The 72,089-nt window shown below is 36.9% G+C and overlaps 1 pseudogene; it reads right to left on the bottom strand.

Annotated features, from left to right (window-relative positions):
- Positions 1–50,613: 50,613 nt before the first annotated feature.
- LOC122108341 lies at positions 50,614–50,710 on the bottom strand (annotated as a pseudogene).
- Between the last annotated feature and the right edge of the window lie 21,379 nt (positions 50,711–72,089).

The raw sequence follows: 72,089 nt of genomic DNA on the forward strand, positions 1-72,089 counted from the left end.
CTTTGCAATGCAGAAGCTCTGCAATTTCATACAATCCCATTTGTCCAAACTTTCTTTGATTTCTTGTGCTTCTGGGTCTCTATGAAGAAAATTTCAGCCTCTGCACAGGAGACCTTGGATATGTCCTACTCCAATCTGTAATGTTTTCAGGGTGTCTGCTTTGACTCTGAGGTCTTTGATACAGGATGATATATAAGGATATAGTTTTAGTTTTCCATGAGTGATTAACCAATTTTGCCAGCACTTTTACTGAAGAAGCTCAGTACTGTACAGGGAGGTTACAGTTACATAAGTAAGGTAATGAGTATATTTCTTATTGAGCATTGTTGCCACCTCCTTTGTTTTTCCCCTACTATTCCTTACCTTCAAAAATCCCCAACAACTCCCTCAAATAGTATCTTGCAAATCTCATTGTTACAATGGGTCAACCTGTATCCTTTCCTTGCATCTTAAATGAAGAAATGCTGGCTTGTTTCATGCTGATTCTACTTGTGTAGACACACTTAAAAACACTTTCCAAGTCCAAAGGCATATAAGTGAAATGCACTCCATCTTTTGTCAGTTGGTATAATTTTGTTCTACACATTTATTGACAGGTTACAAATTATTCTCAAATTTTAATACATTAAAAACTTTCTTTTTTTCTCATTTTCATTGCCAGGACATTGGCACGACCTCAGTCAGAATTGCTCATGTTAGGCTTTTCATATGGGTTGGTTAAATTTTGACCTGCACTCCAGTCTTCTGGGGAGTCACTCATCTGCTTAGGAATTGATGCTCGCTGTTGGAAAAGAGCCCAAGGAAGGATGCCATTTAAAGCCTTATAACTTTATTCTTAACAAGGATATTGTCCTGCTACTTTGGCTGTTGAGAGTGTCTACAAGAGCAAGCATTCCATGGGAAGCAGGGAGACACAATATGACCTATACATATTGAGATTTCCGAGTTACTTGCTATCACTTGTCCTGCATTTTTCAAGTCAAATCTCTCTAAACGTACCAGTTGGAAGAGATAAGAGGAGTGGTAAAAGAACGCTTAGAGACGAATACATCTTCAACACATTTGTTTCCAAGTATTCTGTCTAAGGCATATTCAACAACTAGTGAAACTTGCGTTGGCTATATCTATGTGTCTTTTTCCATTTGTGCATGTGTACATGTGTGTATTTGTGTGTATAGTAACATTCATGTGTACATATATGGGCCGATATTCATATATATGCATATAAAAATAAATAATGTTCACAATATCCAGGATATGAAAACAACCCATATGTCCCACCAGAGATGAATGGATCCAAAAACTGTGGTAACTATTCACAACGGAATATTTTCCAGCCATTAGAAAGACAAAATGATGGCATTAGCAGGGAAATCAATCAAGCTACAGGAAATCATGTTGAGCGAGGTAAGACAAAAGCAAAGAGACAAACAGCACATGGTCTCCATGATAAGTGGATGTTAAATCCAAAATGTAAGGTGATACAACAAAATTAACAACACTTAAGAAACCAAGGACTTCCACTCATCTGGTCGAATCACTACTAAATATCCCCGTTCTGCTGATTATATTTGCACACTGAGGGGAAACCAGGAAGACGACACTGAACTAGAGGGAATCAGGGAAAAACATACAACAGTGGGATCCATCAGCTGCACTGGACATTGACTAAAATGAACTAAGCAACTCAATGTCACTGAAGGGAAGGAGGGAATAAGTGGGAAAGAGGGAACAGCAGACACTATGCAAAACAAAAGAAATATACATATTTCAAAACAAAAAACTATACATATGGAAGAAATAACTCTATTGCAAAGCTCATAAAACTCCTAAGTGTTGTAGACAATGATAGACAATTTGCTCCATTAAAGTTAGAATGTGTTTGTGACTTTAACTAAGCATCACTATCCCACAATATTGTGAAATATGGGAAATTATGCAATCATTTAATCACAATAAAAACATTTGAAAAAATGTTGAAGGTGGAAAACTAAGTTGCTCTAAACAAAAAAGGAAAATGTTCTGTGTGTATATGTGTGTACACACACACATATACTATATATATACATATATATGTGTATATATATTAATTCTATGCCTCCATCAGGAAGAATGACATTGCCCAATTTTTAGGAAATGGAAATACTTGGAAAAAAATTATATTAACTGATGTAAGCCAAGTCCAAAGAAACATAGGTCCCTTGGTATCCCTTATTTGCAATGACTAGTATATGTCTGGGATAAGCAGAAAAGTTGAAAAGCTATGTGTGTATGACTACATAAGTAGATGTTAAGCTAAATGACCCCCAAGATAGAGACACAAGTGGTTTTTTCTTTCTTGCTGTTGTTTCTCACATATTTATAATGTACAAAGTGATTTCTTTTTTGTTCTTTATGCGTTCCTCCCCAACAATATAACCCCTGTTTTCACTTTACTTGATGTTGGTGCACCTGCATCTTGTATATACACTTCTCTAATTTGGGGAAAGAAAGGGAAAAAACAACATGCTTAAATAGGAATACAGTTTGACTCATTGTATAACAATAGATGCACAAGACAATATTTTGAAGAACGAACTTTACAATTTAGGCTGGGGACATTGGGTGGGGCTTGGGGGTGTGAGGACTGTACTTGTGGAGATGGAAGGGAAGGAATGGTGGGGGAAAAACAAAGGAGGAGGTAACAATGCTTGATAGGAAATGTACTTATTACTTTGCTCATGTAACTATAACCACTCTGTACAGTATTTTTATAACAAAAAATGTATAAAAATGTTTTGAGATGGAAGAGTTTATTTTGCCTATTTTACCCAAATAATATCGTTAACAAATAAATTAATGCAAAACACTGATATGAAGATATTTTGAAAAAGTGAGTGTGTGTGCATTCCTGCGTGTTGGCATGCTCAGAGTTTGAAATCAGATATTTAAGGTCTCGCTATGTCTTTCTCTCTAGATTAGTGAGCTACTATATGAGCTACATCTCCATTCCTGGTCCTTTGTTAGTTCATTAAAATTTTTGAAAAATAATCTCATGAATTTATTTAGCCCTGATTGGCTTCCAAATGTTATCCATAGATCTCAGGCCCCTGAGTAGGTATCCTGAGTAGTTAGGATTACAGGTGTGACAAACCAGCACAAGGCTTTCAGAATAATTTTAAAAGTAGAAGAAAATTTACTTTACAGTGGCCTGTTTTATCATTTCCTAGTTTTAAAGCATTTTGGAGTGATTATGTGATTTTTTTCATTCTTGAATTCTTAAAATACAGTAAGTGATGATATTTAAAAGATTTAGTACTTTTTAAAAACGATACTGGAACTTTAAATAAAAAATAAAATAAAATATATGAGAGGAGCAATACAGGAGATGCTACTGGGGGAAATACTGTAGTATCATAGAGTAGAAGAGCTGTGGAAAGCAGTAATTTTACATTAACATAGCAAGTAATAAACTAGCATACAGCTTTTCAGCCTCATGTCAGTCATTAAAAAGTTTAAACAAATTGCATAATCAGCAAACCAATAGAGATAAAATAGAAAACTAAACAATTAAGATGAAGAGATGACTTGGACCAAGAATAACAAATGACACAATTAGGAAACAAATAACAAGCTGCTGGGCTGGGAAGGTGACTCAGTGGTAGAGTGCTTACCGTGCATGCCTGCGGCCCTGGGTTTGATTCCTCAGCACCACATAAGCAAAAAGAAAAAGCCGGAAGTGGTGCTGTGTCTCAAGTTGTACAGCGCTAGCCTTGAGCTGAAATGCTGAGGCAGAGCGCCCAGGCCCAGAGTTCAGGCCCCACGATCAGACCCAAAAAATAAAATAAAAAAAAACAAGCTAATAAGTTTAAAAATGATCACCCTTAATTCTATTGAGTTGTTTAAATCACAATTTGTTAGAAATATAATTCAAATCACAGTTTAATAGTATATCATTTTAATAATAGTTTACTTATTATTGATTTCTTAATATTGAATGTTTAATATATAATTTTAATTTCAGCAGCTATAGAAAAGAAGAAAGTGAAAACAATTTTAATAATATATTTATGAATTGTAAAATTGAGAAACATTAGGGTTTAAACAAATAACATATCTTTATTGCTTCATTTCTGTAATTTAATGTAATAATTCAAAGTGTATTATACGCTTAGCACTCATCTTAACATCAAATAATAAATTATTGCACATGACTCTTGGTATTAGTTGGAAGGGTTCAGCACTGTGGTAAAATTCATACCGCATAGTACACGGGGGTATGGCCCCTCTCATATAGCTTAAATTGTGGAAATTTGATTTCTACATGCGTGTTAAATTCTTGTCTAGGTGACATCTATAAAATTATTTACAATTATATACACGAGGACTATTTCAGATGATTCTTAAAAGTCATATTCATTAATTAAATTTTTATTATTTCATACCAAATTAATATTTACAGAGAGACTGAATATTTGTGTAGATGATGGTGTATGTGTGCCAGATTATATGTATTAAGGCTTATTTTATATTCCTGACATTGTTTCTAGAGTTGGATTTATTTGTCCATTATGGGTTAAGTGTATTATATTGGATATATGAAAGTAAACTGAATGTTTATTCCATTAATCCTTTGTCTAATCCCAATATAAATTATCCATGTGTTTAAAGTAATGAAAATAACAATACATAAAAGCAAGATAAATCAGTCTGTAGTAGACAAGTATTTACACCATTATTTTGAGAGTTGGTCCTCTTTAACACTACAGAATATTCTTGGGAATATGTGCTCCATGCTGGCCACAACTGAAGATTATTACGGTTTGATCTATCATAAGAGAAGGAAGGGTAACCTTCCTTCCAAATGTCTGATCCCAGGAATGTGCTCTGCTTTGTGGTGCCTACTTGGAAATGAACATTTTTCACAGTCAACCTTGAAAAGCCATCTTGATAGATGACTTCTGTAAGTGGTTATAAAGCATTATTGATGGCTTTGCAAGGATGCCTGATTGCCTCATTTTGAGACAATTAACAGGAATTTAGCCAATTGTTCTTTGTATCTTTAGGAGAAAAACCCATTGACTCTAGGCCAGGGGATCACAGGGGCCCAGAGAAACTACTATCTTGAATAGTAATCCTAGACATCTAAAACAAAATACACACACACACACACACACACACACACACACACACACAAACACTCCAGTAAGCACAGCCAGGCAGGGTTGCTATCATAGCCTACATGAAGTCAGGCAAAAAACAGAAGCTGAGAGTCATTTAGCTGATAACTAATATATTTTTTATGAGGCAGACTCAAATGAGACTCCAGAGAAAGGACAGAAAGACTGATCAGGGAGACTAAAATTGGTCACACAAAGATTGGAATGTAGAATTCCTTGTAGAACAAATAAATCATAGAACGCTTGTGCATGTAAGAACAAGACAGAAGACCAAATTCCAGAAATGCACATTTTCTTAGAAGTCAGCTTAATCAATTATAGTGCAAATCTTTGAACTCTTAAATATTTGACCACATGTGGGAGAAGGTTGAAAAGAAAGAAAATTTCATCATTCTATTAGGAAGTCCAATATCACATTAGGAATTAATCAAGCACAGATTTGTAATAAAAAGCGAAAACAATTATTCCAAATGAGGGTTTCATTTCTTTTGATGTAAAAGTTCTTAAATTAGGTGCTGGCAAATATCATACAATTGATCCAGTCCCCCAGCTGAGTTAATATTGATTGCAGTATTACCACATGAAGGAAAAGAGAAAATTTACAAATGTCTGATGAAATGAGGTGAAGGTGATGTGTTCTAATAGTACTATCTGAGGTTTAGACACAGGTGAAGAGGTGGATTTTCTTTTCTAAAAATCGTGCCAGTGGCTCACAGCTGTAATCCTAGCTACTCAGGAAGCTGAGATCTGAGGACTACGGTTCAAAGCCAGCCTAGGCAAGAAAGACTATTATTTCCATTTAACCATCAGAAAACCAGAAGTGGCACTGTTGCTCAAGTGGTAGAGCACCCACCTTGAGTTGAAGAGTTCAGGGACAGTGCCCAAGTCCAGACTTCAAGCCCCTCGAACAGCAACAAGAAAAAATCTCCTTTTCATGGACTACGTACATCTCTTCCTAACATTCAACAAAGGAGCCTTTTTATCACCCACTACATTTAAGTCCTAATCTAGCTACTGCAAATATATTGATTTGGTTTCTTATATAAAATGGTTCATATTTGCGGAAACAAATACCAGCAGTGATAACTTTTTTCCAGTCCTTGAACTCTGGGCCTGAGCCCTGATCATGTTTATATTGGTAGCTTTCATGTGAGCTTGTTTGTTATTTATTGTATTACTGCCCATAAGGGGAATTACTGGGTCTTAAGGGAGATCTATATTTACTCTTTTCAGGAAACTCAGTACTGCATTCCACAGTGGTTGAACATGTTTAACTTCCCATCAACAGTGTAATCGAGTTCCCAATTGGCTACATCCATGCCAGCGTTTGCTATTGTTAGTTTTCTTATTAATGGCCATTCTAATGGACGAGGTAGAATCTGTCTTGTTTACTTATAGATTTGTATGCATCTTCTAGCTACAATAAATGAATGAATCCATGAAAACTATATTGCTCTGAGTCTGCATTCCTTTCTCTTTTCTCTTAATATAATTTTTCCAAACCTTTCATTTTCCTTACCACTGGTGAACAGTCCTCTTTCTGATGGGTGAATATAATTCCATTATGTGTGTGTGTGTGTGTGTGTGTGTGTGTGTGTGTGTGTGTGTGTTTGTGTGTGTAAGATGACTATAGGCCCATGAATTCATTTCTAAGCTTTCTGTTTCATCTGTAATTTTGTAATTCCATATTATAGTTGCATTGCTTTCTCTTCTACATTGAAGAATATTGTTGGGATTTTGATGAGTATTGCATTGCCAATTGTTTAGGGGAAGTATTGCAGTTTTCAAAATGTTAATTCTTCCAACTAGGAACATTGAAAGACTTTCTATTTCCTTGAATCTCATTCAATTTCCCTTTTTATACTTTTAAAGTTTTCACATATAGGTCCTTCACGATTTTAGTTAATTAATTCCTAGTTTTGTTGTTGTTGTTTTGTTTTGTTCAGATTTGATTTGATTTTGAGGCTAATATATGAGGTCGTTTTTTGGATTTCAGTGTGGATTTTCCCATTGTTGGTAACAGAAAAACTACTGATTCTTGTGGTTTTTATATCCTGCTACATTGATGAAGGTTAGCATCACATTTATTAACTTGAGGGAGGAATCCATAGGGTCCTTTAAATACAGGGTCACTTCATCTGTAAAAAGGGATAGTTTTACTTCTTCCCTATTTGGATCTGCTTTATTTTTTCTTTTATGTATTGCTCTTGCAAGAAAGTCCACTACCATATTGAAGAGTAGTAGAGAGTGAACATCCTTTTCTCATTCTTCATGTTAATGTCTTCATGCTTCCACACTTATCTAAATGCTGATTATCTCTATCATATACATACTCAGTTTAATATTGAGGAATGTTCCATGCATTCCTAGGTTCTCAGACCTTTTAATCATAAAGGGGTATTGGAGCTTGTTAAAAGCTATTTCTACACCCTACTAACAATCATGTGTTTTTTGTCCCTGCTTCTGCTGATGGTTTGTATTATGTTTATTGACAAGAATATTGAATCAAATCGTATCCAAGATGAATCCTATTTGATCATACCATTTGATTTTTTTTGTTATTTGGTGAAACTGGTTAGTGAGAATTTTATTAAGAAGTTCTGCATTAATGCTTATCAAAGAGTTTGGTTCATCGTTCTCTTTCTTTGGTGAATCCTTATGTGATTTGGGGAGGAGTCTAATTCTAGTTTCATAGAATGTGTTTGATAATGTGTCTTTCATAGATACTAGATTGATGCATCTTGGTTTTTGATACTACTATCTAATCTATGTCTTCTATTTGGAAATTTAAGTCTATTGATATTGAAGTCTATTGATATTGAGCTTTAAGACAGAAATATCTGAAATAAGTCCTGCTATGTTATACACCTGTTATTAGGAGCTGTGCCTCATCTACTCTTAATATATTTACCTTGTTCTCTGGTAGGGAGCATTTTATATAAATAGTTCCTCTTCTTCTTGATCTTCTCTATGTAGTATATATTTTATTATATTCTATCCTAATAATTTGGCGGACATACGTTGTTTCAAGTTTTCTTTGTCATGAAATATGTTTATATATCCTTTAAATGTAAAGGAGAGTTGGCTTGGGACTTTATTCATGGTTGGTAGTTGTTTACCTTTAATGTTTGTCATATATAATGCCAGGCTTTCCTTTTTACCATATCAGCTAAGAAACCTGTTTCTTATTCTTACTGTATATCCTTTATAAATAATCAATCTTTTCTCTATGGCATCTTTAAGAATCCTTTTCTTGATCTTTAATAATCCTCTAATGGATTATGATATCATGGTGGATTGTTCAGTTCTAAAATTCTGATTTGTTTCTAAAGGCTTCTCTTCTCTGAATGAGCCTTTCTTTTTGGATGTTTGGCATGTTCTCTGCTAGAATTCTGTAATATGCTTCCCATCCATTTAGTTTCTTGCTCTTCTCCTTCCTGATACCTATCTCCCCGAAATTTGGTCTTCTAACTGAGTCTTGAATTTCTGGCAAGATCATTTCTTATTTCTTGTATTTGTTCTAAATGATTATTTCCTCTTTCCTATTAGATCTATTCTGTCTTTGACCCTGAGATTATCTTCTATCTCATCTATTTGCTGTGGAGACTTTCTACTTTGTTTTGATTTCCCTGTCTTCTAATTGGTCATTTTTAGGGGTTCTGTCTCCTTATTAAAGCTTTATTATAGGTCTTGTATGGACTTTCTGTACATTTTTTCTTTGGTTGGGGGAGATGTAAGGGTTGTTTTATTAGCTGTGTCTTCTCTCATATCTTTTAACTAGGCATCCATTTTTTCTTGGACTCCCTTGCCTTCTCAGAATTTATTTATCTTTCTGTTTGAAGTCTCCATGAATTATTTTGCTAATGACTGGTTGGTCTCATCTTGTTCACAAATTTCCTTGTAGAGGTTTTCTATCTTTCCATTAATCACATTTTTCAGCAGCATCTGTAATACCTTTGATAACTATCTTCTACATCCTTGATTGTCTGTTCTAATGCCTGGTTAATTACTGTGTGAATTATACTACTTTGTCATCACTTTTCTTGTATTTTTCTTATTTGTTCTGTCCATTTGGAGGCTTTCTTTGGGGGAGCTATGATATTAATATGTGACTGTCTATGTTCTTGGTTGATTTGCAGGGTCTTGGTTTGGTTTCCTGTTGTGATTTGTTTTTCTGGAATTGCATTTTTGTCGAGTCCATTAAATGTAGGAATAGAAATCAGTTGTGGTGAGATGTTGTGATGTTAATATTTGTGGTTCCAGTGACCATTTGGACTGTCCAGTGGTATGGTGAATTGTCTATGTGTATGGATGTGGCTTTCTCTGATGTACACTTCTGTTCCTGCTTTTTTCCATGTTGCCCTTTTATTTCCACATTGCACATGTGCTTTTGAATGTGTTGCCCAATGTATTCATGGCTGGCACCTTTTCATAGATTTCTGTTTTCTTGTGAAGACAGTATAAAATCTTCTTAGGAATTGTATGTCTATAATTATGTCTATATTTATAGCTGCATATCTATAATTATAGCTGATTTGATGTGACCCTCTAGATGTAGAGTACCTGCTAGGGCTCTAAATCTCTGTTTCATTAGTGATTACTATGATAATTTTCTGTGGTTATTCTGTCACTGTTTTTCTCTTCCTCAGATTTATTTTTTATATTGTGGATTTTTTTCACATAATTTAGGATTTTTGATTGTTGTATCAGGTTATTTTGTTTTCCTGCTTATACTATTTTGAAATAGTGATTTCAGGCTTGTAAGAGGAAACAGAAAGAGACAGAAATGTATGTCATTAAATTGAGAGAAAGAGAAGGCATTTAAAACTATTTACTACAAGTAAGTTAATATTAAGCAAAGCTAATGAAAATAATTACTTATTTACTCTTCAGAGGATGAGTATAGTACTCTTGGATATCTCAGAGGAAAAGAATTTAGACTCATTACAATTAATGACTTACACTGAAATTACTGGCTAAACGTTCTTCTTCAGAAAGGGAAAAGCTCCATTACTTCCATATTAGTATTACAAAATCATAATAGCTGCATGTTGAATTGTTTTCCCTTTGCTTTTTTCAATTCCATTCTTCATCCATTATGTATCTCTGGCTTTGAATGACCAATTCCTTAAAATACCTATATTGCTTATATTGTGATGTAAATCTCAGTAATATAAATATTAATTTATCTCTGAGTTTCATCTTGAGCTACATTCATATGAAATTTATGCAGTCTCAAACAAGAAACCTGACTTTTTTTTTACTCTATCCTATGTTTTAACCAATAAATTCTTTCTCTTTACAAATGCGTTCTCAGCTTTTAAATTGCTTCAGTAAACATCATGTGTTTCTAGTACTTTTAATGAAGTAAATATAAAGTTTGGAACATGAAGACAACTCCCCTATTATTCCTTTAAAGTAAACCTTTGGAGATTATTTTATATATAAAAATAAATAGGGCAATGCAATGTTTATACATGAATAATATAATGGTTAAGTCAATTAGACACATGAACTACCATAGCAATTCTCAATTAACATAAAGGCATCAAAATATTGTGTTCATGAATATCACTCATTTTTTAAAAATGACTAGTCAATACAAAATTTATATTATATTTGAAATTTACAAAATGAAAATTACACTGAGATTTGCTGTCAATATCCTGTTTCAAGGAATACATTCATTCAGCAAACAGAGAAACAAAAAATAAGGGTTTGTCACATAAGATGAAAAATGTAGACGCAGACTGTGTTTCCTTAAGATGTTAAGTATCTGCAAATCGTGTGATTTATTCAAAGATACTATACACTTGAGAGAATTTGTGATCAGAAGTGATAGGTAAGCAAAGTAACTGGAAAACTGTATGCTTAAATTGACCTTTCCATATAGGATGACAAGTTTTCAATAAATGAGCCTATTAATCTGTATCTCTAACACACATACAGCATTCTACATTTTCCCACATACTCCCGTTCTCTTAGCTCAGTTCCTGATCGATATTCTTCTATTTCATGATTTCAATTCCGTCTAAAATAACAAGATGGGCTTTTTTTTGGCTCTAGATCCAATACATTCTAGTATCTTGGAACAGTAGTATGAATTCATGGAGTTTGACTTGAATGTCAAGTATGAAGATATTGTATTCAGGGTACTCTTAATTGGCTTGAAACCTAGAAAGATACACAGTATACTAAGAACAAGGGACTTGATCTCAGGGAAACATACAGGTCCAGGCAAGAACCTGAAGCAAAGAAAAACAAGGGAGAGCAAACCTCAATCAACTATAATTACAAAGGAATGGAACTGATCTCTGATGTGTCTGGGTGGCAGCTCTATGTGTTTGTGTGTGGGTGTGTGTATGTGTGTGTGTGTGTGTGGGTGTGTGTCAGTAGAGAGAGAGAAAGAGAGACAGACAGAGAGAGAATTTAGTGTGGCTTCCATATTTACAGTCCATAGAGCATTACTTGTTAGGGAGGAGGTGCTCATATCAGAGCTGTGATACTACTGTCATCACTTTACTACAAAAAAACACTTGCTTAATCTCTAATTAAATAGGGAAAATAAACTAACATCTTACACGATTGTTTTGACAATTGATTAGTATATTGAAGGCCAAAGGGAGGAATTGGAGATCAATATAATCTTTTACCTCTCTTCTAAATATTACACTGCAATAGATGTGATTTCAGGAGTCTCCTGCCATGTACTTTCAGTTGAATTACTAATATGCTTAATAATATGAAACATGTGATAGAGAAATACATCAGCCAACAAGCACAAAGAATTTGTGATAAGATTGAGCTTTTGAGCAGGGTTGCCACAACTTTTAGGAATGTAATTCATTCATATGAACTTCAAATTTTGTGGCTTTCCTTGTGTGATTAAATGGGAAGAAAGTACTGTAGAAACAAGAATTCTTGTTCAGCCAAGTAGAAAGTGTTCATGTTCCCATCCTCACGTTGCAAATTTCCATTCCATATAGACTCTCTTTTAGAGTGCTTTCATTTAATATACTTCAGCACCTCATGCTTCCGTGTGGGAGACAAGAAAAAAGATAATTTTGTATGTGTATTAAATTATGTAAATTACCATGTACAGGCATGATTTATATAGTTACCGAAGTTTGTAATAAATATAAGTAGGGCTCATTTCACAATAAAAATATAATTAAAATCACATAATAAGACTAGAAGTCACAGAATTTTGTGCATGAAAACATACATTAGATTAGTTGCAGAATTTCTATTTTGAAATAAACTTTATATTGAAGTATAATGCACTTTACCTAAGGATTGAAACATTTTATTGAAAAATATATTCCCTGGAGATATTTTTGCTTCATTATTTTAGGGATACCGTTGGACCCATTGTAATAATGAGATGTACAAGACGTTATCTCGAAAGACGAACTTTACAACTTTGGCCTGGCAAGCATGTGGAAATGGGTAAGGATGGGAAGGGGAAACAAAGGAAGAGGAAACAATGCTTGATAAGAAATGTACTCATTACTTTGCCCATATAATTGTAACCCCTTTGTACGATATTTTCACAATAAAAAAAGTTAAGAAGTAAATGATCCCAAAGTAATCATTTTTTATTATTTTCCTATTTCCATGTGATTTACCTGCAATTTAGAAATCTAGATATATAATTTAATTTAAGTTAACCAAAAATACTAATGAGTATAAGGTTCTTATACTCTCTACATTCTTCACTCTGAGATCATCAAATATGTTGAGTTTGAAATGATTAGTCTCTGTTTAACCCATGTTAATATTATTTAAAATGTGGGTGAAATGTTTAAAAAGTAGTATTTATTTTAGTTGCTCTGAAGAGACAATAACTGATATAATCAAAGGCTACAAATCATGAGATTTAAAATTTAGAATTCATGAAATGTTTTTGACCACACTGGTTACTGGAGCCTTCACAAAAGCTTCATGAGATAATTTATATTGATGAAGCAAAAATCCCACACTGGTTACTGGAGCTTTCAGAAAAACCTCATGAGACAATTTATATTGATGAAGCAAAAATCCCAGAGTTTAGACATTTACGAATAGAAAAATCATGTCATTCTGAATATGTAGAGCTACATAACAAACAGAAAATTTAGCTTTTAAATATCTGAATATACTAATACATTTAATTGCAGGGTAAGTACTTGTTCTGAAAGGAGATAAAATTGCATTTATTTTGAAAAGTAAACCTAAGTATTAATTTGAATATAAGACAATGTTTAAAATATCACTCATCCAAGAAACAAGATGTACAGTTCATTGTTTTTCATGCTTATAATGTTCTCTAAACTTACTACAAACACTAGATTAATAAACCTAAACCATTACTTTGTAGGGAAATAGATTCTTAAAACTCATGACTATAACTTTTCTCAAACAATTACTAGGTAACTGTTTTATATTTTTTGTCATGGAATCCTATTTGATGAAATTTTATTTATTAAGTTAAATAATTGGCCAATAACAATATAAATTATGCATGAACAAAGTTTAGAACAAGTATTTCTTTCACAAGACATATCATGGCTCTCTTCAAGAACACTGGAAGGCTGTGTGTTATTTATTTTTAATTATTTTATTAATGGTTATTAATTTTCAGAAGTGGCAGTTTCGTTACTCTCTTTCCATAATATATTTCAAACATTTGATTATACTGCCTCTATTTCCTTTTTGTTACTCCTTCCTCCAAAGATCATGTTTTTTACATAAAATTATATTTTTATGTATGCACATATAAACTCACTTGGAAGATTTAAGCTAAACTGCAACTTAACTCAAGATGTACAGAGGATTAACAGGATGAACAAAAATGAATATTTTTTGTTAACTTCTGAATTGAACTATCATTATTATTATGGTTAGGGTTAGGATACCAGACAGAATTAGAATTAGGTTTAGAGAAGTAGCAAATTCAGGTTCTACAGAGGATGACCTATTGCAACAATAATACTCACAGCACACTGTACTGAAAATGAACTTTACACTTTGGGGAGAGAAGAGTGATGGAGATGGGAGAGGGAAGGGATAGTTGGACAACATCAAAGAAGGGAGTAACAATGGTCAACAAGAAATGTACTCATTACCTTACACATTTAACTCTAATCCCTCTGTCAGCCTCATTACCTACTCAGGAAGCTGATTTCTGAGGACCGCAGTTCAAAGCCAGCCCCGGTAGGAAAATCTGTGAGAATTTTATCTCCAATTAACTACCTGGAAACCAAAAAGTGGTGTTGTGGCTCAAGTGGTACAAGTGCACACCTTGAGCTAAAGAACTCCGGGATTGTGCCCAGGCCCAGAGTTCAAGCCCCACGACCAACAAAAGGAATAAAAAAAGAAATGTGTTAAATGTTAAGTAAAGCTGAACTTTTTTAGGTTCTAGGAATTCAGAAAAATCTGGGATAATGGAAGTACAATGTATTTCATAATATCAGGATTTGAGTTCAATGATTATAATGATTCCTCTTATTGAACAAGATAGGTTCAGAGGTAAGAGTGAGAAAATCTGTAGGGTTTAGGAAAACCTGCAATTTATTTTGAGCATTACAGTGGAATTTCAGTTAGGATTGCACAAAACGAGCACTTTTCATAAATTTTAGAATTGGGATACCTTTAGTATTGAGGTTATGGTTAGGATTCCAGCCATGGTTAGGGTTAGAGTGAAGGAGAAAAAAAATGAGGGTCAAATTGAAGGTAAATTGTACTACAAGCCTGGTAAGAATTAGAATGAATGTGAACTAGCGTATTGCTATTAATATTAGAATCTGCTTGCAATTAGGCTTATATTTATTCTCAATATTCCAGTTAAGATTAAGTTTAGAGTTAGAAAATGACTAAGATATTGGAAAAAAAATTGAAACCTATGTTTGGAAGGCTTATTTGAATCAAGTTAGGATGAATGAAAACTAGTGTAACACTAACTACTTAGTATAGACATTATTTGGATTAAAATCAGGGACAGTATTTTGTTCTGATTATGATTAGTGTTCTGAATAGGAAAGTTTTACTATAAAATTGAGTTTTCACTAACAAGTAGAAGCAAAAATGTGAGCCTGAATAGTAACTAGAGCATTATCATTATATTTATTTCTCACTGATAATTCTTGTAATGATGAATGAGAGTTTTCGAGACAGGTTTATGTTGAGAGTTAGCGTTAAGTAAAAGACTAGATGATATGTAAATCTGAAATTGTTTTAGGATACAGTGGTTCAGGAAAATGTAGGATTAATGGAAACTACAGTGTTTTTCCTGGTAAGAGAATTTGAGGACAAGTAATATAATGGTTCATGTTAGGGAAGAAGATAACTTCACAGGTAGAGTCAGGAAATTTGTTGGAAAATAGGGCAAATTGAAACTCATTTCCAGAGTGCAAACTGGAATATTCATTACAATGAATAAAAACTAGAGTATATTTAATATTAATTTTGAACTATTATTAGGTCGAAAATTAGGTTTCAGTTCCAGCTGGGCTTAGTGTTAGCATCAGGGAAATGGAAAATTTAGGGTCAAACTGGAAGTAAATCTTTGAATAACAAGTCAAGATCGAATTAGGATGAATATGAAATAGGAAACTGCTAATAATATTAGGATTAGGGTATGATTAGTGTGAGGGCTAGCCTGAATGTTGTGTTAGAAAAATGGCAAGATATTGAGTAAAACTAGAAAATATTTTAAGAAAGATAAGTTGAAGCCAAAACAAGATGTATAAATTTAATGTACTTTTGTGGCTTTTAAAATCCAAAGGCAATTGGTTCTAGGGCTGGGGTTACTTCTCTAATTTATGAACTAAGGAATTAAAAGCACAATTCTTTCATTCTTACAAACCAAGACAGTCACGAGTTGGGGAAAAAACAATTTTCTACATGAAAATGTGTCTTAAAATATTTTCCAACCAGGATTAAATAATAGTGAACAGGGTGTCATTTATTAAAATTAGTAAGTTGATGATAAAACTTTCAAAATATCCAAACACATAAGATTTGAACTCAGATATGTTATTGGGAAAACAGATACTTGCTCTAGCTGGGAAATTGTGTGTGTGTGTGTGTGTGTGTGTGTGTGTGTGTGTGTGTGTGTGTGTGTGTGTGTATGCACCCACCACTGGTCTTCTAATGAGGCCTGGGTCCTGTCATCAGCTTATTCTGTGGAAGTATGGCACTAAACCACGTAGCCAAAGGCTTTCTTCTGGCTTTTTAATAGTTATTTTGAGATAAATACCTCATGGATTTTACTTTATTGACTTAATCTTCCGATACCCAGTAATCCTTGGGTTAGTGTTACTGTGGGTGCTACCACAAAGTGACAGTTCATTAAACTGTGGGCAATATGGAAGTACTCATGCAAGATATGAAGTAACCAGTTCATTAATGTGGGAGTAACAGGATCACATTTGATTGCCTTCAAACACATTATTTCAGATGAGTTTAACTGAAGCCCAAAGCATAATCCAAACCTATTAGCCACACTGTATGAAGTATCACATATTCATGGTGTAGAATATGTACAATGAATTGAATCCTGAATCAAAAGACTTTGTTGGGTTTGCATCAAAGAAATAGAGTGTCATTGAAATGAAGTCCAGACTGGAGGCCTGTAGCAAGCAGGAGAGCATCTGCTTAGTGTGTGTCCCACCCCCAGGAAGATAAAGAAGTAGAAAAGAAAGTGTAAGAGAAAGGTGAAAGGAAAGGAGGAGAAGGGGTAAGAGAGGAGGAAGGGCATAGCAGGAAGGAGAAGAGGAGGAGACAGGGAGAAAGTAGAGGTAGGAGAGAAGGAAGAGGGAAACCGGACCCTGGGGAAGAGGAGCAGGAGAGGAGACAGGAGGAGGAAGATAAATGCAATATAACAGCAAGAATTGTGGGAAAACATTTTGCATAAGTGATTTGCATGTGCATGGCAGGATTATTTTCTAATCTGAAAGACGGCTAGCAAAGTGACAATATGGGTGATACCTGTTGCTCAGTCATTTTATTCTTTCTTCAGTGAGGAGTTCAGAAGAAAAGCTGAGTTCAGTGTTTTACAGATATATTTCAGGATTTCTTTTTCATGAATCAAACAATGGAAAGAAATAAATGCAACTTCCCTTAATTAAAAAAAGAATAGAAGCTATATTTATTTGTATTACTATGCATGAAGAAATCCTGGAGATTTCTGGTTAATTCAGAGGTATCCATGCAAAAATATAATACAAGAGGAAAGTAAAACTGTTTTTAATGTATAATAGGTTATCATTGATGAAAAGTTTTACTGGACTTTTTTCGTTTTTCTTATTTTATTTTTGTTTTGTTTTTGTTTTTGTTTTGTTTTTGCCAGTTGTTCATGTGGGGACCCTAAGGGGTTCCAGGACACCGCATTGCTGCTGCAGCAGGTGCAGGACATTTGCGGTGGGCTGTAGCCAACAAGGTTCCATTAGTGACCAAGCCACCGCAAATGTCCTGCACCTGCTGCAGCAGCAATGCGGTGTCCTGGAACCCCTTAGGGTCCCCACATGGACCTCTGATGGATCTACTTGGGCTGGGTGTGGGTTTCATCTCAGGACTCCCATTAGGAAGTGCCACACCCCTTCCTGGTACTGCAAGCAAGAAGTGCCACATATATCTACTTTCTAACATTTTCCTTAAAATAAACAGATAATAATAAACAGAGATAAACAGAACTTAGAAATGTAAATAAGTTTTGTAAAACAAAATATATAACCTATATCACTTCAACCTTCTAAATCATTTTAATATTTTTATATCCAGTAGGAATTCTATCTGTAATTAATTATTTTAGATTTGAATGTAATGTATTTTGTGTTTATTTAACTATTCTAGTATAATTTTATTTGCACTACTTACAATTTTTTTCAAATTCTGAGATTCAATCACGTGTTTATGGATAAGTGTTTTGTTGTACTTTTATTTCAGTTTTCCATTATGGCCTTATGATTACAAACCATAAGATCCATTCTTGCTAGTATAAAGTTCAATGATTTTGGACTAGAGACTCAAGGATATAGTATAACATATCATACAGTAATGTGTATCACTTTGTTTAATACTGCTCCATAAAATAATTAATAATTCAGGTGACAGCCACTTCATCTGGCATGCTGGTCGGTCTGGTGAAGTAGGATCCTAGTGGCAGCCTGCCCATATCGGGCCATTGCGGGCACCTCGCTTGGGGCTGTGGGAGAAGATCAGGGTGCACCTGCTGTTCAGCGAGGGCAGCAACCCGGCATCTGCTGTGAAAATGTCACAGTGTCACTGACTCACTTCTAAAACATGCCTGCCCCGTGGGCTTGGACCCTGAGGATCAGCCCCTGGGAGCACACACACACCGTGGGGCAGGGGGCGCCTAACTAGGAAGGTGTTTAGACCAAACAGAAGCCACTCTGCAGATTAGCTGGTACAGTATATATTCTCCGTTGAGTAGGGGACAATTCTGCTCTGCTGTGGGGAGGAAACAAGAAAGACAGATCCAGGCAGGTGAAACCAACTTTTTGTACTCAGGCTGGCAAGGAAACTTTCCTCCATGCACTTTCCAGCAGGCTCAGGAAGCCCTCCATGTTCCTTGTCCATGGAGTAGCAGCCAGGGACACTCACGTCTGGTACTCCTGGCTGCTCTTTTGGGTTTGTTTGTTAATTTATACAGACAGCCCCTCCCTGAAACAGCAGAGGTGTTCTGGGTACTGTAAAACGTTCTGCATCTGAGCATTCCCAATGTTTGGTTTTTGTATTGTTTCTTGTAAATGCTTTGTGAAATTTGTGTTTTAGGTGTTGAGGTACGAGCGAAGGAGCCAGATTATGAAAATAGTTTCCTACCAGTCTTTCATTTATAAATGAAAACAGATTCTCTATAAAAATGCATACCAGGAAATAACTTGAGAGGGGAAAAAAAGGCTGCTTTCTCATAAGATCAAAATGTGCTAGTTTTATATGCATGTTTTATGTGCTCAAAATACAATTAAGTAACTCACTCTCTAGGAACAATTGTCCAGAGCTAAGAATTAAGTGTCTGGGAGCTAGAGGCAGTGTGTTTGTGAGCTTTATCCAAACGGAGGGAAGAAAATAAAAATTCAATAATAACTTTGTAGAATCAAGGTGGCAATACAATATGAGAATCACAATAAACTTCTTTGCTATTTGGGCTCTTTTATTGTTCCATATGAATTTTTGGATTGCGTCTTTTATTTCATTGAAGAGTGACTTTGGGATATTGGTAGGTATCACATTGAATTTGGATATAGCCTTTGGCACTATTGCCATTTTCATGATGTTAATCCTCCCAATCCAGGAGCATGGGAAGTTTCCCAGTTCCATAGCTTTGCTTTAATTTTCTTTTTCAGGTTTTTAAAGTTCCCATCATAGATGTCCTTCACCTCTTAAGTTAATTCCTAGGTATTTTATTTTTGTGTGGCTCGTAAAAAGGGGTTGCTTTCCTAATTTCAGCTGCACGCTTATTGTTATTGGAATACAGGAAAGCCTTTATTTTCTGAGGGTCAATTGAATACTCTGCTAGTTTGCCAAAGTTTCTGATCAGCTCAAGTAACTTGGGAATGGAGTCCATGGGTTTCATTAAATACAAGACCATGTCATCTTCAAAGACGGAGTGTTTTACTTCATCTTTTGCTATTTGGATCCCTTTAAGATTGCATCTTATCTTATTGCCCCAGCTAGCTTTCTAATACTAAGTTGAAAAGGAGTGGAGAGAGCAAATATCCTTATCTTATTCCTGAATTTATAAGAAATGGGTTTAACTTCTCACCATTAAGTATAATGCTGGCTGTAGGTTTGTCAATTCTTAGTAGAAAGAACAGCACTAGAGCAATATTAGTTCCAAATTTCAAACGCTACTAAAAAGCCATAGTAATAAGAACAGCTTGGTTCTGGCACAAGAACAGACTTGAGGACCAATGGAATCAGACTGAAGACTCAGAAATTAATCCCCTGACCGATAGCCACCCAATCTTTGACAAGGGATCTAAAATAGGAGAATGGAAGAAAGACAGCCTTTTGAGTAAATGGTGTGGGCAAAATTGGTTAAACACCTGTTAAACTAAAGCTGCACCCATATATATCACCCTGCACAAGAATCAACTCCAAATGGATCAAAGACCTCAAAATAAAAGGACACCATGAAAACACTACATGAAGGAATAGGATAAACTCTAGAGCTTTTTAGCACATACCTGAATTTTCTTAATAGAGAGCCAGATACAAAGAGTAAAGAAAAATAAGTTAAGAAATACATTCCTTAATTCATCTCTTTATGAAACAAGTAATTTACTATTACAGGATGAGATGGAATTATAAATTCCAAGTGCTGATACAGTCTGTATGTAATAAACATATTACAATGGTCAAAAAAAAGAAATCAAAGAAAGGTTGGACCAATGGGATTGCATGAAACATGAGAGCTTCTGCAAGACAAAGTTCATAGATAGCAATATCAATAGAAAGCACATGTTCTGGGAGAAGATCTTCACGAGTTATAAAATGGACAAGGTCTTATATCTAAAATGTACTTAGGACTCAAAAAATTAAATCCCCCAACATCAAATCCTCAGAGAAACAACTGCTCGATAATTAAATGGGCTAAAAACTTAAAGAGAGACTTCTCTGAAGAGGAAATAAAAATGGCCATTAGATACATGAAGAAATGATCAACTATTCTAGTCACAAAAGAAATGTAAATCAAGAGAATATTGCGATTGTACCTTACTCTAGTTAGAATGGCTATAATCAAGAAATTTTTTTTTCTGTTTATGTGGTGCTGAGGAATCGAACCCAGGGCCTCATGCATACAATGCAAAACACTCTACTCCTGAGCCACTTTCCCGGCCCCTAATCAAGAAATTTAATAACAACACGTTGGAAAGGGATGTGGCTAAAACGGAACCCTATTTCATTGATGGTGGGAGTGTAAACTTGTTTAACCACTTTGGAAAGCAGTATGGAAGTTCTTCAAAAGACTCCATGTAAAGTTCCCCTATGTCCCAGCAACCCACTTTTGGGCATTTAGGCATTTACCCAAATGATCACAAACAAAGTCATACCAAAGTTGCCTGTGCAACCATGTTTATGGAAACAACCTCGATGCTTCTCAGTTCATGAATGGATCAAGAAAATGTGATACATACACACACACACACACACACACACACACACACACACACACACAATGGAATTCTATGCCTCCATTAGAAAGAATGAGATTGTCACATTTGTTAGGAAATGGAAAGACTTGGTAAATATTATATTAAGTGAAGTAAGCCAGGCCCAAAGAAACATATGTCCCATGGTTTCCCTTGTTTGCAAGGACTAGTACATGTCTAGGACAAGCAGAGAAGAGCAAAGGCTATGGACGTATAACCATATAAGGTGACATTAAGTGAAAGGACCCCAAGTCAGACACACAAGTGATTTTTTCTTTCTTGTTTTTGTTTTTAATATACTTATAATGTGCTATGTGCTTCTTTTGTAAGTTCATCCCCCCATAGTATAATCCCTGTTTTCACTGTATTTGATTCCAGTGTTCTGCATCTTATATACATATTTTGTAATTTGGGATGTGGAAAGGTTGTAGCAGAATGCAGAAATGGGGATGCAGGTTGACCCATTGTGATTATGAGATGTACAGGACACTGTTTCGAAAATGAATTAACAGTGTGGGGTAATGGTCAAGGAGGGAGGAGTTGGAGAGTTGGGGAGGGAAAGGGTAGTAGGAGAAAAACAAAGGAGGAGGTAACAATGCTCAATAGGAAAGGTACTCATTACCCTACTCATGTAACTGTAAACCCTCTGTATAGTATTTTTACAATAAAAAATATAAAACGCTCTTCCTGGTATAGATTTCCAGTGCTGCCCAGGGTATTGCATTTTTTGCCTTTTCTGGCTGTGGTTAGGCCCATCTGCCTAATGGATCAGTACTCTTCAAGGCTTCTTGGTCCTGAAGTGGGACTTGGATTATCCAGTGATGTTTGGAACTAGGCCAATAACAGGACAAAACCACTTCCAGGGCATTGCTTCTTCATTCCCCCGGCCCCATGCAATTAGGATTGCAAGCAGAATTTCTCTGAATTCGACTCCAGAAAACAATCACTGAACCAAAAGGCAAGGTCACCAAACACCTCCCCTCCTCCCCCCAATTCCTCCTTTCTTCCTCCTTGGTAAAGTACAAAATAATTTTGCAGGTTTTGGCAAACACACAAATTGCCCACTACCTCCCCTTTTAAACTAGGTTTAAAGTCACTAAGTCATTTAAACTGATAATGCCACACTCATTATTCTGGACAACAACTTCAGGTTGTTTGATGCTTTAATTTGATGTTGATGGTGGTGGTGGTAGGAGGGCCTCAACTCTGGGTCAAGCTGTTATACCTGATGAGCTTTTCAGCTCAAGGCTGTGCACTACCACTTGAGCCACAGAGCCATTTCCACATTTTTCTGCTTATGTGGTGCTGAGGAATTGAACCCAGGACCTCATGTATTCAGGACAAGTACTCTACCACTGAGTCTCCTTCCCAGCCTTAATGCTTCAATTCTTTAAATTTTATTTTCGTCAGTCCTGGGGTTTAATCTCAGGGTGTTAACATATCCCTGAGTTCTTCAGCTCAAGTGGAGCCCTCTACCACTTGAGCCACAGTGCCAATTTCTGTTTTCAGATAAGCGTCTTTCAGATATTCCTGACAGGGTTTGCTTTGATCAGTGAATTTTTAAATTATATTTCTTCTAGGTATTTATTGGAATATTGCAGTTTATCTGAAATTTAAAGTTTTCTGTAAAACTCTGTCTTCAAGTATTCCAATAGTACTAAATATTACATTTACAATCTATTCTGTAGCAATACATTTTGAAATTATTATGTTAAGATGAAAATCTTGTTGTTTGTAGAAAAATCCCATTAAAGTCCAAATGGGAAATATGCTCATTTCAGCAGCCTTGAGTCTCCTTCGTATTTATTTATTTATTTATCTATTTATTTGTGAAAATACCATATAGAGGGGTAACAATTACATGGGCAAGATAATGAGTACATTACTCATCAAGCATTGTTGCCTCCTTCTTTGTTTCACCTTCCCATCTGTTCTCATCTGCCCATCCCCTCGTTGCTCTCCAGACACCCCTTTGCCATCCCCCACTCTCGGGGGCCAAGTTGTAAAGTTCGTTTTTCTTTTATTTTTTATTTGTTTATTTTTTTATAGTGAGAATACCAACAGAAGAGTTACAATAACATGGGCAAAATAACGACTACATTTCTTATCAAGCACTGTTGCTGCCTCTTTGTTTCCCCTTCCCATCCCTTTCCATACTACCCATATATATATATATATATATATATATATATATATATATATATATATATATATATCACATTTTATTGATCCATGCATCCACTGAGGGGCGTCTGGTTTGGTTCCATATGTTTGCTATGATAAATAACGGTTCAATAAACATAATTGTACTGGTAGCTTTAATATGGTCTTGTTTGTGACCATTTGGGTAAATGCCCAAAAGTCGGATTGCTGGGTCATAGGGGAGCTCTATGTGGAATCTTTTGAGGAACCTCCATACTACTTTCCAAAGTGGTTGAACAAGTTTACATGAACACAAACAATGCAATAAATTTCCCTTATGCCCACATCCCCTCTAACATCTGTTGTTATTAGAGTTCTTCATTATAGCCATTCTAACTGGGGTGAGGTGGTATCTCAATGTTGTTTTGATTTGCATTTCTGTTATGGCTAGAGATGTTGAGCATTTCTTCATGTGTATATTGGCCATTCTTCTTTCATCTTCAGAGGAGTTTCTCTTTAAGTCTTTAGCCCACTTATTTATTTGGCAGTTTTTTTCTTTGAGGATTTGTTGTTTGGGGATTTAATTTTTTTGAGTTCCAGGTATATTTTAGATATGGGACCCTTGTCTGTTTTATGGTAGTGAATCAATGGGCTTTCAATTGATTTTGCTAGCTATGTCCTTTGCCATGCAGAAGCTCTGCAATTTCATGCTATCCCCTTTGTCCAACATTTCTTTGATTTGTTGTAATTCTGGGTCTCTATTAAGAAAATTTAAGCTTGTGCAAAGTCTGTTTCCCCTATTCCATTCTTTAATGTTTTCAGAGTGTCTGTTTGACTCTGAGGTCTTTGACCCATTTGGAGTTCATTCTGGTGCAGGCTGATATATAAAGTTCTAACTTTAGTTTTCTACAAGTAGTTAACCAATTTTGAAAACACCAATTACTGAGGAGATTGTGTCTCTTCCTTTCTAATTTTTTAGCTCTCTTATCGAACATTAGATGTCTATAGGCCTATAGATTCATTTCTGGGCTTTCATGTCTAGTCCATTGGTCCTATGGGCTATTCTTGGGACAGTACCAAGCTGTTTTAATTACTATGGCTTTGTAGACGAGTTTGAAATTTGGTATTGATATTCTTCCAGCACTGTTGTTTCCATTAAATATCGTTTTTGCTATTCAGGGTATTTTATTTTTCCATATGTATTTTTGGATCACTTCTTCTTTTTACTAAAAGAATGAGGCTGGAATATTGATAAGTATCATATTGAATTTGTAGATAGCCTTGGGAAGTATTGCGATTTTCACGGTGTTGATCTTTCCAATCCAGGAGCATGGGAGTTTTTGCCACTTTCTAAGTTCGGTTTTGATTTCCATTTTCAGGATTTTAAAGTTTTCATCATTGAGGTCGTTTTTTCTTTGTTAAGTCTTAGGTATTTTAATTTTTGTGGGGCTATTACGAATGGAGTTGCTTTCCTTATTTCAGTCATACTTTTCTCATTGTTGGCATACAGAAAAGCCATTGTTTTTTGAGGGTTAATTTTATACCCTGCTACTTTGTCAAAGTTTTGAATCAGCTTCAATAATTTGGGAGTGGAGTCCGTGGGATTCTTTAAATCCAAGTTCATGTCATCTGCAAAGAGGTAGAGCTTCTTCTTTCCCTATTTGGATTCCCTTTTATATTTGAATCTTATTGCTGTAGCTAGGCATTCTAATCCTAGTTTGAAGGGAAGTGGAGTGAGTGGACATCTTTATCTCATTCCTTAGTTAAGAGGAAATACCTTTATTTTTTCACCATTAAGTAAAATGCTGCAAGCAGGTTTGTCATATGCATCCTTTATTGTATTGAGGAATGTTCCCTGAATTCCTAATTTTTCCAGAACCTTCATCATAAAAGGGTGTTCTATCTTGTCAAATCCTTTTTCTGCATCTATTGAGGTAAACATGTGGTTCTTATCCTTGCTCTTGTTGATGTGATTTATTGTATTAATTGGTTTGCGTATATTGAAGCAGCTTTACATCCCTGAAATTAATCCTGTTTGATCATGTTGTATGATTTTTTTGGATGAATTGTGAAAGTCGATTCACCAAAATTTTGTTGAGAAGTTTTGCATTAATCTTCATCAAAGAAATTAGTCCCTGCCTAGTTTGGGGATGAGGTTTATGATGGCTTCATAAAATGAGTTCGGTAGTGAAATTTCTCTTTCAATTTCATTGAAAACCTGAAGGAGTATTGATGTGAGCTCTGCTTTGAAGGCCTTGTAGATTTCCGCTGTAAAACTATCTCGTCCCGGGCTTTTCTTAGATGGGAGGTCTCTTATTGCTATTTCTATTTCATTGCTTAATATGGGCAATTAAGATGGTTTAACTCATCTTGGTTTAGTTTCATCATGTCTATATTTACTAGGAAACAGTACATTTCTAACAAGTTCTCAAACGTATTAGCCTAAAGCTTTGAGAAGTATTCCTTATAATATCCTGAATCTTGGTTGTTTCTGTGGTGAAGTTTCCATTCTCATCTCTGAGTTTATTTATTTGAGTGTGTTTTCTTATTCTTCTAATAAGATTTGTTAAGGGTCTGTCAATTTGTTAATTTTTCAAAAACCAACTCTGTTTTGTTGATTCTTTCTATGCTTTTTGAATTCTAATTGATTTAATTTTGATTTAATGTTAATTATTTCTTTCCATGTACTGGATTGGGGTTTATCTTGCTGCTCTTTTTCAAGGAGGCTCTGATATCTCACTAAATTGTTGGTTTCAGATCACTCCAATTTGTTGATGCCTCTGAATACTGCATATGCTGTGTCCCAGAGGAGCTGGTATTGTGAGTGTTCATTTTTGTCGAATATTATAAACATTTGAATTTCATTTATGATCTCTTCCATGACCCACTGGTGATTCAACAGTGTGCTGTTCAGCCTCCATGTGTTACAGGACTTTCATTGGTGGCCTTTGGTGTGGGGTTCTAATTTTATTCCCTTGTGGTCTGAGAGAATGCAAGGTATAACTTCAATGTTTTTGGATTTGGACAAGTTTGCTTTGTGACCTAAATGTTGTCTATTTTGGAAAAAGTTCCCTGTGCTGCTGAGAAAAACGTGTATTCTGATGCTGCTGGGTGAAATATTCGGTAGATGTCTGTTAAATCTATGTGATCTATGCAGTTTTTTATATCTGTGGTTTCTCTGTTGATTTTTTGCCAAGTTGATATATCTAGTGGGGAGATTGTGTGTCCTAACAATTAATATCTTTGGATCTATAGGAGATGTGAGAAAAAGTACAGTTTCTGGGATAAATTTGGATGCTCTTGTGGGGAATAGATATTTAGAATTATAATATCCTCCTGAGGGAGAGATCCCTTAATAAGTATGTAGTGACCTTCTTTATCTCTTCTCACCAATTTTAATTTGAAATCTATTTAACTGATATTAGGATTGCAACTCATTCCTGTTTATGAGGCCGTTTGCTTGTTAGATATTGTTCTAGCCTTTCACTTTAAACATGTGTTTGTTTTTATGAGCATGTTGTGACTCCTGAATGCAGCAGACAGAAGGATTTTTTTAAATCCAAATATACAATCTATGTTGCTTAATTGTATTGTTAAGTTCGTTAATGTTGGGAGATAGTACTGAGAGACATTTGTTAGTTTTTGCCATTTTATGCACTTCTTGGGGGCTGCACCAACTGGGTTCTTCCTATGGTTCTTGGATTCTCAATTTGGGTGCAGTTTCTTACCCTTTATTGTGGTCCTGTTGGTTTTCTCTGTGTCGGACATCTTTAAGTAACTTTTATAAGGCTGGTTTGGTAGAGATATATTGTTTCACTTTTTCTTTGGTATGGAAAATTTTTATTTGTCCTTCAGGCATGAAGGAGAGTATAGCTGGGTACAGTATTCTTGGCTGATAGTTGTTTGTCTTTAGGGCATGGCATACATCATTCCAGGCTCTTCTTGCTTTAATTGTCTCTGCTGAGAAATCTGAGGTGATTCTAATTGGTTTCCCTTATAGGTGATTGATCTTTTCTCCTTGACAACTTTAAGGATCTTTTCTTTGGTCTGAATTGATTCTGTGGATATTATAATGTGGAGTTGTGATGTCTTGTTCTGGTCTGGTCTATTTTGGGTTCTAAAAACTTCTTGTATCTCTATAGGCCTATCTTTTTGCATGTTTGGGAAGTTTTCTGCTAGGATCCTGTGAAACAAATTTCCTAGACCTTCTGTTTCTAGGTGCTCCTCTACACCTATTATCCTCATTAGGCTTTCTGATGGTGTCTTCCAAATGTTGAATAGATCTATCATATTTCTTGGATTTGTCTTTGATGGATGTATGTTCGTCCTCTATAATATATAGGCTGTCTTCAATCCCCGAGTTTCAGTCTTCTGCATGGTCTAACCTACTGTCAAGAAATCTTATCACTCACAAAGCCCTGGTCCTGAAAAACGCCTCCATACAATTGTGACTACATCATGCTCTGCTGTAAACCCCACCTCCACCCTAACACACTTCCCAAAGGCCTGCCATTCTCCATCAGAAACCCCGTCCCTTACTAGCCTATGTCTTCCTAGTACCACCCTGCCCTCTCAAAGTCAGACCCTGAAAAGCCACTCCCTCATAGCTCCACATTCCTGCTCCAGAATCCCCAACTTCTGTCAACCTCTTGCCTCCATTCCCTGCCCTGCCTTATGAGAAACCTCACCCTACATATCCCACAAGGGCTCACAGTATTCCACCAAATCCCCTCCTCTATGTAACCTCCTCCTTTGTAGCCTTGTTCTTCCTTCTCAAAGCCTTGCCCCAAACAGCCTCCTCCCCAGTGACCCCACCTTTTTCCAATGAAAACCTGTCCACCTGCCAGCCTCCATCCTAAATCCTGCCTACTCCACAAAAGACCCCTTCCTAACAAGTCTAGTCATTCCTGTTCCTTCCCTGATGTCTCAAAGCCCTACACACACTGGCCTTCGCCCTCAAAACCCTGTCGTGTTCCACCATACAGGGTGTGCCAATACCACCTCCTCCCTTAAACCAGACAGAGCTCCACCAGAAAACACATACCACCTCATCCATGAAGGTCTCATATAGTAACTTTTATTACAAATGTGATTTTGAACATAAAAACTGGGGAAATGAAAGTTCTGGCCTCCAGCTGGGCTTAGTCACAGAGAAGGATTTGTGCCTGGTTTTGACTTTTCAGCTAGTCCTGACAATGTAAAGTGCTCTTGTCTAAAACTGGATAAAAATCAGACCAGTTTAAGTTCAGGTGACTCCTCAACCCCAGGCTTCCTCCAACAGAAGAGATTCAAAAGACCAATTTTGAAATGCCTTCCTAAATAAGCAAGCCCTGGGAAAATGAAGCTCAACAAAGTTACTTAGATTAAAATAAATACTGTCTTAAATTTTTCTTTCAAAACTTCAAAATGTACATATGACTGATTTTGATTTTTGCATGCTTAAAAATCTGAGTGTGTTTTGTATGTGTTTGTAAACATGTTCATGATAGAAATGGTCAGCATGCTGTAACAATTGGCTGAGTTTAAGTTTAAAGTTCAAAAGGTTATGAGATTTGATCATTACTAAAAATTTTTAAAGCATTTTCACATTTTTTAAATGGCTTTCGAAGGATTCCTTAACTTAAAAAATTAGAAAATCTGGTATTTTAGAATGCATAAGGCTGTTAACACTGTAATCAAGATATCTGGCTTAACAAAAAAGGAGAAATTTAGAAGCCAACAGAAGACCTATCTTTAGGAGTGAAGGATGAACAGGCAGAAGTGCAGTTCAGCTGGTCATGCATGGTGGAACAGGCCCTGGGAAGAGTCCACACACGGTGAAAGAAGGTAAGCTGGCACAAACGCAGTTCAACTAACCCTAAAGTGTCAGATTGGATGTGTGCCCATTCCACAGGAATGGCCAAGTGGCCCATGTTTATTCTTCCCCTTTTCCCTACAGATAGACACTGGAAACATGATGGCAAAAATGAATGATGTGAACATCTGATTAACATTGCTAGAACTGCCCTTTGGATATGTTAAAATTAAGAAGGCCTTAAAAAGAGGGTAAAAAAGTTTATTTGTATAATGTGGTTTGCTCTCAATGATATTCTGCCATTGGATATGTTATTTTTAAGGCATAAAGGTGTTAAGTCTAACTTCTTGGTACAGTGATAGTGATTCTAATTTTTGCATTAAGAAAAAAATGTTATTTCAGCTTAAAAGTTTTCATGTGTATCTGTTTTAAAACAAGCATCCAAAAGAAAATGAGTGACACCTAGCCTCGAGAGTTTAAGGGGTTTTTAAAATGCAACTAAAAACTAAAGTATATACTATTAAAACAGAGATGAATAGGAGACTTACAAATTAGGAATGGATTTCTGTATATAAAGTTTAAAAGTAAAATTGTTCTAAACATTTGCTTCAAAGTACAAAAAGAAAAATTAGGATGACCAAAGTTATTGCTTAATTCCTATTTCAGTTTGGTCTCATAGGAGTTTTTTTGTTTTTTTGTTTGTTTGTTTGTTTTTGGTAACAGTTCCCAGCAGATCCACAGAGTGAGGATTCTTGTAAGTTTGTCAGATGTAACTTTGGTTCTTAATAAGTTTCAGATAAGAATATGCTTAAAAGCTACTTCTATGTTGACTGCCTTGTTGCTTTTAATTGGAGTAAAATGGCCTTTTATGAGACTCATTGATCTGAAAACTTATTTGAATCCAGCCTGGACAGATAAAAGCCCCTGTGAGAATGTCACCTCTACTCAGCCAGCAGAAGACAGAAAGAGCAAGCAGACCTGCTTTAGGATTCAATGTGGCAAAGTGCTAGCCTTGAGCTGCAGAGCTGAGGGACAGCACTCAGGCCCCAAGTTCAAGTCCAATAACCAACTAAGGGAAATGCCAATGAAGCATTGTTCCCAGTATGGAGAAAACACTCCTTGGACGAAAGTAATTGAGGAGCATCCACAGACCGTAAGCCACTGATTAGAGGGCAGAAATAATGTCAGATCCTTGAGTTATTTTTGCATGGCCCTTCAAAATTGGTCAGAGCCAGGAGGTCATGGGAAGGTAGTTTGTAAGCATGCCTAATGTCTATGACTGTAAAGGACAGGAACTTGCCAGTCATCTGTGATAGTAGTAAAAATCTAAAGTTCTAAAATGTGGAGGATAGTTTAAATCCCAACCCCTGCATGTGTCAAAAGCTCTAATTGGCAGTAACTTTTGAGCTGACACCATCTATATGAAATTCATCTGCTCAGGAAAAGTTTGTAAACCTGAGAATGTGTTTCTATTGATATCTGTCTGAAGGCCTGCATAGGTATCTCAGACATTGTTAGGACTACTAGAGATCACGTTCCTAAGCCATCCATAAAGATCTTTTTGCAAACCAGAAGGCTAAATAAGCTCCACTGCTGTAGCCAGAAAAATGGTATGTGCATTTGTCAAAAGTTAAAATATTGTTCTTAATGATATCTAACCCTGGTAACCTCTTTGTAAAATAGGCTAATTTTATAGGTTCCTGGCTAGGTAGGATCAACACCTCTGAGTCAGCTTGAAGAAGTGACAGAAGATGAATCTTTGCCCATCATCCCCTTTTAAGAACAAGGGAAAATATTCACTTTTTTTTTAATTGTGGCAAAATAGACAGAAGGAAAAGGCATGGGAAATAATAGTACAAGCCTGAGCCCTCTATATCTGCTTAGAAAATCCTAGCCTTATTAAAAGAACTATTGGTTTAAAAAGTTGTCATCTTGGTAAATTGTCCTGGGCTATTGTATAAATTGTCTTAAAAACTAGTGAGGTCACAGCCTGACAAGCATATGCAATGTATGCTTACCAGTCTATGTAGGAATTTGCAGTCCAGCACGAGGTGTGACATTCCCTTGGAACGACTGTGAGACCCTGCTGCTGCTGTTGTACACCCTAATGAGTAAAGTTCAACAGCAGCCTGACTGTTACCTGGAGGAAATCTACATCATCACCCAGACCACCTCCACCTTGGTAAAAGTAGATTGCACTCCTGACTGATTCCATCACCTGAAAATGCTTCCCAGTTGAAAGCTGATACAACTAAGATCGTGTGGTAATATGCAGTAATCCTCTATACTCCCACAGTAGATATTGGGAACGAGGATAACACCGGCTTCCCTTAGGCACTTCAGGTACGCAACCTAGTTTGGTTCTGGTATGGTAATAACCTGCTTCCTCCTGGGTGTTTTTTAAACATAAAGGAGGGATTTTTTAAATCAATGGAGGTAGTAAGAGGAATGGACCCAGCCCTAATCTTATCCTTAAAATCTAGCAAGCTTGGGCTGGGAAGGTGGCTCAGTGGTAGAGCGCTTGCCTTGCATGCCTCAGGCCCTTGGTTCGATTCCTCAGCACCACATAAGCAAAATGAAAAAAGCTGGAACTGGCGCTGTGGCTCAAGTGATAAAGCACTAGCCTTGAGCTGAAGAGCTGAGGGACAGTGCCCAGGCACAGAGTTGAGGCCTTACGACCGGACCCCCCCAAAAAAATCTAGCAAGCTTTTCATCCTACTGGTGCCTTGAGGCTTTCTGAGATTACTTGGTTCCACAAGTCAAAGGAAAAATGGGCAGTTTTAAACTCTCACCACAAAGAGGCTCAAGGAATTGTAAAGAAGAGGAGGGTAGTACAGAAAGCCTTAGGAAAGGAACTGGGGGAAAATTGGTATCCTCTGGATAAGAAAGGATTTAAAACGTAAGGATTGTTTTAAAATGTTTGTAAAGAAGACAAACCTCAGAAAGTTTATGTAGCAAATAGTATGAGTATGTCTTAAAATTGGAGTTTATGAGTACAGCTGGTATAAAATTAAGTTAGCTGTTATATACAGAATCAAGATTGCTAGAAGAAAATATCAGGGCCTTTGGTACTGTTAATTTTGTTACTCACAATCAGACCTTGTAGACTGGTGTCCTTTGTAAAAGAGAGGATCAGCACAGTCCATCTATTAGTTCTGAGATCCCAATGCTAAACTGTAAATATAGAAGACTGTTTCAATTAGGGGAACATGATTGGTCCCCGATGCTCTAGAAGAGGAGGGAATGAAGACCAAAGTAACTCCAACTTGAGATTAACCCCACCATCTTGTGCTAGGCTGCACTCAGAGTAAGCCCAAGAGAGAGAGAAAAAAAAACACAGGTCGCCACCAATCTTGCCCACCCTTAAGAAAGCAGAACAGTTGTTCAATTGTTCCAGGAACATAACATACCAACAGTTTAGAAAAAGGGCAGTATGTTTAGGGTGGACTCAAACCAATCATGTAACTGCTTGTGTGGAAATTCCCTAAACTTGTTTGTTCAATACTATAAAAGCTGTGCTGATTTTGTGCTTGGGGACTCTTACTGTCACCGGTTACCAGTGCATGGAGGACTAAGCTTGAGCTTACAAATAAATGACTCTTTTGTTCGCATTGGTCATAGTCTCTGGTGGTCTTTTGGGGGTCCCAAGTCCGTACAACAGGGCTTGATATAAAATGTCTCTGCCCAGAGATTTGAATGTTGGCATTTATAGTTTAAATGATTTAGGGTAATTATTAACATCTCACACATGCTGAGGTTTTTATTTATACCTCTCTTTCACCCTTTCTTTCTTCCTCCCTTTCTTTCTTTTTTTCTTTTTCTTTCTTTCTTTCTTTCTTTCTTTCTTTCTTTCTTTCTTTCTTTCTTTCTTTCCTTCTTTCTTTCTTTCTTTCTTTCACTTCTTTCCTTCTGTACTTCCTTCTTTTCTTCCTTCCTTCCTTCCTTCCTTCCTTCCTTCCTTCCTTCCTTCCTTCCTTCCTTCCTTCCTTTCTTCCTTCCTTCTTTCCGTCCTTCCCGTCCCTCCTTCTCCTTCTCTGCTTTCTTTTCTTTCTTTCTTTTCTCTTTCTTTCTTTCTTCCCCTTTCTTTCCTCTTTTATGAAATGAGTATGAATTTAGATATTTTGTTTGCTGAACAAGTATTATACCATTAGAACAATCCTTTTTTTAATTTAGTTACTTTGCTCATAGGTTATCAATTTTGCTGAGGGCTGAACAGAGAGAGGCTAAGTTCCTCACCTATGTCTGCCAAGTAACTGGGATCACAAATGCATTCCAACTTGCCAGGCTTTAGGATAATATGAGAATCATATTACTTTCCCGGCACACTGGTTCTGAACTGAGACCCTCTCAAATTCTACCCCTTTAGTTAGTAATGTGAGCTTGAATAGCTTGCCCTCAGTATAGATTATCTAAATGAATGATTGAAGGTAATTTCACTTTAAACTCTTTTTTTGCCAGTTCAGGGACTGTTATAATTATATTTCTATATACATTTTGTGTATATGTGCACATTACTTTTAAAATGTTGCTCTCTCTCACTTTTTTTTCTTTTTTCTTTTTGTTGGTCATAGGGCTTAAATTCCAGGCCTGGGTGCTGTCGCTAAGTTCTTTAGATCAAGGCTAGCACTTTACCACTTGAACCACAGTGCCACTTCCACTTTTTGGTGTTTAATTGGAGGCAAGAGTGTCACGGATTTCCTGCAAGGGCTAGCTTTGAACTACCATCTTCAGATCTCAGCTCTTGCATAGCTAGGATTACCGACATGAACCACTGGCTCCCAGCTAAAATGTTACTTATTTTAAGTTCTATGATTTATTGAGGGAGCAGCATGAGTGTGTAGAAGGGAAACTTTCAAGTCATCTCTCTAAATAATTTCAGAGTTTCATTTTCATAATATTTATTTCAGTGATTAATAACAGAAGCTCCCAAAGTAACAGAATGATCATTCATAGTCTCCTTCCCATAGGTATTATTGGAGGATGAGAGAAAACTAAGTATAAGGCAATATGTACTTGCAATTATAAAAAACATTTGATGATACATAGAGAGCCATATTACACAGCGTGCTTTTCATTTCATAAAGAAAAGAATGTTATACAAGAATATTTATTGGCAGGCTTTTTCATCTGAAAAAAATATTATAAAAAAGCTGAAGGAGATCAGCAACCGTTTAAATGTGATATAACATTGGAGACTATAAGACATGAATTTATTCATTAAATATCTAGGAAATGTATCAGTTCACTAAATTTATTCATTGTACATTTTATTTTATTTACATGTCACTTAATATATAAATACATACAAGTGTGTATATATATATATAAAACAGCAATATCTGTCCAGTGAATTGTATGGTTAGGTAATTTCATCATGTCAAGTTCATCAAAAGGATGGACTTCCATAAATTTTAACAACCCTGCAACACCACTGCACATGCAAACTTAAGTGTTCACAATTGTAAGCCAGACCTGTGTTTTACCAAAGCTTTGTATATAGTGTGTTATTTTTTTCATTTAAGCTTGACAGAAAATATGTTTGCCCTAGAAATAAATGATGGCATTATAACTACAGTAAGTTAGTGTAAATCTTTACATTGAACACATGTTAAGTATGAGTTGTTCTTGCTTTCCTTTTCTTATTTTATCTTTAGGAAATTGATTTCAGTTTTGATGTAGTGTTTGCCAGACAGTTACTCCATCACTAGAGTCACTCCACCAATCCTTTCTTGTTTAAGTTACTTTACATATAGAGTAACAATTTTTGCACCCAGCTCCAAAAGCAGGGACCATGATTTCATTCCAATATACCTACCTAGTAGGTTGATATAGGTGAGACTTTCCTTCCTAGACTGATTCAGAACTGTGATCCTCTCAAATTTCTTCCACTTTAGTTAATAGTGTGTGCTCCAGTTCTGCATACCTCTAGAAGATATGACAGAAGTAAATGAGTACAGGTAATTTGAGTGAATCATTGGCTCATAGGTGATTTGATATTAAAACGTAGGGTAAGTTTGAAAGTATAATCACAGTAGTCAGATATTTTGCTAAATAAATTTTGCTTCACATTAATAATCACCTCGACCAGAATTCAGGACTTATTTTGTTGTCTGTCAACTTGTATGTCATCTGGAAAAATAAACTTAATGTCTTCCATGCGTGGTAAAGATCTTTGAATGGTCTGATGTGCTGGTTCACATCTATAATCATGGTTAGCAATCAGAAATAAATAGATCACAATTTGAAAATAGCCTAACCAAAAATTAGGAAATCTCAATCTCAACAAACTAGTGGATCATGTTGAATCATGCCATTAATCTCAACACCACAAGAGGCTAAGTCTCTGCACAGTACCTGTGTCACTTAGGAAACTGGCTCACTTGGAGGCAGTCACCTCTCCTGATGCAGAAACTCAGATTTAGCCAAGAGGAGGGAGGAGTCTGCCCCACCTTCCCAGGGTGGACCTCCAGAATGCAGTGAATGTGCTTGCTTTCCTCCTCCAAATGGCTTGAGACGCCATGCTGCTGAGTGCTCATTATTTGATTCCAGTTACCTGTGTTAGAGGTGTAAGGTAACAGTAAATTAAATTTCATGTTTGTCAATTGACCTGTTCTTCACCGCCTGTGAGTTCAACTCACCAAGTGTCCATTTTTTGAGAGGTGAGAACACTCAGGTAAGGGAGAGAGGGAGGGTGAGTGAAAGAGAGGAGAGATATAGAGAGAGAGGGAGAGAGAACAGAAAGGAAGGAAGGAAGGAAGGAAGGAAGGAAGGAAAGAAGGAAGGAAGGAAGGAAGGAAGGAAGGAAGGAAGGAAGGAAGGAAGGAAGGAAGGAAGGAAAGAGGATGGAAGGAAAGAAAGAAAGAAAGAAAGAAAGGAAGGAAGAAAGAAAGGAAGAAGGAAAGAAAGGAAGGAAGAAAGAAAGAAAGAAAGAAAGAAAGAAAGAAAGAAAGAAAGAAAGAAAGAAAGAAAGAAAGAAAGAAAGAAAGAAAGAAAGAAAGAGAAAGAAAGAAAGAAAGAAAGAAAGGAAGGAAGGAAGAAAGAAAGAAAGGAAGAAAGGAAGGAAGGAAGGAAGAAAAAGAAAAGAAAAGAAAGATAATGATTGAGAATGAACGGTTTGGAGTCAGGAGTTACATGTTACATGGCAGAAGTCCAACCTGTATTTAGTATTAGGTCTGTCCAAGCCATGCAGACCCTATGCAGACACTTCCCTTCTTCTTGGTTAACTTTCCATCCTTTATGTGTAACCTAGGTATCTGGCATGCCTGGAGGCAGACACCTCCCCCTCCTACTAAGTCACAACCTAGTCAGCTTGTGGTCAAACTTTCCATTTGACCAGAGGATATTCCCAGGCCCTGAGGTCACATCACAGCCAGAATTTTCCTCCACCAGGCCATATCTCATCCGGTCCTTGGCCTAGATATGTCCTGGCCCGAGGTTGTGTCAACCCCCTTTTTTTCACATGCCTCTCCACCATATATGGCATGGGCAGCAGTTCAGTAAATAAACTACTTTACCTGACTGAATACCATGCGTTGTTCTCTTCATTGGCTACCTAATGAAACTTACCTTATTAATATACCTTACACTTCAGAGTTTCTAGTTATGAATTCATGGATATTTTTCTGACATATGTGAGATCAATATCTACAAAACATATGTACTAACTCAACATTTAACAGTAAAATTCTGCCTGGAATCTTTTTTTTCAATTTTTTAATTTTGAAAATAATGTACAGAGAAGTTGCAATTACATTTGCAAGATAATGAGTACATGTCTTATTAAGCATTGGTGCCTCCTCCTTTTTTTCCCCTATTCATCCCTTCCCATCTCCCACTTCCTCCTCCAAAGTTGTAAAGTTCGTTTTTTGACATAATGTGTTGTACATCTCATTGTTGCTATGGATCCACCTGTATCCCTATTGACATAATTTGTTTTTTTTACCTTCCCCTCCACAAAGACTACCAACATCTGAATTTTTAATAGCAGCCTAATTAACCTTAACATCTATTTTGTTTGCTTTGCTTTGTTTTGTTTTTAGCCTAAAATAATCAAAGATTTGGTTGGACAATCTGAAAAGATCTCTGCCTTCATATTTTCTAATCACCCTGGGCTACAACATGTGTGCTACCAGATCACATGATGGAACTTTGAAAAACTAGAAAGCAGATACACATCATAAGGTCCATGGCTGTGGGATTTCTCAGATTCTTTTTTAAATGTAATTGTTACTGAGGCGTGTAGAGTGAGTTTACCATATCACAATTCATATAACGTGTACATTTGCCTTGTAGACAGCGCCATCCTTTCCTGACCTTTCGCCCAGTTTTTGTTTGTTTTGTTGTTGTTGTTTGTTTTTGTTTTTGTGCCTAACTATCAGTTTCAACTCAGGGTTGGTTGCTGCACCTGCGTTTTTGTAATCAAGGTTACTCTACCTCTGGAGTCCCAGCTCCCTTTATGGCTTTTGGTTGTTAATTGGAGAGAAGAGTCACAGATTTTCTCACTCCTGCTGTCTTTGAACTGTGATCATCAGAGCCTCCTGAGTAGCTAGGATTATAGGCCTGAGTCCCCAGTGTCCAGCTACTAACGTGTTGGTTTCATGCTTCCCTGGTTGTGTTACAATTTTCCTCAACTCTTGGCACTAATACTACATATTGCCTGGCTCAAATCTGAATTGGTGGAACATGCTTTTATTTTGAGGAAGGCAGGAATAGGAAACTATAGGCCATAGGGTCATATAAGCTAAACAAATCATTTGGAACATGACATAAAGACAAGTAAATTTATTGCCAGTTGACTGTCCCTTCTTTACTGTTAATTTTGCATGGCCTGTGAATGATGTTAGACACATCCAAATGTCCATTGGCAGAAATAAGGTTTCTCAACCTTTTCTAAAAGCAAAACAAAAAGCCACCAAAAAATATTACGTATGAGTCCAGAAATTTCCTTGAATTACAGACCAATCTGCCCTATTTTATGAAAAAATGTCCTTTATTCAAGTGCTGCTACTTTTTCTAAATACAATGAAAGCTTTAGTAGTCTGTAGAATTGTATACCACAGCTGTCATTTTAATTTACAAGAAATTCAGACTTTAAAATGTTTATTTAAGTAGCCAGGCGCTGGTGGCTCACGCCTGTAATCCTAGCTACTCAGGAGGCTGAGATCTGAGGATCGCGGTTCAAAGCCAGCCCGGGCAGGAGAAACCGTGAGACTCCTATCTCCAATAAACCACCAGAAAACCGGAAGTAGCGCTGTAGCTCAAGTGGTAGAGCGCTCGCCTTGAGCTGAAGAGCTGAGGGATAGCGCCCAGGCCCAGAGTTCAAGCCCCATGACCGACAAAAAAAAAAAATGTTTATTTATTTTTTTGACAGTTATGGGGCTTGGACTCAGGGCCTGGACACTGTCCCTGAGACTCTGTGCTCAAGTTAGTTATCATTCTACCAATTGAGCCACAGAGTCACTTCTGTTTTATGAGTTGTTGATTGGAGATAAGAGTCTTATGGGGACATTTCTTCCTGGGCTGGCTTTGAACTGCGATCCTCAGATCTCAGCCTCATGACTAACTGGGATTACAGGCATGAGAGACTGGCACCTGCCTTTAAATACTCATTTTTAAAATGAATTGCTTGGTGCCTCTGGCTCACATATATAATCCTAGCTATAGTTAGGTTTACAGTTATGAGAAACAAACACTAGGTAAGTGTTGTTCATGATGGTTTGTACTGCCATATTTTAATATTGTTTGTTTCTTTTTTTTTTTTAGGGGGGTCCGGTCGTGGGGCCTGAACTCGGGGCCTGGGCCCTGTCCCTCAGCTCTTAAGCTCAAGGCTAGCGCACTACCACTTGAGCCACAGTGCCACTACCGGCTTTTTTCTTTTTGCTTATGTGGTGCTGAGGAATCGAACCCAGGGCCTTGAGCATGCAAGGCAAGCGCTCTACCACTGAGCCACCTTCCCAGCCCTATTGTTTGTTTCTTATACTACAATGCTCTTATTTTTATTTTCACCTAGGAGGGGGTGATAAGTGCTAGTCAGTGTTGAATTTTCTTTGGATGAGATGGAGCCATGTGGATGATCTTTCCTAGAATGGCATGGAATTGAAATCTTCCTGCTCTCAGCTCCCCATGGGCCTGGGATGATAGAAGTATTCCATCACGCATAGCCAGGAGTTGGGGAGTATTGCAGGTAACCCTCCACTGGTCTGGAACTGATGTCCCAAATACCTAGCTTTATAGGCAAAACCATCTTATATTCCATTTCACTTTGAATAGCTTATGTATATACTTAGAGAGTACAATGATAACATACTACATGTTAAGTATATAAAATAGCCAATATAATTAGCAGGTTTATCTCCCTAAATATTCAAGCTAATTTATTTGGTAACCTCCTGACTCTGTTAACTATTTTGGATTATACCATAAACACGAATACACTGACAATATGCAAAATATTGGAAGTTGACAGAGATAGAAACAAGTTAGATTATCAGTAGTAAATATATATTTATCTATTGCTCCTCTGAAGAATATTATCATATATTCACCATGACAATACCACCATATATTCACCATGACAATAATTTTCCTGCAGTGTAGAATTTCCCATTTCATAATCTGCCATCTTCATCTTTTTACATCTTTTTATGTTATAAGTATGAATGTTTTCCTGTTTATTATAATGTTTTGAAATTATTATATGATGGAATTAAAAATTTGTAGAGTCTACTGAAATTATCTCATTTTGTTTGGATTTGTGATGCTAAATCAATAAGACCATGGTTTCCTGAAATTTATGCTAACAGATTATATCACCAAATTATATTCTAATTACATCTTATTATTTTATTTTTATATAGGGTTCTATTGTTGCTGTTTTATGATATAGAAAGTTGTGAAGCTACACTGAAACTTGCAACCCCACTGCCTCCAGTAACAATGTTTTATCACCAGGTTATGGAGGCTTATAAGTATAACTCTAACTAATCAGGAGTTTGAGACCTGAGATTTAGTTCAGACAGCCTGAGCATGAAATTTTATGAGTCTCTTCTCTCCAGTTCACTACAGAAAGCTTGCAGTGGAACTGTGGCATAATTGGTAGATCACTACTGTCACCAGAAAGATACTCAGGCTTGTCATATAGCCCCTGAATTCAAGACCTAAAACACAGATATGCACAACACACCCTCACACACATACACACACACTCCAACACACATGTACACACATATTCTCTGGCAATGTTGTAGCTTAAATTCTTATCCAGAGATTGGGCAACAGGCCACTAATTTGTGAAGGTTTTTTTCCTGATTATTTTGAAGGAGGAGGATAGTAAATGGGACAAAGATGACAAGACTTTATTGAGGAATTCTTTATAAACGACTAGCTTATAAAAAAAAAAAAACAAGAGCACAATTTTTATATTTAAAGCTTACATTCCTTCAACTATAGTATTTCTCTATAATAATCATTGAATTATGAGAAGACAATGCAGCACCTCTTCCCTCCTCCCCTTCCCCTCTGTCATAAAATATGACAAATGTATCAAAAATACTCTCTTATCTTACAAGAATGTACATCTATAAAAAGGTCTGACAATATGTGTTAGGTTTATTTTTAAATACTTGTATGATTTTCCCACCTCTAAGTACTTAACTTTTTTCCAGATGACAGCACACTGGGGCTTCAAGGGCAAACAAGATTAGGAAACAAAAAACTAACAAAGTCCTAGGATGTAGATGTCAAAAATAGATGCAAGAAGTACATGGCAGGCTGAGAGGGCCCAGAAAGGAAAAATGATTTCTGTAGGATGAGAGGAATAGTGACAAATAAGGCATGGATCTGACCTAGGAAGTGTTCCTTGAGGTTGAGAGCATACTGATTCCCAGGCCTAGCTGAGGATATTGGGATTTGACAATGTTCACATATGTATAGAGTGATGTGGGAGGGGAGATTTCAGTCTCCAGTATGTCTTTAGGATGGTCTTATGTGAGCAAGAAGCTTAGATCATTGGGCTCTGAGAGATGACACTCTCTACCTCATAATGGAATAGAATATGGAACTCTGAGAGCCAGGCAACTGTAACTGACAGTCAGCTCAAGCCAGCTCAAGTGGCCTGTAGCTCAGGAACAAGAAAGATGTTCCTGTGTTGTTTGCAAAGTTCAAGAGACTCAGATCTCAGGCATGAGAGGTGTTAGTGCTTCACTCAATGCTGTAGACATTGGATCAGTGCCAAAACACGAATCCATATTCTCAGGCCTTTTTAAAATTTTTTATTATAAAGATACTATACTGAGGGTTACAGTTACATGAGCAAGGTAATGAGTACACTTCCTATTAAGCATTGTTACCCCCTCCATTGTTTTCCCCCTACCATTCCTTCCCTCCTTACCTTCCCCAAGGTTCTTTTTTTTTTCTTTAATAGTGATTAAGTGATAACATAATTTCCCAAATTTCACAGTATTGTGGAATAAGGATGCGCATTTAAAGTCACAAGCTCATTCTAATTTTCCTGGAGCAAATTGTCTATCACAGTCTATAACATATTATGGTGTACCCATATACACCATACATGTGATCAGCAGTATGAAATAATTAGTAGTGGTTCAACCAGATGAGTGGGAGTTCTTTGTTTCTTAAGTCCTGTTAATTTTGTCATAACACCTAACATTTTGGATTTAGCATCCACTTATCAGGGAGACCACGTACCGCTTGCCTCCTTGCTCTTGGCTTACCTCGCTCCAAATGATGCCTTCTATATCCATCCATTTCCCTGAAAATGCCATTATTTTGTCATTTCTAATGGCTGCATAATATTCCATTGTGTATAGATACCACAATTTTTGGATCCATTCATCTGTGGTGGGGCATCTGGGTTGTTTCCATATCCTAGCTATTGTGAACAGTGCTGCAATAAACATGGAGGTGCACGTGTCCTTGTATATTGGTTCCTGTTGTTCAGGGTAGATGCCTAGAAGTGGTATGACTGGGTTATAAGGGAGGTCAATCTTTAGCTTTCTACGGACCCTCCAGACTGCTTTCCAAAGTGGTTGTATAAGTGTACATTTCCACCAGCAGTGTAATAGGGTTCCTCTTTCTCCACATCCCCTCCAGCATTTATCGTTGGCTGATTTGTGGATGTGGGACATTCTGACGGGTAAAGTGGCATCTCAGGGTTGTCTTTAGTTGCATTTTGGATTAAAAAACAAGACCCCTCTATCTGCTGCCTTCAGGAGTCACATCTTGCCCGTAAAAACACACACATTTTCAATGTTAAAGGTTGGAACAAAATCTACCAAGCAAACGGCCGCCATAAAAAGGCGGGAGTTGCAATCCTAATATCAGATAAAATAGACTTCAAATTAAAATTCGTGAGAAGAGATAAAGAAGGTCGCTACATACTAATTAAGGGATCTCTCTTTCAGGAGGATATTAAAATTCTAAATATCTACTTGCCAAACAATGGTGCACCCAAATTTATCCAAGAAACACTACTTTCCCTCAAATCCCATATAAATCCAAAGATATTAATTATTAGATAGATAATCTATAGATAGATCAACTCGGCAAAAACTCAACAGAGAAACTGCAGATCTAAACAGCTGCATAGATCAACTAGATTTAACAGATATCTACCGATCATTTCACACAGCAGCATCAGAATACATGTTTTTCTCAGCAGCACATGGAACATTTTCTAAAATAGACCATATTTTAGGCCAGAAAGAAAACTTGCCTAAATTAAGAAACATTGAGGTTATACCTTGCATCCTCTCTGACCACAAGGGAATAAAATTAGAACTCTACACCAAAAGCCACCAAAGAAATTCTAGTATCACATGGAGGCTGAACAACACACTGCTGAATCACAAGTGGGTCATGGAAGAGATTAGAAAGGAAATTCAAATGTTCATGCTATTCAACAAAAATGAACACACAAATTACCATCATCTCTGGGACACAGCAAAAGCAGTACTCAGAGGCAAGTTTATAGCTCTGAGCTCCTAAATCAACAAATTGGAGAGATCTGAAATCAACAATTTAATGACACATCTAAACCTCCTTGAAAAAGAACAGCAAGATAAACCCCAATCCAGTAGACGGAAAGAAATAATTAAAATTAAATCAGAATTAAATGAATTAGAATCCAAAAAAACTATAGAAAGAATCAACAAAACAAAGAGTTGGTTCTTCGAAAAAATTAACAAAATTGACAGACCCTTAGCAAACCTTATCAGAAAAAAAAGAGAACACACCCAAATAAATGAAATCAGAGATGAGAATGGAAACATCACCACGGAAACAACCAAGATTCAAAACATTATAAGGGAATACTTCTCAAAACTTTATGCTAATAAGTTTGAGAACTTGACAGAAATGGACCTTTTCCTAGCAAATATTGACATGCCAAAACTAAACGAAGATGAGTTATACCAGCTTAACAGGCCCATATCAAGCATTGAAATAGATACAGCAATAAGAGACCTTCCAGCTAAGAAAAGTCCAGGACCAGATGGTTTTACAAGGCCTTCAAATCAGAGCTCACACTAATACTCCTCCAACTCATCAATGAAATTGAAAGAGAAAGTTCACTACCGAACACATTCTATGAAGCCATCATAACCCTCATCCCAAAACGAGGCAGGGACTCATCAAAGAAAGAGAACTATATACCCATTTCTTTGATGAACATTGATGCAAAACTTCTCAACAAAATTTTGGACAACCGACTTCAACAATTCACCCAAAAAATCATACACCGTGATCAAACAGGATTAATTTCAGGGATGCAAAGTTGGTTCAATATACACAAATCAATTAATATTATTCATCACATCAACAGGAGCAAGAATAAGAACCACATGGTTATCTCAATAGATGCAGAAAAAGCATTCGACAAGATCCAACACTCCTTTATGATGAAGGATTTGGAAAAATTAGGAATCCATGGAACATTCCTCAATACAATAAAGGCTGTATATGACAAACTTACAGCCAGCATTATACTTAATGCTGAAAAACTAAAGCCATTTCCTCTTAACTCAGGAACAGGACAAGGATGTCCACTCTCTCCAATTCTCTTCAATGTACTATTAGAATACCTAGTTACAGCAATAAGACAAGATGCAGACATAAAGTGGATCCAAATAGGGAAAGAAGAAATAAAACTCTCCCTCTTTGCAGACGACATGATCTTGTATTTAAAGAATCCCAAAGATACCACTCCCAATTTACTCAAGCTGATTCGAAACTTCGGCAAAGTAACAGGATATAAAATTAACCCCCCAAAATCAATGGCTTTTCTGTATGCCAACAATGAGAAAAGTGTGGCTGAATTTAGGAAAGGAACTCTATTTGTAATAGTCCCACCAAAAATAAAATACCTAGGAATTAACTTAACCAAAGGAGTGAAGGACCTCTATGATGAAAACTTTAAAATCTTGAAAAAGGAAATCAACATAGAACTTAAAAAGTGCAAAATCTCCCATGCTCCTGGATTTGAAAGATTAACATCGTGAAAATGACAATACTTCCCAAGGCTATCTACAAATTCAACGCGATACCTATCAAAATTCCAACCTCATTCTTCAAGGAAATAAAAGAGGTAATCCAAAAATTCATATGGAACAATAAAAGACCCCGAATAGCAAAAACACTTCTCAACGGAAAGAACATTGCTGGAGGAATATCAATACCAAATTTCAAACTCTAAAATAAAGCCATAGTAATCAAAGCAGCTTGGAATTGGCATAAGTACAGACCTCAAGACCAATGGAATAGAATTGAAAACCCAGAAATGAACCTACAGACCTACAGCCATCTAACTTTCGATAAGGGAGCTAAAAAAATAGTATTTAACAAAGACAGCCTCTTCATTAAATGGTGCTGGCAAAATTGTTTAACTACTTGTAGAAAACTAAAGCTAAATCCTTATATATCACCCTGCACCAGAATCAACTCCAAATGGATCAAAGACCTCGAAGTCAAACCACACACTCTGAAAACATTAGAGGATGGAATAGGAGAAACCCTAGGTCTCCTTGGCTCAGGCCGAAATTTTCTGAATAGAGACCAGGAAACACAACTAATCAAAGAAAGGTTGGACAAATGGGATTGCATAAAGTTGCAGAGCTTCTGCATTGCAAAGGACATAGCTAGCAAGATCAATAGAAAGCAGACGGATTGGGAGAAGATCTTCACTAGCCATAAAACAGACAAGAATCTCATATCTAAAATATACTTGGAACTCAAAAAATTAAATCCCCCAACAACAAATCCTCAAAGAAAAAACTGGCCAATAAATAAGCAGACAAAAGACTTAAAGAGAAACTTCTGTGAAGAAGAAAGAAGGATGGCCAATAGACACATGAAGAAATGCTCCACATCCCTAGCCATAAAAGAAATGCAAATCAAAACAACATTGAGATACCACCTCACTCCAGTTAGAATAGCAAAAATCAAGAACTCTAACATCAAGAGATCAAGGGGAGGTGGACAGAAGGGAACCTTACTTCACTGATGGTGGGAATGTAAACTTGTTCAACCACTTTGGAAAGCTGTATGGAGGTTCCTCAAAAGACTTCACATAGAGCTCCCCTATGACCCAGCAATCCCACTTTTGGGCATTTACCCTAATGTTTACAAACAAGACCACACTAAAGCTACCAGCACAACTATCTTTATTGCAGCATTATTTAACATAGCTAAGATATGGAACCAACCCAGATGCCCCTCAGTAGATGAATGGATCAAGAAAATGTGGTATGTATACACAATGGAATTCTACGCCTCCATCAGAAAAAATGACATTGCCCCATTTGTTAGGAAATGGAAAAACTTGGAAACAATATATTAAGTGAAGTAAGCTAGGCCCAAAGAAACATAGGCCCCATGGTTTTCCTTATTTGCAATATCTAGTGTATGTATGAGTCAAGCGGAAAAGGTCAGATAATGTGATGTTAGGAAAATGAACCCTTAGATATGTATTTTAATGTTTTTTTTTCTTTCATGCATGTGTTTCTAACGGATTTATAAGATTATTTCTTTGTTGCTTTGTATGTCCTTCCTCCACAGTATAACCCCTGCTTTCACTATACTTGATGTCAGTATAAATTGTGGAAGAGATGGGGAAAAAAAAGTCGTTTAAGGATACAGGTGGACCTGTTGCAACAATGAGAAGTACAAGTTGTCATGTCCAAAACGAGGTTTACAACGTCGGTGCGGGGGGGGGGGGGGCGAGAATGATTGGTATTGGGGGGCGGAGGCTGGGAAGGGATGAGAAGGGTAAACAAAGGAGGAGGCTGCAATGCTTGGTAAGAAATGTACGCATTATCCTTCCCATGTAATTGTAACCCCTCTGTACAGTATGTTCACAAATAAAATAAAATAAAATTTAAAAAAAAGAAAAAAATGTATAACCAATTTAAGAGGTCAAATACGTATTTTGTACTGACAATCATCTTACAGCAATAACTTACTAACTAATTATATAGGTATCTTCTTACCTAACATACAATAAGAGCTGAAAGCAGTCTCTTTTTCTAAATTAATATTGTAAATGCTTTGATTATGATGATTTTATTATTAGACAAATAATATGTACAGAAGGGTGGTTCCACTGAAATGACATGACAGACTCTGATAAATAAAAACATTGCAACACAGTTAGCTTTTTTCAGCCTCACCATGTCCACATTGGCAAGCAAGATTTCAACAGCACATGCACACATATACACATACACACATGTTCGCACATGTACACACACATATGCATGTATGCTAAATTCAGGGTTTATTGTACAAAAAATCCAAATAAAATATTAGTGATTAGGACAAATGATAATATGCCTTATTACAAAATAATACATAAACCATTACCACACATGTTACATTTTACCTGCCTCTCCACATGTGACCACTTAATTTATTTTTAATTAATTAATTACCCTATTAATTAATTCATTTGTTTAGTGCTAATCCTAGTGCTTGAATTCAGGGCCTGGCTTTGTCCCAGAATTTTTTTTTTGTTTCAGTTTTCTCAAGGCTAGCATTTTACTGCTTGTACCACAGCTCCATTTCTAGCTTTTGATTGTTACTTTCAAATCAGAATGTAATGGACTTTTTTTTTCTTGGTCTGCTTTCAAACCACAATCCTCAGATTTCATCTTTCTTATTAACTAGTACTAAACACATAAGCCATCAGTGTGGCTTCTACTTTTTCCTCTATAGTTATCTAATGCCCATACTTATATAGTTACTTTAAAATGAGAGTATAGAAGCAAGATGTACAGTGATGATACTGTCCTGTCAGAAATTCAAGGTGGTAATGTAAATTTATTATTAAAACCATACACAAACAATACCATGATATAGTGTAAGAGAACTCACTATTGAAAATACGAGCCTTAAGAGTTTTCTAATAGATCCATTATATATTGGTACCCAACATTAGAAAAATGTATGAGGCATTGGTAAAACTTTGCATGACTACATACATTCCTTGTTTTTTTAAAGACACTTGCTTTCATCTAAAATGTAGGCCTGACTATTATTGTCTTCATGTGATTTTGATGATTGAAAGTGCTTAGTGAGAAAGTCAAAACGTATTAGTAGTCCTTAACTATCAATTCTCATTTTCTTCTTGGAGAATATTATGATCAAATCAATAGTTCAGAATCAGCAAGCAATACTTCACAATCATGCTTCCAGTGCAAGTGGATCACCAGTAAGAAATCCTCAATACCAATTTCCACAAAGTTTTGTCACAGATACAATCTCCCTGCTTTCTCTAGTTGCTTTACTACCTTCTTATTCCTTCATTGTACAGGAAAAGTATGATTCAACTGATTTCAGTCAGATCTGTTACTAGAATTATCAAGGATTTAGTTTATTGTGTGTAATTTTGTCAAAGTTATATCTCTTTACATAGGCTACTAAAAATGTATTTACTAATTTCAAGTAAATACATAAATTCTATTTCCATCTCTTTTAAAAATAAATTTTTGTTTGCTCTGTAAATTGATCAGAGGCATGGATTTTGTGGCTAGCTAGGTCATTATACATCTGTCTCTCTCTTTCTCTCTCCCTTTCTTGGTTCTCATAGATAATATGATTGCTCCATAATTATCCTAATTTATTTTCCTTTTATATTTTTGGTTGCATCATTTCACTTTTTGCTCTGCCATTTCTCATATCATTTATATAAAAGGAATTATTTCCTATTTTCTCATTCCTAGAATAAGCTGCACATGAAGACATCACAGGTCCTCATTTTCAGTGTGTACATTTGAATATGGAGGAACATCTTTCCGTGGCTCTCCATCAATTCCCTACTCTCCAGTTAGAATAATTTCGAATAGTAAAATTGGAAAAAGAGAAAATAAATCATGATGAATAAACAGTTGCAGAAAATTCACCGGATATTTCTGAGCAGTTCAATCAATGTGAACTATTAGGGAAATACATGGACACCTCATTCCCACTGGCACTCAAAGTCTCTGGTTAGGCAATTCTTAGGAATATGGGGAACAAGATGAAAAAGTAAGGAATGGTATCAATTGTAAGAAATAAAATTGGAGAAGGATCCAAGCAATTTTCTTCATTGGGCTGCTGAAAATATTCAGCTTATTACAGTGCGGAGACTTCTTTCCCAAAAGGCCACTCATGTGAATAGTAGGGATGATGATTAGTATACCCCTCTTTGAGAAGCCTACAGTGGACACTTAGACATTATCAGTGAGTTGATGTCTCAAGCGGCACATGAAATAACTGTAGATGACTGATCACCCCTGCACAGTGCATATACATGGAATAATACCAGAGTGGCTTCTTTCTTACTTCACCATGATACAGATACCAATGCCCAGACTAAAGGACTCATTTTTTAAAAAGAAATTTTTGGTTTGGTAGTGGGACCTGAACTCTGGGCCTGGACGCTGTCCCTCAGTTCTTCAGCTCAAGGCTAGCGCTCTACCACTTGAGCCACAGCACCACTTCTGGCTTTTTTTTCCTGCTTATGTGGTGCTGAGGAATCGAACCTAGGGCCTCATGCATGCAAGCTAAGCGCTCTACCATTGAGCCATATACCCACCCCAAATATTTTTGTTTGTTTTTTGTTGTTGTTGTGGTTTTTTTTTTGTCTGTTGTGGGGCTTGAGCTCTAGGCTTGGGTGCTGTCGCTGTGCTCTTCAGCTCAAGGCGAGTGCTCTACTGTTTGAGCCACAGCGCCACTTCCCCAAACTAAAGAATTTTTGACACCTTTATATCTTGCTGCTGAGAATTGAGATAGCAAAGATACGCTGGATCACCTTCTGTTGAACCATTATACAAAACCAGGCCGGAAGAACAACATAGAAGATACTGTATTTGATATTGCCAAAAGGATAAGTATGTATCACTACCTCTATGAAGTTGTGATAGGCTATACAAATTGTTCACTGAAGTCCTAATGGTCGGGTTAATTTTCTTAAATTTCAAAAATGCAAGTCCATCTTTTGTGTCCCTACAAAATATTTTCACAATCCAAATAAGAGCAATATATATATTTTTTGGTCAGTCATGGGGCTTGAAATCTGGTCCTGGGAGCTATCCCTATGCTCTTCAGCTCAAGGTTAGCGCTCTACCACTTGCGACACAGCTCCACTTCCAGTTTTCTAGTGGTTTATTTGAGATAAGTGTAACACAGACTTTCCTTCCCAGGCTGGCTTTGAACCATGATCCTCAGATCTCAGCCTCCTGTGTAGCTAGGATTATAGGCATGAGCCACCAATGCCTGGCAGCACCAATATTTTACTGTAAAAATTCATGGATTCCATGGAATTCTTCCAAGTGAATTGCCTGCCTTGGATGTCAAAATGTATTCAATATTTTTTGTATACATGTATAATAATTTCTTCAGAGTTTGTGATTTTTTAATCAGAAATAATTTTAATTTATCTGTTGAAATGAGTAGTACAGAAACTAAAATATTTCTTGTGCTTGTCTGAAAAAGTATATTTTAAAATATTCTATATTCTATGTTTGCAAAATGTTCATAATTTATTTTATTTTCTCCTAGATATACTTTGAATTCTACATTATTTTATAATATATAGGTTCATTAATGTGTCCTTTCCGATTGCATTCGATATAGAAAAAGTTTGCTTCCTTTTTGTCTAGGACTTAATATTATTTTTATTTGGATAAAATGACAATGTTGTCTAATTTGAGAATATTTGTAAAGTTTATGCTATGTAAACCCCTTTCTGAGGTGAATATTTAATACACTGATGTTAAACTAAATTATATGAATTACGTGTATTGTTACACTTGTAATTTTGTAATCAACTTTTTAATAACTGTTTTTCATTTCTTAAATCTGAAGAATGAAAAATATGGAATACTTCTCAAATTTTCATATTATCCTTGTGCAAGTGCCATGTTAATCTCTGTATTTTAATTTGAGTATACGTGCTGCTAAAGCGTGTAGTATCCTCTAAATTTAATTAGTTAATCATGCAATCTTTATACAGGTTTATATCTATGGGTGCCTACTTGTAACAAGGAAACTTTATTGTTCCTAAAAATGCTATCAATCTTATTTCCCTAAAATTCTGTGAAAAGTGGAAAATTTATATTTATCAGTCGATTGCTCACATTTGCAAAATTTTTTTGTCAATGACTATCTTAATTGTTTTTATTTGGAATTTGATCATACTCTCAATTATTTATAGATAGGTCCAAAGGTCATGGCTTTTTCAAGTACTTATTTATTCAACTGAATTAGCTTTGCGGACCTAATGGATTCAAAGTAAGCGTTGCTTAAGAGCTACTTCTAAACTTCTTCAGCTGACATTTTCCCAAATGAGGTGTTACAGTAACAAATGTCTACCTGAGCCTTTACACTTCTTCCATGTGGGAACAGCCCAACAAGAATATCTTACCCTGACAGCATAGATTGTCTTACTAGAAGAAAATTATTCTTGGTTACAAGGGATCATAGAGAGATGAACAGTTCAAACAGAGCTGTTCAGACTAGAAGGTATTTTATCAAAATATAATTGTTTATTATACCTTCCATTTCAAAAGTAGCTAACGCCAAGAAGGTGAAAAAATTGTTTGTATGCATGATTACTTAATGTCCTGGCCTGTCTACCATCCAACCAGGCAGGAACTTACACTACTGCCTTTTTATCACTCAATATTTTCATAGTTGCAGGAGAAGTGCATATGTTTCTCCTTGTTATTAGGCATTAAATTGATAATGTTTTAATCACAGTGTTTCCTATTGCCTCCATGCTGTAAATCTACAAATGGTAAATCTTTAGGTCTAACTCTATCAGACACTGAAGTAGAGATAATGGAATAATACTTTAAAACAGAGTTGCCTTTAATACAGTAACTACAACAGAACAATACAAAACGTGTGCTTTTTAATTATATTATATTTAGTTATATATTTTATATTGATATGTGCTGATTTTATATTTCACACAATGAAACTTACTAAAATTAGTTGATAGTTTGACAAATAAATTGATATTTATTTATTCCATTAAATAGAATTGGAATATAAATAATTAGGTTTAAAATATATATTAGACTATAAAAGTATCAATGCAATGTTTTTAGTATAAACTTATGATACATTCTAACTGTTCTTGGTCTTCTGAATCCACATGGTAAATTAAACAATGTTTTCCTCTAATCAATAATGGATTTTACTCTGCTGCTGTTTATTGTTTTAACTCGCTTGTCCCAGACTGTTTTTCTCCATATTTCTAAAGCATTCCTACTGATTATGCCCAAATTTTGCTAAGATGTCTAAAAAATATTATTCTTCTGCAATACCCATGCATCCAAGGAACCCAGGTCCGAGTTACCTGCATCATCAGATAACAGGGGCAAAACTTCTCACCAAAGCCCATGCAACATATCAACACAAAGTAATTGAAGACCCATCTTAATTTCGCATTTCCTATATTTCAGGGCACCAATTCCTTGAGATGCAGGAATTAGAGGTAAGCAATTGTGAAATACAAGCCTACTTAAAATGAAGGATGAGATCACAAAATTTGAGAGAAAGTACTGTAATTTAAACATTCAACTTACAGATAACCAGCCCATATGAGTGAACAAGTTCACAAAGTGTCCTAAGATTATTTTTAATACCCCTCACCTATTATTAACGAAAGATTTTATTCCAACATAAGTGGGCCAAAAAATAGTTTCTGGGAGGATAGATCAATAATTGGTCTACCAAAGCCCTGAAATCTTGACTTAGAGCTCAAATGTAATTCAGAAAAACATTTGAAGCACTAAAGAGTGCTTTAAACACTGGGAATTCAGTACAACATGTTTCTGTGGTATAAAAATGTCACTCTCAAACCAAAGATAATCTATATTTAATCTCCTGAAAGTGTATTCCTTTTCAAATAAACTTTTTGAAATCACATTCGCCAAAATAACATTTGACAAGTTGATGATACTTAGTGACATTACAAGCTTTTCAAGTATAGAGAGCAAGTTACAATAGAGTTGAATTATTTACACAGCGCTAATGCCAAACATGTTCAACCATTCATTAAAGTGTAGAAAAAATACCACCCACAATTTGTGTTTTTCAGTAAGAGACTTCCAGAAGTGTGTTAAATAGATCAGCCTCCTAAATTTCAAACCCAAACGTTACCTAATAAATTTCATCATTTATTAAGGTACATTTTTAAAAAATCACAAATAGTTGCCTTATCATATGTTATTTTATGTTTTCCCTCTGTCTAACATAGTAAGAAATATGACTTTAAGTCTTGAATATGGGTATTCATCAGAGATATGACAAACATAATATCTGTCTTCTATTTCTATCATATTCCTTTCTAGGAATAAAGTCAATTTTCTTCTTTTTCCAAAACTTATAGGTAGTAGAAAATATTATTCCATGTAAAATAAAAGAATCACACCATTGTACAAAGCCATTTATAAAAATTCATAGTTAGGAATACATTCTAAGCTATTTTTTAACTTTCTTTTTGACTAAAGATTAATCTTCCAAATGGGTGAGAATAAAATCATGTTTAGGTGCTTCACGTCTCCAGTCTTGCAAATTGTTGCTGCAGATGAATGAATTATGGAAATATAAGCTGACATCAGTTCAAGAATATGCAGGATTGAGACTCCATGGAATGTATATAAACCTTTCAAAGTATTAATAGATAGTTTAACAGAATGACTATCAGGAAGTTGAAAGCAGAGAGGAATTATAGTAAAGACATAGAATGAATGAAAAATGAACAAGGGGCAAGTACAGCTAGAATACTCAATGTACACATATCATGAAGGGAGTGGTAAATTGGAAATAAATCTTGGAGAAAGGGTTGGTTGAGAATGATGGAAGGAGTGACTCTGATCTAGGAGCATTAGACAATTAGATGGACATATTTAATTGTAACACAATTGCACAACCTTTTAAAGTTCAGTTAAAAAACACAAGAAACAAAAACACACAAAAATCACAACCAAACAGCAATCTCTAGAGAGTATGAATATGACCTCTCAAAATTTGAATCAGTTAATGAAGGGCAGTCTTGGGAAAAGCAAACAAAGCTGTTCAAAGAGGAAGTTTGGGGTAGGGGAGAATTTTGAACAGAATTAAATAGATTGTCTAAGGTTATAAATCACCTACATCTGCTCTAAACAGTATCTTTCTTCTATGAGTTTTCTGTCTGAACTGGATAATCCAGTCCTGAGAAACACTTGGTAGCTTGTGAAGTAGAATGGAAGAAACAAGATCAAGAACCCATTACTCCACTGGAGAGAAAACAATCCTCTATATTTTCTCTAATCTCTCTTCACTACTCTTTCTTCAAACTTTTAAGTCAATTGATTTTGAATTATATTTTTCCTTTTTCCTCTGGCAAAGTAATTGGTCAATATAATTTCATTAAATATTATTTGTCATTTTCTTCTTTCATGCTGTTTAATTGGCCAAGTGAGTCCATTAAACTTCCCTCCTGTATTTGGTTGCCATGAAACAGCATCTATGTTAATGAGGAGAAATCTAATGCTAAACTTTGTCTCCAGAAAACATTCCAAGAGGCTCTAATCACAAGTATTTGGCTGCATTTTTTTTCTTTTACCTTGAAAGACTTCTTCTGGCTAAAGTGCCCACAATAAAAAGTACTACATCACTTGTTGGTTCAATCAGAATTGTCTAAACTCAAAGATATATTTTGCTAACAAGATGCTTAGAAGAAACAAAAAAAATACTGCACTTTTATCTTCTCTCTTAAGATTCTCCTTAGATACCATATCAGGAATAGTGAAGTTATTCTATGCAAAATTATTTCAATAGATTATTTTTCTCTTGGTCTTGCATTAGTTCACCAAGATGTATGGAGGAGAATAGAGTTAAATCACCCATACCTTGGAAGAAAGTGTGTGTTACAAAAGGACAATACTTCTATGCCCTACTTCTATGTCCTTCTCTTAGCTCTTGCCGAGTTCCAATTAATCACAGCTTCTTGGCTTCAAGTCTAGTGAAGCTGAAGAGCCATACAGGCTTCACCACTGCTACATCTTCATTATTTCTCTTTTAAAACTCTTTAAGTTGCCTCATTTGGATGTGGAATTTATTTTCATGTCTTCATTCAATCAGTTCTGCATTATAGTGAGACAAATGTGCTCTGTAAAATCACTTTAGGGAGTAAAAATACTAACACAATTTACATCAAAAAGTTTTGGCCTCCCTTCACTGCAGAAGACAATACGCTTATCTAAGGCTTCTAAGAAAACTTTTTTTATTAACTTTTCCATTTGCTCAATTCTTTTCTGAACTTTTAGGCATAAGTAATAAAAGAAGTCTTCACTATCTCATATTAATAAGAATATTATTTTTGTGAGCCACTTGGAAATGTGAAATCATTGGTTTGAAGTATCCAATCAGACTTTTTTCTGTGTTTCACTGCTTCACGTCCAAAGACATTGTGGAAAGTGTTACAAACAGAAAGGTTTAATCCCAACACCATCTTTCATTGTGGAGGTCACTTTCTCCCTAAATATTTTGACTCAAATTATCTTTTTCAGAGAATTAATGTTTGATAATTAAAGGTAAATTCAAAAATTTTGATGCCTTATTTTTTTAAGAACTTTTAATTTAAATTCCAATACAACCTTGTTTCAAACACTGAGAATATAGTTCCTGGGTAAGGACAATTCTCAAGGGAACCTACAGGATTTACAGCAAGGTTTCTGAGGTCTGATTGTTTAGTGTGAAAAAGAGCCATCTTCATCCACATTGCTCCCTCTCTACTAAGTCTCCTTGGATTTCTTTGCATGAAAGCCTATTCTTCCAGGCAATTTAAAATTTTCTTAATAGGCTAAGTTGTTAAAAATTTTGAACAATTAAATTTTACCTGTCATAACTTTAAAACTCTTGAAAATCCTTTATCAGAACCGAGGATTCACCAATCCTAATTCCACCTTTACCATCAAAAAGTTAACATGCTGTTTTCAGTATGTTATCAATGCAGCTATTATTTTCCAGTGGCTTTGTTATGCGTATATATAACCATATTAGCTGATGCTAAGCAAAATGAATTCCAAGATATGGAACCAGATTATTTTTTCATTTGTGGTTGTTGTTTTTGATGAACTATGTGATTTCTGTTTTCTTTGGGTTTTTCCCCTATGGTTTATCCCTGCTGCATTTCATTTTGTATTGTGTATACATTTACCTTGATTAGCGAAGGGTAAAGGAAAAACATAATGGTGAGACAAAGGACCAAAGGCAAACCAATGCAATAACAATACTCACAAGACATTATGTTGGAAATGTACATTACAACTTGTAAGGGGTAAAGGTGTGAAGGAAAACTGTGAGAAAAATGAGGGAGGGTTATCAAGTTTGAAAAGTTATGATTTGATACCTTACAATTATTGTAACCCCACTGTATATCATTTTTATAATAAAATTGAAAAAATAAGCTGCATAAAATACAATTTCACTGTATTGGCACAGTAAATAATATTCTTTATGTAGTAACATTTTAAAAATCAATCATATTTGGCATCTAATTTGAATTAATTACCCCTTCTTTATCATAGGGTCATCAACTTGAATGTTATCCAAGTAGACAATATTTTCACAATATACTTGCCAAATTTTTCAAAAAAGAATAAATTCAGTACTTTCTCATTCTAAAACAGAAAATTGTTTAATGCTATGGAAACCCATAACTTTTAAAAGTAAGTAAGTTGTTAAGAGGACAGAATATATGTGTTCTTCAAAATTCCTATGATTAATAGCTACTCATTTTTAAATTCTCAACATTCCTAAGAGATTCAAAACAGTACCTGTTTGCATGTTATGTAATTCTGCAATAGATGCAGTTTCCAATGTGGTATTACAGATTGAGAACTAAACAGAAAAATAGCCACATTCTGGTAGAGGATAAAATTGTGAAGCATGTGTAATATTTAACTCTTCAAAAGTAAGCAATTGTTTATGAGTAAGCTATTATAAATATGCCCATCAATCCCAAGATTTATGCCATAAAGTCATCCTAGCCCAACAGTTTCCAACTTGTAAGGGACACCTTAAAATTCCTTAATTGACATCATGAATACCTTATCTCTATTTTGAAAAAATACTACACCTCTGCTAATGTGACACCCTCCTTGTTCTGAAAAGAACACAATAAACTGAGCTGCATCATTTTTCCTCCACTGGTATTCTTGAGATCAGAACACTTGCAAATATTATTTATATTTATACTTTTGTAATTATCATAGACATTCAGTATGCTAAGATAGGAAAATTATGATCCAAAGCCCACCCAGGAAGGAAGGTTTCTTAGAATCTTACCTCCAAAAATCTCCACGAAAGCCAGACTCAAGTGGCCCTGAGGTTGAAGTGGTAGGACATGAGCCTTGAGCATAAACAAGCTCAGAGACACTGTCCAGGCCAAGAGTTCAAGCTCTAGGACGAACCAATAAAACAAAAACAAAATTGAAAGCAAATCCCAATCCCACCATTTTTCTCCATGTATACAGAGGCACGTAAATAAGGAAATGGCTTCCTGTGTTACATATATGAAGAAGAAAGAAGATGTCACACAATTACTATCTTGATACCATATTAAACCAAACCCTTAAAAAATTGTTTTTTCAAAATGTATAAATTAATGTCATCCATTTGTTGGCAACTCTGTCTAGATTATTCACATTAACATGCTATACATGAACTGTGCGAATTATCTATTAACTATGTTCTAATTATAACTCTTTTGAAAGAATATCTAGGCAAATAGAATGCCAGAATCATTTGTGAATTTTTCACTTAATCCCTCTACTTAAAAAGAATTTTGTAGTATCCTATAGAATATGAAATTACAAACAAAACCAAAAAATATATTTTAAATTTAAATTCTAATTAAACAAGGTCTACAAAGTCCTACATTAAACGAACTTTGTTATTTCTCCAGACTTAAGCTTTTGTAATCCTTCAACATTTATTTGGAATCCAACAGAATGAGGCTTGCTTATTTTGCAAATTTTTGGATGGGAATCATGAACTATTTTGCATCTAGGAATGTTCTGTAATGATGAGAGTATTTAAATCACATGTGAGGATATATATGAGTTGCATTCAATAGGAAACATAATGACAAAATTAGGCCAAACTTACAACTGTGTATTCCTTTAATGTTGTTTGGTTTGTTTTACTGAGACAAAATTATTCTACCTGGTCCAGGGAAAGTATTGTTATGTAATTCCACTCTCTAATCTCCTGTCTGAGTGCTAGAATTCCAGGCTTGTATCACATTGCCCTGCCATATTTTCTTTATTTAATCTAGAAACAGACTAGCAATTCTGAACTTCTCCTATTATCTTATCCACTAGACTGACTGCTCAGACTGTTTATGTACTATTTTCAAAGATGTTTTAACATTTGACACAGGATATAAACATTTTCAGATGCACCTGCAGGTTTCCCTGACTCATTCCTCCATGGATCCTATCCCGTTAATAATGATTGCTTGACTCTCTTACTACCTTTGGTCCCTACCTATGTAATATTCTCAACTTCTGGGGGAAAGTTCACTTGAGGGATTTCTAATATTAAAAATTATCACTTGATTCTAGTCTTACTCAGGACCTATTTTGTATTTTTTCTAACTTTTCTACATATTCTGAGAGTTGTTTCATTTGTGTATTTTTGTATGCACCTATAAGTGCCTCTGTGTGTATGTGTATGTTTGTATGTATGTATGCAAAAACCTAAAGCTGTTATTCAGCAATCTTGCTCGTGACTGGTATTCCAGCTTTTGGCTGGTTAATTATAGGTAGTGTCTTAAAGCCTATACTGTCCAAGCCAGATGCAAATTGAACTTCCCAGACTCCTTTACATTCTTAGGTTTTATTTTTCCAGGAGTATCAACTTTTAAACTTCAAACACTTTTGTGAGTGTAAAGTCTAACCTGTAGCCCAGATTTTTAACTCAAGAATTCATATAAAGCTAGATGAACATTTACATTACATATCCTGAGTGTACACTGTTAGAAATGTGATCATAAACCAAGTTGTTGTGAGATCTGAGGATTGGGGTTTAAAGCCAGCACGGGTAGGAAAGTCCTGGAGACTCTTTGCTCCAATAATTACCAGAAAACTGGAAGTGGCACTGTGGCTCAAGTGGAAAAGCACTAGCCTTGAGCTGCATTTCAGAGGGACAGCCCCCTGTCCCATATTTCAATTTCCATGAACAAAAACAAAAAAAAAAAAGAATTTAAGAAAAGGAAAGAAAAAGAAATGTGATCTTAGCCACCAGGTTCATTGCTAGTATAATTCCTGTTCTCTCAGATGGACTCTTTTTTTCCAGTTAAGTCTATTCTTCCATATCTGACTTACATTGGAAACAGAATCATTCTTCCATTCTCCTTTTTGCACATTTACGTGATTATCAAGCGTGATTTAGAAAAGGATTGGCCTCATGCTTCATGTTCCACTTAGGAGTAATGCTTTCTCCATATCACTCGCATAAATCTACATACTGGACTTGGCATTATTGTTTCAAAGTTTTCTTATTTGTAGAGTCTTCTATATTGTATTGAACACTTATACATAAACACAGAACTTCTTTTTCTCCAATAATTGCTATTGTTTCTCTTACTGTTAACTCATGTACACTTGGGAAATTAATGCACAGCACATAGACTCACAAAAAATGATCTGAGGACATTCTTCCCATTTAAAATTCACTTTAATTTACAGAGCACATAAGAAGTTTGAACAAAATGTTCTCATGGATAATGTATTAATAAGCAATTTAAATTGCATTTCTATTTACTAAGTTGTCTCTGAAACACGTGTTACCTCATGTCCAAAAGTGTCCTTGTGGTATTTCAATGAAGCCAGAAAACAGTCATTATTTTCTGTAGCAGCACCATAGATTATTACTGGAAATAAGTGGAAGTAACTGTTATTGAACGTGGAAACTGATCCCAGGAGAGGAATTGAACATAGAGAAATGACAAAGTTGAAGTTAACTATTGCTTTCCTTTTTACTGTACAAGAAAAGAATCCAAGGCTGGAAGGAAACTCTGTCCGTGACTTTTTTGAGTGTGTCCTTTACTCATATAAAACTTGTCTGTAAACATCTGGTTGAGAGTATTACAAAAGGAAACAATATGCCATTTGAAGGCCAGTATAGAACTAAAGGAAGTAACTTTGTTTTAAAAGTGTTCTACTGCAAAGAAGCAAAGATATGGAGGTTTTTAAGTGTCTTATGGATGGATGTTTCACTCCTGAGATGATTCTCTTGTTGCAGGAATCAGTTATCAATTCCTTTAGTCTGGTCATGAGTTTTCCATAGCAATAAGGTTTCCAAAAAAGCAGGATCCAGTGAGTATGATCAGCAAAAGCAGTCTCTTCTCGGACGACCACTATTATAAGGAGAGTCCCAAAGAAATACCAAGGGTTTGTTTTGTTTGCTTGTTTGTTTAGTTTGTGCTGGTTCTGGGGCTTGAACTCAGAGACTGGCCCCTGTCCCTGAACAGTTGTCTTTCTTTCCCACCTGGCCCAAAGCTAGTACTCCACTGCTTGAGCCAAAACTCCACTTCTGGCTTTTTTGGTGTTTAATTACAGATCAGTGTTTGACAGGCTCTCTTGCCTGGGTTGGCTTTAAAATAAGACAATAAGAAAGGTAAGTGACATCAACTGTATAGACTTCTCTTTTGAACCAAGAAATATTAGATGAAGTTTATTATAAAGCTAATATTTGACAATTTTTAAAGGAGAGAATATATTTAGCAAAGAAGCCATAACAAATAACTCAGCGAAATTAGGTGCACTACTAAATCATTTGGGAAGATTACAATTGACTTCATCATTCCTTTGGGGGAAACTTAAAACCATATTTGCACTTTTTTGTTGGTTGTGGGGATTGAACATTGATCCTGGGCACTGTCTCACACCTCTTCAGCACAACTTGAGCACTCTACCACTTTAGCTTCAGCACCACTTCCGGGTTTCTGGGGTTAATTGAAGATAAGTGTTTCATGGACCAGTGTTTCCTGACCAGGCTGGCTTTGAACCACAATCCTCTGGTCTCAACCTCCTGAGTATCTAGGATTAGAGGCATGAGCCACTAGCACCCGGCTCATATTTGCATTTATGTGCACTTAATGTCACTATGTAGACAAAGAATGGAAATCTGAACCAAATGATGTGACATTGCAGCTTTTCAGAAAAATTGAAGTAGCAATAAATATGTCCTCTTTTTCCATTTTGTTACATTAATGACTCATGAGTTATGGGAATCTTACATTAGCATCCACTTTCATCTTTGTAGGTGTATTTAGTATCAGGAAATGTTCATAGAGAAGTATAGAAAGACAGATTTTTAGAAAGCAAAGGAGATCAGGTATGAAAGAACAGCATGGAAGAAGATACATTTATCACACTGAGATTAAGAACTAGCCTAGGAGATTTTGAATGCGAAAGGCAATGAGGAATAAGCCTAGTTGATAACTAGTTCTTCAATAACCAAACATGGTTCCCTAGAACGGTTTCTCCTATACCTTAGTTACTATCATTTTTTCTTTCCATCTGGAGTTATTCCTTCTCTTCTGTCACAACTGTTAATTAGCCTTTGCCTTTTTGGTGTGATGACTAGCCAAAATAATTCCCAAATCTCACTTAGACTATCCTTCTCATGGTGACTAGCAGTGACCCCACTCAAAAGCCTGGAATCTTTTAATTTTCCAGTATTAATCTTCACCTGACATCTAAGCACATTCCCGGCATTAATTGCCGTGACCTAATGAACAAAACATTCTTCCAACACAGTATCCTAACATAGGTAAAGTACATGAATTAGGGACTATTGTCAGGTATTAGTATGGAAGGAGCAATTATATATTCCAAATATGGGTTCTTTATTTTGCATTTACTAACTAAATTGTTGCTGTTGTTGTTTTGGCAGTCCTGGGACTGAACTCAGTGCTTGGGAATTATTCCTCAGCTTTTTTTTCCCTCAAGGCTAACCCTCCACCACTTGAGGCACAGGACCATTTCCAGTGTTTCCTTTTCAATTTATGTGGTACTGAGGAATTGAACCCAAGGTTTCATGCATGCTAGGCAATCACCATACCATGAAACCACATTCCCAAAACCCTAAATGACTTTCTTAAAATGGCATTACATTTTCATTCTGTAACTATGTATCATAATTTTAGCCAGTAATTTTTGCTAGAAAAGTGCATTGAACACAGTACGGAGTCCAGTAAGGCTAGACGGACAATGCATAACTGTCACAGTGTAGCCAGGGCACAGAGGGACTTACCTCATGGTGCTGGTACAACAGACTGAGTGAGACAGCTCCTTACCCACAGCCTACCTCCAGAATGAGAGGGCCACCTTGGTTCTAACCACATGGGGATGCTGAGAAAGAGAAAGAAAGAAGGTCAGAATTACACTTAAACCAGGTGCCTGTGGCTCAGGCCTATAATCCTAAGTACAATAGAGGCTGAGATATGAAGATCGTGGTTTATAGCCATCCCGGGCAGCAACACCTCTGAGACTCTTATCTCCAAAGAACCACCAGGAAACTGGAAGTGGTTCTGTGACTCAAGTGGTAGAGTGCTAGCTTTGAGCTGAGGAGCTCAGGGAGCTGTCCCAGGCCCAAAGTTCAAGCCCCATCACTGAAAAGAAGTGGACTTTCCACCACAAAATGTGGACTGAATAGCACCCATTGTCCTAGGGAGCATGGCAGAGAAGTCAGGCCGAGCTTCCTGTCAGCTGGGAGTCATTAGTAGGTCACCCGGTTTATCTGTGCCTCAGTTTCCCCAGCTTTAAAACTGAACAAAGTGAAGGATCCCGTTACTCATGGGGATAGGATAATAAATAAAGAGATCCATGTTTTGTTTCATAATCCCATACCTGTTGCATCATTAATAACACACACCATCTGAGATCTTTCCGGGTATCTTCCTATCATATGCTCACAGAATTGCCAAGAGTAGTATCAGATGGCCTCTTCCTCTGTGCCTGTCCCTGATCCAGAGATCCCTCTGTATTAATCTCTTGTTTCCTCACAACTGTCCCATGAGGAGATTGAAGTCCAATGGTTGAGGCCCAACCCAGAATTTCACCTCTGGTCAAGAATCTGCTGCCGTGGACTGAGTTTGGGCCAATCCGACTAAACCAAAGCCTGAGCATGGTGCTACATATCTACCATTCCAACTACAGAAGAACGGGCCTGGTGGCTAATGCCTGTCACAGATAGGAGGACCATGATCCAGCACAGACTGAGCATATATTAATTCTCCATCTCAGAAATGCCCAAGACAGAAAAGCTTGACTCGCATGGTAGAAGACTTAACTGGCAAGCCTAAGGCCTTGAGGTCAAACCCTAATATACCAAAAAGAACCAGAGTCCCAGTGCCAGAGGCTCATGCCTATAATCCTAAGTACTCAGGAGGCTGAGATCTGAAGATCACAGCTCAAGATTTAAAATAGGGTTGACCTCACCCATCAGACATCATGATGAGAAGACCCAGAGTCTGACCTATGCTGTTGCGCTCCATACTAGCAGAACTCATATGCTTACTAAGTGTTGGTCATGCTCTCTGTCCCCCTGGGAAGCCATCCCCTGCAGGCCGCACTCCCAGGTCCTATAAAGCTCACACTGCCACCAACCAGGCCAAAATAGTACACAGCTCCATTGCACACAGATCCCTTGTTCTTGTAATTTAACAGTGCTGTGTCCCCTTCAAGCCTCTCACCTTTCCAGTACTTCAACCTCAGCTGCGAATCCCATACATGCCCCAAAGATAGCAAGTAGAAGTTACCAAAGCATTCGGCCTCCTTGTTACAACCCACTTCTACACACACACACACACACACACACACACACACACACACACACACACACACACACACACATCCAGACCGGTGACAGAAGTTTCATCCATGCAGCATTTGCAATTTGCCAACTGATCACAAACCTGAGCACAGTCAGTCTGTACAAGGAAAAAGATGATCTCTCTCTCTCTGTCTCTCTCTCTATGTCTTTGTCTCTCTGTTTTCAGGTGAAAGGTTGACCGAGCACAGAAGAAAATGGCTCACACAGCAAGGTGTCTATCATCTGCATCCAACACCTCCTATCCCCAGAAAAAAAGGAAAAGACCCCAGAAGGTAGGTGTATACATGCTGCTTTACACCTCTGATTAAAGCCACCGGGTTCTCATAACGGAGAGGAAGGGCGCAGATGTGCGGCTGTGTGGCTCCCACTGCTACAGGCCAGGGGATCTATGGCGCCCACTCCTCACCCAACCCTGCATCTCCCCGTTTCCTGGGACACTAGCCGCTGGGGATGGGGGTACGATCTTCAGATCACCACCCACCCTCTCCCCTCGGGCACATTTGTGGCAGGGCGTGGGCCAGAATGTGGGGCACAGGAGAGGCGCGGGTCGGGGTTGGAGGGAGGAAATATGGGGTCCCAGGGTGCAGGGCTGTGTGGCAGCCACTCACATGTATTGCTGGCAGAAGCTTTTGGCAGCTGCTGCAGGTGGGGCAAGCAGCAATGGCAGAGGCATTACAGACACTCAGGCCCTGAGCAGAGGACAGAGGAGCCAGGACCAGGTTAAGGCCGCAAACTGGCTCGTGGCACACCATTGCACCATTGCCTGAGGAAACCATGGGTCTGAGCCCGCAGCACCAGGTTTGAAATGCTGCTCCATGGGGAAGGTGGGGAGGGGGCCGGGACTCAGGCAGGCACAGGGTGGGCCTGAGGAAGGCCTCTCCTTGTAGGCCTCGAGTCTCTTGCTCACCACTCAGTCATCTCTACCTTCCTTAACTGCTGGTAGTGGTGTCAACAAACAGAGGGAATCATGGTGCTACTGGGCAGCATGGAATGTGGGCGTGGCCACCATTCCTGTATCCCATTGGTCAGAAAGAACCATGAAACAATGGGAGTGTGGCTGGAATTCTGTGATGCAGCCAGAATGGGCAGAGTCAAAATGATGGCAGCCCCTTTCCCAGAGAACTCTGTCCAATCCAGCTGGGGACAAGAGGGTTACCTGCTTTAGCCGGATGGCTGCACAGATTGCTGTGTATGTCTGTTTGTTCCCAAACCTTGAACCCAGGATCTGGGCACAATCTGTGAGTTGCTTTAGATCAAGGCTAGCTTTCTACCACTGGAGCCACATGGCTTTACTTCTGGCTTTGTTGGTACAAGTTGGACAGGAGTTTCAAGGACTTTCCTGCCTAGGTTGACTTTGACAACTATCCTCCTTTCACAGCCTTGTAAGTTTTAAGGAGGACAGATGAAAGCCACTGATGCCTGGCTAATCATTGGTTTTGCTGATGTTCTTGCACAGGCCTGTGAGTTCCCTATTCTCAGGTTTTATTGGTAGGAGCTAGAGCCCACAGTTTGAATCCTAGTCCTGCCACCAACAAATGGCAGGAGATCCTATGAAACTCATTCCTATTCATATGATTACCAAAGGAATGTGAGGTATGTCATGGTTAAATGGGCAGTACTTGAGTGATTCGAGGATAAAATTATACACAATTACATTATAGGACACTGGTCAATATTAATTAATACTTTATGAAGCATTTAAACATTCACCTTCATTTAATATAGTGCAAATGAAATACCTACGAATTGGGCATCACATAGCATGGAGATGCCTTTTTTTTTTCTGCCAGGACTGGGATTTGAACTCATGGTCTAGGTAACCCTGCCGTTGCACTGTATGGAAAGGGGAAGCTTGCCTCCTTGAATTCAAGAAATTCAAGTCTGTTCCTTGGGCCTGAAATCAAGGCCCACCACTAGAAAACATCCTATTTGTGTACATTTTAAAAATATGATTTATATTTATATGTATATGTTGATTCCATATTGCATTCAGTGTAGTTACTTATTTTATTTTTTGTTTTATTCATGTATTGACTACTCATTTTGTTGACTATTATGACACATAGAACAGTGATTCCATTGATTACATAGGATATAGGTTTGCATATGTATTACACATCCTTCCTGACACCCAGGACTTTACAAGAAAAGGAAAACATATGTCACCATCTGCTTCTTACTACACAATTCATTTTTTGGGAGTGCTGGCATCTGAACTCACAGCCTACAAGGACCAATTCATGAATGAGTGAGTGTCAGCCTGCCATCATGTGTCAAATTGAGCTGACAGGCAGTTCCGAGTACCTGAGATTGAGCCCCAGTGGTTGACAAAATAAAAACGGATTGACATGCAGATGGTAGTACACTAATAAATCTATATCTTTATAGAGTGCCAGATATGTCTATACATTATTCAGTTATATAGACTACATTCCTACCAATTCTTGGGTATTTATAATGCTACATGTAATTAATGTTATTGCTTTCATGCTTAACAAACTATTAAGTAAATCAATCAATATTCTGAAAATATTGCATTCTGTAAATAATAGTATTCTTTTAATGCTTCATAAATATTAAATAAAATCAGTCTCCTGAAATGATGCTATCTAATTTTATAGCAGCGTCATTCACCATCAACTCATTGATAATATTACCTTGTTATTCCCATGGATGAGAACGAGTCTCTTAGTATCTCCCGCCATTGATTGGTGTCAGGACTGGGATTCGAAATCAGGGCCTACATTACCATGTGGACCTATGACTTCCTCAATAGTCTGACAACCTTCAGCAATCCAAGATGAAGTACCCTTTGCAACAATGTCATTCAGACCTAGGAGGGTAACCGTGCAAGGGAAGAAGACATAAAAAGGCCATCTTGCTGAATTTTTTCTGTACATTTTTGCCACACAAGGCCTGGGGTCTAGGATCCCAGTATCTACTGTGGGTCCAGTGGCTGCACCCCAGCATAGGGTGATCAAAGCTGAGGCAGAGTCTCCACAACCTGAATTCAAGCTCCCTGCTGGGCAAAAAATAATTAAAAGAGATTAGCTTCCTGGCTTGCAATTCATCCCGTTTATTCTGCCAGGGTTTGGATTTGAACTCAGAGTCTGGGTAAATCTGCAGCACTGTGGAAGAAGGGGAAGCTCACCGTACTTGAAGATAAGAAAGTCAGGCCTGTACTCCAAGCCAAAATTCAAGCCCCAGCCTTGGAAAACATACTATTTATATACATTGTAAATACAGGATTTGTACTTACCTATGGATGTTCAGTCCATACAGGTTAGGTGTGGTTGTTCCTTGTACTTTTTGTTTTATTCATTTATTTACCATTGCTTTTATTATGATGAAACCCATTCCCTTTATTACATTGATGACATCCTATCATATGGAATCTAATCTAAATTTGTAGACATGCTCTCCATCATGCCTGACACCCAAGACTCTCAGAGAAAAGGAAAAAATTTTCACACTTGGCTTCTTACTGCATGATCCAATTGTTGGTAGTGCTGGGATATGAACTCAGGGCCTAGCAGGACCAATTGGTGAATAGTTTAAGGTGACCACACCAGCCTGTGAGCAACAAAGGTGTTAGGCCATTCCCAGGAACTGACATCGATCCCCAGGGTGGGCCACGATAGTCATAAATTAATAATTTAAACATAGGATCTATATTTACATATATGTGTGGACAGCATCTTACGTTTGGCGTACTTTTTCTCCTTATTTTCTGTCTTATGTAAGTTTTGTGTATTTTACTGAGTAAGGTAACAGACATAACAATGCTTACATGGAAGATAACCTAATGCCCTGGCTATAGGGTTTCCTATGCATTTTCCATCCAAGCTGAGACCCAGGACTTTCACAGGACAGGAAAACAGGTGAATCGATGGGCTTCTCACATCAGGATACATCTTTTGGCAGTGTTGGGATTTGAACTCAGAGTCTATCAGGCCCAACTGGGGAAAGGGTCAAGGTGAGGACACCAACCTGTGAGCAACGAAGGATATAGGCCATTCCCAGGAACTGACATCGAGTCCCAGGTAGGTCCAGATAGTCATAAATTCATAATTTAAATATGGGATCTATATTTACATACATGTGTAGACAGTATCTTGCATTCGGTGCACTTCTCCTTAATTTGTGTCTAATTCATGGAATTATTGTGTATTTTACTGAGTATGGTGACAGATATAACTCTGCTGACATGGATTACAACCTGTTCCTATAGGTATAGGGTTGCCTAAGCATTCTACATCCTAGTGGAAGACTGGGACTTACACAGGAGAGGAAAACATGTTCAATGACTCGCTTCTGACAACAGAATGAATCTTTTGTCAATGCTGGGATTTGAACTGAGGTCTGGGTAGCTCTTTTGCACTTTGGGGGAAGGAAAATCTCACCATCCTTGAAGAATAGAATGTCAGGCCTGGTGCAGGGCCTGATATGAAGCCCCAGCACTGGACAAAATAACAAGCCCGCCTTTTTTAAACATAGGATCTCTCTTACCTACAAGTGTGGTATGCATCTTGCATTCAGTGTAGTTTTTCTTTTTATTTTGTGTCTTATTCATGGATGTATTGTGTATTTTATTGAGTATGGTGATAGATATAACTATGCTGACATGGATAACAACCTATTTGAATGGCTATAGAGTTGTCTATATAGAATTCTCCATGCTTGCTAAGACCCAGGACTTTCACAGGAGAGGAAAACAGGTGGATCGATTAGCTTCTCAAATCTATGGTGAATCTTTTGGCAGTGCTGGAATTTGAACTCAAGCACCAGCTTGTGAGGCACTAAGGAGGTAGGCCGTTCTCAGGGCCTGAGATGAAGCCCTGGTGGGGGCAAATATAGTCATAAATTCATCATTTAAACCGAAGATCTATATTTCCATACATGGATGGGCAGCATCTTGCATTCGGTGTAGTCATTCTCTTTATTTTGTGTCATATTCATTGATGTATTGTGTATTTTCTTGAGTATAGGATAATAGATATAACTGTGGTGACCTGCATGACAACCTATTCCCATGAGTATAGAGTTGCCTATGCATTCTCCATCCTAGCTGAGACCCAGGACTTACACGACACAGGAAAACTGGTGCAATGACTGGCTTCTCACATCAGGGTGAATTTTGGCAGTGCTGGTATTTGAACTTTGGGCCTAGGAGGCCCAACTGCCCAATGGGTCCACGTGATCACACCAGACTGTGAGCCACTACCGATCTGGTCCTTTCCCGGGAACAAAGATTGAGCACCAGGGAGGCCACAATTGTTCTGAATGAATCATTTAAAAATGGGATGTATATTCAAATCCGTATGTGGACTGCATTGTGCATTTAGTGTAGTTATTCTATTTTGTATGCTATTCATGGATGTATTGTGTATTTTCTTCAGTATATGATGACAGGTATAACTGGGCTCACATGATAACAACCGATTCCCATGGCCACAGGGTGGCCCATGCATTCTTCATCCTAGTTGAGACCCAGGACTTGCACAGGAAAGGAACACAGGTGCAACAATTGGCTTCTGAATTCAAGATCAATCTTTTGGCACTGCTGGGATCTGAACTTGGGGACCAGCAGACCCAATTGACGAATGGGTCCCTGTGAGTACACCAGCCTGTGAGCCACTAAGGAGTAAGGCCGTTCCCAGGACTTGAGATGGACCCCCAAGTGGGGTTGGGGGGACACACAGCAGTCATCCATTCATAAGTTGAAGGTAGTATGCAAATAAGTACACATTTGTATAGAGTAGGAGAGACGATAACCTGTGATGGAATCCAATCTACAATCTTTCTACTGATTCTTGGATCTTTCCAGATGCCTTCATTTCATGACTGTGATGATTCTTGTCACGCTTAATCAACACTACTTTACAAATAAGCTATACCCCATGAGTCTTGCTTATCACTTCCTAGTCACATCATGCATGAACTACACATTTGATGAGATCGATCACATTCCATGACTTTTCCTGGTACAGAAACCAGTATCTCAGGATTTCCCGCCATTGCTTTCTCATTGGGGTGGGCTGAATTCAAGCCTCAGGCATGGAAAACATACTCCTTGTATACATTTTAAAGACAGGATTTATACTTACATACGGATGTTCAGTAGATATCGTGTTTGGTGTGGTAGGATTTATACTTCCACACAGATGTTCACTCCATATCACGTTCAGTGTGGTTATTCATTTTATTTCTGTTTTTATTCATTTATTTACGATTAATTTTATTGACTTTGATGACACCTATACCATTTATTACATTGTTTACATCCTATCACATACCATCTAGGTTTGTAGATGTGTTCTCTAGCATGCCTTCCACCCTGGACTCTCCCAGAAAAGGAAAACATGTGTCACACTCGGCTACTTACTCAAAGATTAAATTTTTGGCAGGGCTGGTATCTGAACTCAAGGCCTAGCAGGCCCAATTCATGATTGGGTGAGTGTGAGCACAGAAGCCTCTAGCCAATTAAGCTGTCAGGTGGTTCCCAGGCACTGAGATCAAGCCCCAAGTTTGGCCAAAACAGCAATACACGGATAGGCAGAGGGTGGCATACAAATAAATATATATTGTTAAAGAGTTCCAGAGCTGTCTTTCTATGACTGAATAACATCTATTACGTTCCTACCAACTCTTAGGTATTTATTATATCTCCATTGAAACAATATTATTCTTTTCATGCTTAATAAACTATTAATTAAGGTCAATTAGCATCCTAGGATTATTGCATCCAATTTTAGACTAGACAAATGCATGAATTACTCTTTCAATCTGTATTCTTATGCGTAGGAACGAGTCTCTTGTGATCTCCTGCCATTGGTAAGTGTAAGGATTAGGATTTGAACCCTGGGCCTATGCTGACATGTTGGCTTATGGCTTCCCTGATATCCTGCCAGCCATCAGCAATGGCAGGCCAGGTCCAATTTGAAACCATGTCATTCAGACAGAGGATAGTCACCGTGCAAATACAAAATTGTAAAACCCTGAGCCCTCTACAGCTCCCCACTTTTTGTGCTGTTCTGCTTTTTTTTTCTTCTTGCAAGCCTTCTGGACCTAGGGTTCCAGGATCAGCTTTGGGTCCCGAGGGTCCACCCCAGCCTAGGGAGAGTGAAGCTGAGTCAAAGTTTCCATGACCTGAGTACAAGCCCTGTGGTTGGCAAAACTAACTAAATTGAAATAATAAAGCTCCTTGGTTTGGAATTTTTGCCAGTTTTCTTTCCTAGCCTGGGATTTGAACTCAGAGTCTTGATGAAGCTGTAACAATGTGACGAAAGGTGCAGAGTTGCCATTACTTGAGTTCAAACCCCATGCCAAGCCAAAAAAAAGTCACTGACCTCAGCAGGAAAGTTAGTTGTGAAGATGGTAGGGAAGGGATGGTAGGGAACAAACAAACAAGGAGGCAACAATGCTCAATAAGAAATGTACTCACTACTTTGCTCATGTAACTGTGACCCCTCTGCACAACATTTTAAAAATTAAAAACGTACAAAAATTATGTAGTGCTCAAGAAGCACTTTGGGGGTAAGAGATGGATGTCAGCATAGCTGTACAAAATTCTACAGTGATTTTTTTTTCAGTGTTCAGTATGGAACTGAATAGACATAACTGTTTCTGTTACAAATATTAAGTCACTGTCTTGGAAATGGGGCCAGTATTTCTGCCATTGCTGGGATTTGAGCTCACTGTCCAAGTAACTCTGTTGCACCTTGGGTGAAGGCTAAGCTCCCTGTCCTTGAGGAAATGATTTTCAAGCTAGAGTTCCCAGGGCCTGAATTAAGGCCCTGCAATAGAAAAAATATTTGTATACATGTGTAGTATAAATATATATAGGTACATATGCATGTTTTTTTCATATTATGATTATTATTATTGATTTTGTATTTAATTTTTATTTTGTACATTTTATTGTTTATTGTATTTAGTATTATTATATGCATAATAGTTATATGTTGTGTACATATATTATAAATTATACACAATAATTCAGTACATTGACTCATTTTCATTAATTCTTTATTAAGTGTTGAAACATGATACATAATTAAATGGAGTCATTTGTCAAGTCATTACATGGTTAGAGTCTGTCCCCAGTATGAGCGTTGTCTTATTTATCTTTGGACAACTTCCTATAGGGATTTGTTTTGATGATTTATACTCAGAAGCCTTTTCTTGTGACTAGGCAAGTTCAGGGATAAAATCTTAAGTTTGGGGCTGGGAATGTGGCTTAGTGGTAGAGAGCTTGCTCAGCATGCATGAATGCCAGGGATTGAATCCTCAGTGCAAAATACTCAGAAAAAGCCAGAAACTGTGGTGTGGCTCAAGTGGTAAAATGCTAGCCTTGAAAAAAAGCAGCTCAAAGACAGTACCCAGGCCCTAAGTTCAAGCCCCAGGTCTGGCAAAAACAATACGCCAGATTCCAGTGGCCCTGGA

This window comes from Dipodomys spectabilis, unplaced genomic scaffold, assembly GCF_019054845.1.
Source record: "Dipodomys spectabilis isolate Male_0828 unplaced genomic scaffold, ASM1905484v1 ptg000057l, whole genome shotgun sequence".
In the NCBI taxonomy this organism is placed as follows: Eukaryota; Metazoa; Chordata; class Mammalia; order Rodentia; family Heteromyidae; genus Dipodomys; species Dipodomys spectabilis.